The 70,684-nt window shown below is 55.2% G+C and overlaps 1 protein-coding gene across 1 annotated transcript; it reads right to left on the bottom strand.

The window, feature by feature from the left end:
* Positions 1-16,603: 16,603 nt before the first annotated feature.
* Positions 16,604-66,538, bottom strand: LOC123774201 (trypsin-1-like). Its single transcript, XM_069312751.1, has 7 exons — positions 66,427-66,538; positions 63,355-63,547; positions 62,962-63,073; positions 59,658-59,783; positions 57,723-57,867; positions 42,042-42,181; positions 16,604-16,774 (listed from the first exon to the last, which is right to left on the bottom strand). Exons 1-7 carry the CDS (start codon positions 66,536-66,538, stop codon positions 16,604-16,606), a joined length of 999 nt encoding a protein of 332 aa, XP_069168852.1.
* Between the last annotated feature and the right edge of the window lie 4,146 nt (positions 66,539-70,684).

The raw sequence follows: 70,684 nt of genomic DNA, 5'->3' as shown, positions 1-70,684 counted from the left end.
AGGCAAGATTTACCCTCCCTGAATCCATGTTGGCGATTTGTCACGAAGTCCCTTCTCTCCAGATGTGTTACCAGGTTTTTTCTCACGATCTTCTCCATCACCTTGCATGGTATACAAGTCAAGGACACTGGCCTGTAGTTCAGTGCCTCTTGTCTGTCGCCCTTTTTGTATATTGGGACCACATTCGCCGTCTTCCATATTTCTGGTAGGTCTCCCGTCTCTAGTGACTTACTATACACTATGGAGAGTGGCAAGCAAAGTGCCTCTGCACACTCTTTCAGTACCCATGGTGAGATCCCATCTGGACCAACAGCCTTTCTAACATCCAGATCCAGCAGGTGTCTCTTGACCTCCTCTCTCGTAATTTCGAACTCCTCCAAGGCCGCCTGGTTTACCTCCCTTTCTCCTAGCACAGTGACCTCACCCTGTTCTATTGTGAAGACCTCCTGGAACCTTTTGTTGAGTTCCTCACACACCTCTCTGTCATTCTCTGTATACCTGTCCTCGCCTGTTCTAAGTTTCAATACCTGTTCTTTCACTGTTGTTTTCCTTCTGATGTGACTGTGGAGTAGCTTTGGTTCGGTCTTGGCTTTGTTTGCTATATCATTTTCAAAATTTTTCTCTGCTTCTCTTCTCACCCTGACGTACTCATTCCTGGTTCTCTGGTATCTCTCTCTGCTTTCTGGTGTTCTGTTATTCCGGAAGTTCCTCCACGCCTTTTTGTTCAGTTTCTTCGCTTCCATACATGCCCTATTATACCATGGATTCTTCTGTTGCTTCTCGGATTTTTCCCTTTGGGCCGGGATGAACCTGTTTACTGCCTCCTGACACTTTTGGGTAACATAGTCCATCATACCCTGTACAGACTTGTCTCTGAGGTCTGTGTCCCAAGGTATTTCACTTAGGAAACTTCTCATCTGTTCATAATTCCCCTTTCGGTATGCCAGCCTTTTGATTCCTAGTTCTTTTTGGGGGGAGATAAGTCCTAGCTCTACCAGGTACTCAAAGTTCAATACACTGTGGTCACTCATTCCCAAGGGCGCTTCCATCTTAACTTCCCTTATATCCCATTCATTTAGGGTAAATATCAAATCAAGCATTGCTGGTTCATCTTCTCCTCTCATTCTTGTTGGTTCTTTGGTGTGCTGGCTTAGAAAGTTTCTTGTTGCCACGTCCAGCAGCTTAGCTCTCCATGTTTCTGGTCCTCCATGCAGGTCTCTGTTCTTCCAATCTATCTTCCCATGGTTGAAGTCTCCCATAATTAGTAGTCCAGATCCATTCCTGCTAGCAACAGAAGCTGCTCTTTCTATTATGTTAATGGTGGCCATGTTGTTTCTATCATATTCCTGTCTAGGTCTTCTGTCATTTGGTGGTGGATTATATATGACTGCGACTATAATTTTTTTCCCTCCATTTGTTACAGTACCTGCTATGTAGTCACTGAAACCTTCACAGCCCTGAATATCCATCTTCTCAAAATCCCAGCCTTGTCTTACCAGCAGAGCTACACCACCCCCACCTCTTCCTTCCCTCTCTTTCCTCATAACATAATAGTCCTGTGGGAACACTGCATTTGTTATCGTTTTCGTGATCTTTGTTTCTGTGAGGGCTATTATGTCTGGGTTTTCCTCTACTACCAGTTCTCCAAGCTCATTTGCTTTATTTGTAATTCCATCTATGTTTGTGTACATCGCTTTGAGGCTCACTTTCTTCTGTCCCTTCTCAAATCGCCTCCTTGGTGAGTGTTTTGCTGGTGGGGGAGGCTGTTCCATGGGTGTGAGGACCTGTGAGGTGGATAACAGGGTCTCAGAGGATACTGGGATGAGGGGCGGGGGATCCAGTGAAGGGGGAGGGACAGGGAGGGTATGGGGTGGAAGGGGAGGGAGGACGGGAAGGAAAGGGGGGGAGGGAGGACTCGGGAGGAGGGGAGGGGTAGAAGGGTGGGGAGAGGGAGATTTTGCTGAACATTTGAGTGGGGGCAGGGAGGGTTTGGGGTAGGGGGGTTTTCTATGCAGAGGAGGGAGGCGGGGTTGTCCTCCCTTCTGGTGTTACTGGGTAGCTGGTTGTGGGTTCCCCCCTCGCCTCTGGGGGTGTTGGGTTGGGAGCTGTGACTTCCTGGTTTTCCCCTCTCGCCCTGCGCCTCTTCCTTGCTTCTGCCGCCATGGCTCTCTCCTCCCTTGTCATGTCTCTCTGGAGGAATACATTTTTTAATTTTCCCACGTTTTTCAAGGAGCTCTTCCTTGATAGGATCTTCTCCTTTGTGTTCTCGTTTGCAAACACTATCTTTATCATTCGGTCTCGGTCTTTGTTGTACCGGCCTAGCCTGAAAACCTTCTCAATGCTATGCTCAGCCCCTTCCATGTCTAGTGCTTTTAGTACTTCATTCACTGCTGCTTTGTCCTTGTCACTCCACTCTGTCCTATTAGATCCTTCCTGCTCCTTAATACCCACAGCAACCACTGATCTGTTCCTTTCCAGCAGTTGGCTAGTGGAGCGTGCCGCCTCCTGCGAGGTGGCTGCTTTCATGGCCACCTCCATCACTGCAGTCATTACTTCAGAGTTATTTTTTTTTAGTATTTCCGCAAATGTTGCTTTTATTGTGGCATTCTCATCCAGAAAACTATTACCACCTTCTCCCTGGGTGGTTTTCTGATTCTCAGCCTCGATACCATTTTCTTTGAGGGCTCTAATCTCCTCCTTTGCTGCTGTCAGCTCTCTTTTCATGTTGCTTATTTCGTTCTTCATTTCCTGCATCATTTCTTGCATCTCACTCTTGATGTCCTCCAGAAACTGGGCGAACATTTCCTTCATCTCGTCACCTTGGCTCTTTCCTGTTCCCCTGGGACCTCTGGCTGCCATGCTTGACCCTGTTGGGATGGGGGAGGGAGAGAGAGAGAGTGAGGAAGAGAGAAAGAGAGAGAGAGAAAGGGAGTGATAAAGGGAGAGATAAATGGGTGGGTGGGGGGGGATACGACCCTTCCACTGAAGTGAGAAGAAAGTAGAAGGGGAGGGGGGGGGGGAGGAGATGGAGAGAGAGGCGGGAGGGAGAGAGAGGAGAGGGAAAGAGTGGGTGAGGGAGAGAGCGGGTGAGGGAGAGAGCAGGTGAGGGAGAGAGCGGGTGAGGGAGAGAGGGGGGGGGAGGAGTGTGTGTGTGTGTGGGCAGAGAGGGAGGGGGAAGGAAAGAGAGGGAGGGAGAGGGGGAGGGAGGGGGAAGGAAAGAGAGGGAGGGAGAGGGGGAGGGAGGGGGAAGGAAAGAGAGGGAGGGAGAGGGAGAGGGGGAGGGAGGGGGAAGGAAAGAGAGGGAGGGAGAGGGGGAGGGAGGGGGAAGGAAAGAGAGGGAGGGAGAGGGGGAGGGAGGGGGAAGGAAAGAGAGGGAGGGGGAAGGAAAGAGAGGGAGGGAGAGGGGGAGGGAGGGAGGGAGAGAGAGAGAGAGAGAGAGAGAGAGAGAGAGAGAGAGAGAGAGAGAGAGAGAGAGAGAGAGAGAGAGAGAGAGAGAGAGAGAGAGAGAGAGAGAGAGAGAGAGAGAGAGAGAGAGAGAGAGAGAGAGCAGGAGAGAGAGAGCAGGAGAGAGATAGTGGGAGAGGGAGAGAGGGAGTGGGAGAGAGGGAGAGTGGGGAGGGGAAGAGTGTGTGTATGGGCGATGCGGGGGACTGGGGGTGGGGGGGGGGGAGATGGCGACTAAGTCAGGTAAGGTCCGATGGTGGGGTCAATATGGGGGGGGGGGATAGTAAGGTCCTATCCCAGGTGTTAATGCCTTTTCCCCTGACTGGACAAGTGTGTGTGTGTGTTTGTGTGTGCACGTGTGTGTGTGTCTGTTTTAGGGTGTGCACACTTGTGTGCGTGTATGTGTCAAGATATCCCTTATGCGTTACCTCTGTCTAAATGAGCCACTCTGAGATTTTTAAATATATATGATATCCTGAACAAGAATTTGATAATATTTTACCTCAATCTGTACACCTGATTAATTGACCAGAGAGGGGTACATACCAGTCTGCCTCCCGCTCACACAACCAGATGAGTGATGTATGATGACGATGGTTATCCGTCGTTGTCTCCCACTAGGTGATTCACTAAGTGCTGGTAGATTGATGAGGTCGTTCTTCTCTTTCAACACAAAGCTCTGGAGTCAGTCACTGTATCGTTGTGTGACAGTTCACTAATTCACTGTACCACTGATCACAGTCACCACTCAACAGCACAATCAGGTAGCTCCACGGCGGGTCGTCCCACCCGGTCAGGTCACACACTTACATGCACCGGTGATGCCCTAGCTCCACTTTTGGTTTCTTCGTCAAATCTTCGCACTATCACTAGCGATATGACTATGCTATGTAGCACCCTGCTAGCTACACACTGCGAGAGGCCAAATACTATGATCTAGCCTCTATACTCCTTCAATGTCCCGAGAAATTGACGAATTTCCGCGGACCTCACTAATCGCGTGTGTCTCCTACCTTCTCGCGCGCGCTGTGTGTCCTGGTCTGTGGTGGTCTGTGGTGGTGGTGGTAGTGGGTGTGGTCAGCTGGTGGTGGTAGTGAGTGTGGTCTGGTGGTGGTGGTAGTGGGTGTGGTCTGGTGGTGGTGGTGGTAGTGGTGGTAGTGGGTGTGGTCTGGTGGTGGTGGTAGTGGGTGTGGTCTGGTGGTGGTGGTGGTAGTGGGTGTGGTCTGGTGGTGGTAGTGGTAGTGGGTGTGGTCTGATGGTGGTGGTGGTGGTAGTGGGTGTGGTCTGGTGGTGGTGGTGGTGGTAGTGGGTGTGGTCTGGTGGTGGTGGTGGTAGTGGTTGTGGTCAGCTGATGGTGGTAGTGGGTGTGGTCTGGTGGTGGTGGTGGTAGAGGGTGTGGTCTGGTGGTGGTGGTGGTAGTGGGTGTGGTCAGCTGGTGGTGGTGGTAGTGGGTGTGGTCTGGTGGTGGTGGTGGTAGTGGGTGTGGTCAGCTGGTGGTGGTGGTAGTGGGTGTGGTCAGCTGGTGGTGGTGGTAGTGGGAGTGGTCAGCTGGTGGTGGTGGTAGTGGGTGTGGTCAGCTGGTGGTGGTGGTAGTGGGTGTAGTCAGCTGGTGGTGGTAGTGTGTGTGGTCAGCTGGTGGTGGTGGTGGTAGTGGGTGTGGTCAGCTGGTGGTGGTAGTGGGTGTGGTCAGCTGGTGGTGGTGGTAGTGGGTGTGGTCAGCTGGTGGTGGTGGTGGTAGTGGGTGTGGTCAGCTGGTGGTGGTGGTGGTAGTGGGTGTGGTCAGCTGGTGGTGGTAGTGGGTGTGGTCAGCTGGTGGTGGTGGTAGTGGGTGTGGTCAGCTGGTGGTGGTGGTAGTGGGTATGGTCATATGGTCAGCTAGTTGTGGTGGTAGTGGGTGTGGTCAGCTGGTGGTGGTGGTAGTGGGTGTGGTCAGCTGGTGGTGGTGGTAGTGGGTGTGGTCTGGTGGTGGTGGTAGTGGGTGTGGTCAGCTGGTGGTGGTGGTGGTGGTAGTGGGTGTGGTCTGGTGGTGGTGGTGGTAGAGGGTGTGGTCTGGTGGTGGTGGTGGTCGTGGGTGTGGTCAGCTGCTGGTGGTGGTAGTGGGAGTGGTCAGCTCGTGGTGGTGGTAGTGGGTATGGTCAGCTGGTGGTGGTGGTAGTGGGTGTGGTCAGCTGGTGGTGGTGGTAGTGGGTGTGGTCAGCTGGTGATGGTAGTGGGTGTGGTCAGCTGGTGGTGGTGGTAGTGGGTGTGGTCTGGTGGTGGTGGTGGTAGTGGGTGTGGTCAGCTGGTGGTGGTGGTAGTGGGTGTGGTCTGGTGGTGGTGGTGGTAGTGGGTGTGGTCAGATGGTGGTGGTAGTGGGTATGGTCAGCTGGTGGTGGTGGTAGTGGGTGTGGTCAGCTGGTGGTGGTGGTAGTGGGTATGGTCAACTGGTGGTGGTGGTAGTGGGTGTGGTCAGCTGGTGGTGGTGGTAGTGGGTGTGGTCAGCTGGTGGTGGTAGTGGGTGTGGTCTGGTGGTGGTGGTGGTAGTGGGTATGGTCAGCTGGTGGTGGTGGTAGTGGGTGTGGTCTGGTGGTGGTGGTGGTAGTGGGTATGGTCAGCTGGTGGTGGTAGTGGGTGTGGTCTGGTGGTGGTGGTGGTAGTGGGTGTGGTCAGCTGGTGGTGGTGGTAGTGGGTGTGGTCAGCTGGTGGTGGTAGTGGGTATGGTCAGCTGGTGGTGGTGGTAGTGGGTGTGGTCAGCTGGTGGTGGTGGTAGTGGGTGTGGTCTGGTGGTGGTGGTAGTGGGTGTGGTCAGCTGGTGGTGGTGGTAGTGGGTGTGGTCTGGTGGTGGTGGTAGTGGGTGTGGTCAGCTGGTGGTGGTGGTAGTGGGTGTGGTCAGCTGGTGGTGGTAGTGGGTGCAGTCTGGTGGTGGTGGTGGTAGTGGGTGTGGTCAGCTGGTGGTGGTAGTGGGTGTGGTCTGGTGGTGGTGGTAGTGGGTGAGGTCAGCTGGTGGTGGTAGTGGGTGTGGTCTGGTGGTGGTGGTAGTGGGTGTGGTCTGGTGGTGGTGGTGGTAGTGGGTGTGGTCAGCTGGTGGTGGTGCTAGTGGGTGTGGTCAGCTGGTGGTGGTAGTGGGTGTGGTCAGCTGGTGGTGGTGGTAGTGGGTGTGGTCAGCTGGTGGTGGTGGTGGTAGTGGGTGTGGTCAGCTGGTGGTGGTGGTAGTGGGTGTGGTCTGGTGGTGGTGGTGGTAGTGGGTGTGGTCAGCTGGTGGTGGTGGTAGTGGGTGTGGTCTGGTGGTGGTGGTGGTGGTAGTGGGTGTGGTCAGCTGATGGTGGTAGAGGGTGTGGTCAGCTGGTGGTGGTAGTGGGTGTGGTCAGCTGGTGGTGGTAGTGGGTGTGGTCTGGTGGTGGTGGTGGTTGTGGGTGTGGTCAGCTGGTGGTGGTGGTAGTGGGTGTGGTCTGGTGGTGGTGGTGGTAGTGGGTGTGGTCTGGTGGTGGTGGTGGTAGTGGGTGTGGTCTGGTGGTGGTGGTGGTAGTGGGTGTGGTCTGGTGGTGGTGGTGGTTGTGGGTGTGGTCAGCTGGTGGTGGTGGTAGTGGGTGTGGTCTGGTGGTGGTGGTGGTAGTGGGTGTGGTCTGGTGGTGGTGGTGGTAGTGGGTGTGGTCTGGTGGTGGTGGTGGTAGTGGGTGTGGTCTGGTGGTGGTGGTGGTAGTGGGTGTGGTCTGGTGGTGGTGGTGGTAGTGGGTGTGGTGTGGTGGTGGTGGTGGTAGCGGGTGTGGTCTGGTGGTGGTGGTGGTAGTGGGTGTGGTCTAGTGGTGGTGGTGGTAGTGGGTGTGGTCAGCTGGTGGTGGTGGTAGTGGGTGTGGTCAGCTGGTGGTGGTGGTGGTAGTGGGTGTGGTCTGGTGGTGGTGGTGGTAGTGGGTGTGGTCTGGTGGTGGTGGTGGTAGTGGGTGTGGTCTGGTGGTGGTGGTGGTAGTGGGTGTGGTCTGGTGGTGGTGGTGGTAGTGGGTGAGGTCTGGTGGTGGTGGTGGTAGTGGGTGTGGTCTGGTGGTGGTGGTGGTAGTGGGTGTGGTCTGGTGGTGGTGGTGGTAGTGGGTGTGGTCAGCTGGTGGTGGTGGTAGTGGGTGTGGTCTGGTGGTGGTGGTGGTAGTGGGTGTGGTCTGGTGGTGGTGGTGGTGGTAGTGGGTGTTGTCAGCTGATGGTGGTAGAGGGTGTGGTCAGCTGGTGGTGGTAGTGGGTGTGGTCAGCTGGTGGTGGTAGTGGGTGTGGTCTGGTGGTGGTGGTGGTAGTGGGTGTGGTCAGCTGGTGGTGGTGGTAGTGGGTGTGGTCTGGTGGTGGTGGTGGTAGTGGGTGTGGCCAACTGGTGGTGGTAGTGGGTATGGTCAGCTGGTGGTGGTGGTAGTGGGTGTGGTCTGGTGGCGGTGGTGGTAGTGGGTGTGGTCAGCTGGTGGTGGTAGTGGGTATGGTCAGCTGGTGGTGGTGGTAGTGAGTGTGGTCAGCTGGTGGTGGTGGTGGTAGTGGGTGTGGTCAGCTGGTGGTGGTGGTAGTAGTGGGTATGGTCAGCTGGTGGTGGTGGTAGTGGGTGTGGTCAGCTGGTGGTGGTGGTAGTGGGTATGGTCAGCTGGTGGTGGTGGTAGTGGGTGTGGTCAGCTGGTGGTGGTGGTAGTGGGTATGGTCAGCTGGTGGTGGTGGTAGTGGGTGTGGTCAGCTGGTGGTGGTGGTAGTGGGTGTGGTCAGCTGGTGGTGGTGGTAGTGGGTGTGGTCAGCCGGTGGTGGTGGCAGTGGGTGTGGTCAGCTGGTGGTGGTGGTGGTAGTGGGTATGGTCAGCTGGTGGTGGTGGTAGTGGGTGTGATCAGCTGGTGGTGGTGGTAGTGGGTATGGTCAGCTGGTGGTGGTAGTAGTGGGTATGGTCAGCTGGTGGTGGTTATAGTGGGTATGGTCAGCTGGTGGTGGTGGTAGTGGGTGTGGTCAGCTGGTGGTGGTGGTAGTGGGTGTGGTCTGGTGGTGGTGGTGGTAGTGGGTGTGGTCAGCTGGTGGTGGTAGTGGGTGTGGTCTGGTGGTGGTGGTGGTAGTGGGTGTGGTCAGCTGGTGGTGGTGGTAGTGGGTGTGGTCAGCTGGTGGTGGTGGTAGTGGGTGTGGTCTGGTGGTGGTGGTGGTAGTGGGTGTGGTCAGCTGGTGGTGGTAGTGGGTGTGGTCTGGTGGTGGTGGTGGTAGTGGGTGTGGTCAGCTGGTGGTGGTGGTAGTGGGTGTGGTCTGGTGGTGGTGGTGGTAGTGGGTGTGGTCAGCTGGTGGTGGTAGTGGGTGTGGTCAGCTGGTGGTGGTGGTAGTGGGTGTGGTCAGCTGGTGGTGGTGGTGGTAGTGGGTGTGGTCAGCTGGTGGTGGTGGTGGTAGTGGGTGTGGTCAGCTGCTGGTGGTAGTGGGTGTGGTCAGCTGGTGGTGGTGGTAGTGGGTGTGGTCAGCTGGTGGTGGTGGTAGTGGGTATGGTCATATGGTCAGCTAGTTGTGGTGGTAGTGGGTGTGGTCAGCTGGTGGTGGTGGTAGTGGGTGTGGTCAGCTGGTGGTGGTGGTAGTGGGTGTGGTCTGGTGGTGGTGGTAGTGGGTGTGGTCAGCTGGTGGTGGTGGTGGTGGTAGTGGGTGTGGTCTGGTGGTGGTGGTGGTGGTAGAGGGTGTGGTCTGGTGGTGGTGGTGGTAGTGGGTGTGGTCAGCTGGTGGTGGTGGTAGTGGGAGTGGTCAGCTGGTGGTTGTGGTAGTGGGTATGGTCAGCTGGTGGTGGTGGTAGTGGGTGTGGTCAGCTGGTGGTGGTGGTAGTGGGTGTGGTCAGCTGGTGATGGTAGTGGGTGTGGTCAGCTGGTGGTGGTGGCAGTGGGTGTAGTCAGCTGGTGGTGGTGGTGGTAGTGGGTATGGTCAGCTGGTGGTGGTGGTAGTGGGTGTGGTCTGGTGGTGGTGGTGGTAGTGGGTGTGGTCAGATGGTGGTGGTAGTGGGTGTGGTCAGCTGGTGGTGGTGGTAGTGGGTGTGGTCAGCTGGTGGTGGTGGTAGTGGGTATGGTCAGCTGGTGGTGGTGGTAGTGGGTGTGGTCAGCTGGGGGTGGTGGTAGTGGGTGTGGTCTGGTGGTGGTGGCAGTGGGTGTGGTCAGCTGGTGGTGGTGGTAGTGGGTGTGGTCTGGTGGTGGTGGTAGTGGGTGTGGTCAGCTGGTGGTGGTGGTAGTGGGTGTGGTCAGCTGGTGGTGGTAGTGGGTGCAGTCTGGTGGTGGTGGTGGTAGTGGGTGTGGTCAGCTGGTGGTGGTAGTGGGTGTGGTCTGGTGGTGGTGGTAGTGGGTGTGGTCAGCTGGTGGTGGTAGTGGGTGTGGTCTGGTGGTGGTGGTAGTGGGTGTGGTCTGGTGGTGGTGGTGGTAGTGGGTGTGGTCAGCTGGTGGTGGTGCTAGTGGGTGTGGTCAGCTGGTGGTGGTAGTGGGTGTGGTCAGCTGGTGGTGGTGGTAGTGGGTGTGGTCAGCTGGTGGTGGTGGTGGTAGTGGGTGTGGTCAGCTGGTGCTGGTGGTAGTGGGTGTGGTCTGGTGGTGGTGGTGGTAGTGGGTGTGGTCAGCTGGTGGTGGTGGTAGTGGGTGTGGTCTGGTGGTGGTGGTGGTGGTAGTGGGTGTGGTCAGCTGATGGTGGTAGAGGGTGTGGTCAGCTGGTGGTGGTAGTGGGTGTGGTCAGCTGGTGGTGGTAGTGGGTGTGGTCTGGTGGTGGTGGTGGTTGTGGGTGTGGTCAGCTGGTGGTGGTGGTAGTGGGTGTGGTCTGGTGGTGGTGGTGGTAGTGGGTGTGGTCTGGTGGTGGTGGTGGTAGTGGGTGTGGTCTGGTGGTGGTGGTGGTAGTGGGTGTGGTCTGGTGGTGGTGGTGGTAGTGGGTGTGGTCTGGTGGTGGTGGTGGTAGTGGGTGTGGTCTGGTGGTGGTGGTGGTAGCGGGTGTGGTCTGGTGGTGGTGGTGGTAGTGGGTGTGGTCTAGTGGTGGTGGTGGTAGTGGGTGTGGTCAGCTGGTGGTGGTGGTAGTGGGTGTGGTCAGCTGGTGGTGGTGGTGGTAGTGGGTGTGGTCTGGTGGTGGTGGTGGTATTGGGTGTGGTCTGGTGGTGGTGGTGGTAGTGGGTGTGGTCTGGTGGTGGTGGTGGTAGTGGGTGTGGTCTGGTGGTGGTGGTCGTAGTGGGTGTGGTCTGGTGGTGGTGGTGGTAGTGGGTGTGGTCTGGTGGTGGTGGTGGTAGTGGGTATGGTCAGCTGGTGGTGGTGGTAGTGGGTGTGATCAGCTGGTGGTGGTGGTAGTGGGTATGGTCAGCTGGTGGTGGTAGTAGTGGGTATGGTCAGCTGGTGGTGGTTATAGTGGGTATGGTCAGCTGGTGGTGGTGGTAGTGGGTGTGGTCAGCTGGTGGTGGTGGTAGTGGGTGTGGTCTGGTGGTGGTGGTGGTAGTGGGTGTGGTCAGCTGGTGGTGGTAGTGGGTGTGGTCTGGTGGTGGTGGTGGTAGTGGGTGTGGTCAGCTGGTGGTGGTGGTAGTGGGTGTGGTCAGCTGGTGGTGGTGGTAGTGGGTGTGGTCTGGTGGTGGTGGTGGTAGTGGGTGTCGTCAGCTGGTGGTGGTAGTGGGTGTGGTCTGGTGGTGGTGGTGGTAGTGGGTGTGGTCAGCTGGTGGTGGTGGTAGTGGGTGTGGTCTGGTGGTGGTGGTGGTAGTGGGTGTGGTCAGCTGGTGGTGGTAGTGGGTGTGGTCAGCTGGTGGTGGTGGTAGTGGGTGTGGTCAGCTGGTGGTGGTGGTGGTAGTGGGTGTGGTCAGCTGGTGGTGGTGGTGGTAGTGGGTGTGGTCAGCTGCTGGTGGTAGTGGGTGTGGTCAGCTGGTGGTGGTGGTAGTGGGTGTGGTCAGCTGGTGGTGGTGGTAGTGGGTATGGTCATATGGTCAGCTAGTTGTGGTGGTAGTGGGTGTGGTCAGCTGGTGGTGGTGGTAGTGGGTGTGGTCAGCTGGTAGTGGTGGTAGTGGGTGTGGTCTGGTGGTGGTGGTAGTGGGTGTGGTCAGTTGGTGGTGGTGGTGGTGGTAGTGGGTGTGGTCTGGTGGTGGTGGTGGTGGTAGAGGGTGTGGTCTGGTGGTGGTGGTGGTAGTGGGTGTGGTCAGCTGGTGGTGGTGGTAGTGGGAGTGGTCAGCTGGTGGTTGTGGTAGTGGGTATGGTCAGCTGGTGGTGGTGGTAGTGGGTGTGGTCAGCTGGTGGTGGTGGTAGTGGGTGTGGTCAGCTGGTGATGGTAGTGGGTGTGGTCAGCTGGTGGTGGTGGCAGTGGGTGTAGTCAGCTGGTGGTGGTGGTGGTAGTGGGTATGGTCAGCTGGTGGTGGTGGTAGTGGGTGTGGTCTGGTGGTGGTGGTGGTAGTGGGTGTGGTCAGATGGTGGTGGTAGTGGGTATGGTCAGCTGGTGGTGGTGGTAGTGGGTGTGGTCAGCTGGTGGTGGTGGTAGTGGGTATGGTCAGCTGGTGGTGGTGGTAGTGGGTGTGGTCAGCTGGGGGTGGTGGTAGTGGGTGTGGTCTGGTGGTGGTGGCAGTGGGTGTGGTCAGCTGGTGGTGGTGGTAGTGGGTGTGGTCTGGTGGTGGTGGTAGTGGGTGTGGTCAGCTGGTGGTGGTGGTAGTGGGTGTGGTCAGCTGGTGGTGGTAGTGGGTGCAGTCTGGTGGTGGTGGTGGTAGTGGGTGTGGTCAGCTGGTGGTGGTAGTGGGTGTGGTCTGGTGGTGGTGGTAGTGGGTGTGGTCAGCTGGTGGTGGTAGTGGGTGTGGTCTGGTGGTGGTGGTAGTGGGTGTGGTCTGGTGGTGGTGGTGGTAGTGGGTGTGGTCAGCTGGTGGTGGTGCTAGTGGGTGTGGTCAGCTGGTGGTGGTAGTGGGTGTGGTCAGCTGGTGGTGGTGGTAGTGGGTGTGGTCAGCTGGTGGTGGTGGTGGTAGTGGGTGTGGTCAGCTGGTGCTGGTGGTAGTGGGTGTGGTCTGGTGGTGGTGGTGGTAGTGGGTGTGGTCAGCTGGTGGTGGTGGTAGTGGGTGTGGTCTGGTGGTGGTGGTGGTGGTAGTGGGTGTGGTCAGCTGATGGTGGTAGAGGGTGTGGTCAGCTGGTGGTGGTAGTGGGTGTGGTCAGCTGGTGGTGGTAGTGGGTGTGGTCTGGTGGTGGTGGTGGTTGTGGGTGTGGTCAGCTGGTGGTGGTGGTAGTGGGTGTGGTCTGGTGGTGGTGGTGGTAGTGGGTGTGGTCTGGTGGTGGTGGTGGTAGTGGGTGTGGTCTGGTGGTGGTGGTGGTAGTGGGTGTGGTCTGGTGGTGGTGGTGGTAGTGGGTGTGGTCTGGTGGTGGTGGTGGTAGTGGGTGTGGTCTGGTGGTGGTGGTGGTAGCGGGTGTGGTCTGGTGGTGGTGGTGGTAGTGGGTGTGGTCTAGTGGTGGTGGTGGTAGTGGGTGTGGTCAGCTGGTGGTGGTGGTAGTGGGTGTGGTCAGCTGGTGGTGGTGGTGGTAGTGGGTGTGGTCTGGTGGTGGTGGTGGTATTGGGTGTGGTCTGGTGGTGGTGGTGGTAGTGGGTGTGGTCTGGTGGTGGTGGTGGTAGTGGGTGTGGTCTGGTGGTGGTGGTGGTAGTGGGTGTGGTCTGGTGGTGGTGGTGGTAGTGGGTGTGGTCTGGTGGTGGTGGTGGTAGTGGGTGTGGTCTGGTGGTGGTGGTGGTAGTGGGTGTGGTCAGCTGGTGGTGGTGGTAGTGGGTGTGGTCTGGTGGTGGTGGTGGTAGTGGGTGTGGTCTGGTGGTGGTGGTGGTGGTAGTGGGTGTTGTCAGCTGATGGTGGTAGAGGGTGTGGTCAGCTGGTGGTGGTAGTGGGTGTGGTCAGCTGGTGGTGGTAGTGGGTGTGGTCTGGTGGTGGTGGTGGTAGTGGGTGTGGTCAGCTGGTGGTGGTGGTAGTGGGTGTGGTCTGGTGGTGGTGGTGGTAGTGGGTGTGGTCAACTGGTGGTGGTAGTGGGTATGGTCAGCTGGTGGTGGTGGTAGTGGGTGTGGTCTGGTGGCGGTGGTGGTAGTGGGTGTGGTCAGCTGGTGGTGGTAGTGGGTATGGTCAGCTGGTGGTGGTGGTAGTGGGTGTGGTCAGCTGGTGGTGGTTGTGGTAGTGGGTGTGGTCAGCTGGTGGTGGTGGTAGTAGTGGGTATGGTCAGCTGGTGGTGGTGGTAGTGGGTGTGGTCAGCTGGTGGTGGTGGTAGTGGGTATGGTCAGCTGGTGGTGGTGGTAGTGGGTGTGGTCAGCTGGTGCCACAGCTGACGCCACAGCTTCGTGTCGTCCTTTGCAGATGACACAAAAATCAGCATGAAAATTACCTCTGCTGAAGACATTGAAAAACTACAAGCAGATGTCAACAAAGTTTTTGATTGGGCAGCAGAAAATAACATGATGTTTAACAGTGATAAATTTCAGGTACTCAGGTACGGCAAAAATGAGGATCTGAAACATAATACAGGGTACAAAACACAATCGAATCTTCCCATAGTAGGAAAACAGCATGTCAAGGATTTGGGAATAATGATGTCCGACGATCTAACGTTTAGGAAGCATAACCAAGCAAATATCGCGTCAGCCAGAAAAATGATCGGATGGATTACGAGAACTTTCAAATCCAGGGATCCCATCACAATGGTTGTACTCTTCAAGTCACTTGTGCTGTCCCGTCTCGAGTACTGCTCAGTACTCACTTCCCCCTTCAGAGCAGGAGAGATTGCTGAAATAGAGGGAATACAGAGAACATATACGGCACGCATAGACGAGATAAAACACCTAAATTATTGGGATCGTCTCAAAGCTCTCCAAATGTACTCTCTAGAAAGGAGACGAGAGAGATACCAAATAATATACACCTGGAAAATACTGGAGGGTCAGGTCCCAAATCTACACAGTAAAATAACAACGTACTGGAGTGAACGATATGGAAGAAAATGCAAGATTGAACCTGTGAAGAGCAGAGGTGCCATAGGCACAATCAGAGAGCACTGTATAAACATCAGGGGTCCGCGGTTGTTCAACGTCCTCCCAGCGAGCATAAGAAATATTGCCGGAACAACCGTGGACATCTTCAAGAGAAAACTGGACGGTTTTCTAAGAGAAGTTCCGGATCAGCCGGGCTGTGGTGGGTACGTGGCCCTGCGGGCCGCTCCAAGCAACAGCCTGGTGGACCAAACTCTCACAAGTCGAGCCTGGCCTCGGGCCGGGCTTGGGGAGTAGAAGAACTCCCAGAACCCCATCAACCAGGTATCAACCAGGTATCAACCAGGTGGTGGTGGTAGTGGGTATGGTCAGCTGGTGGTGGTGGTAGTGGGTGTGGTCAGCTGGTGGTGGTGGTAGTGGGTGTGGTCAGCTGGTGGTGGTGGTAGTGGGTGTGGTCAGCTTGTGGTGGTGGCAGTGGGTGTGGTCAGCTGGTGGTGGTGGTGGTAGTGGGTATGGTCAGCTGGTGGTGGTGGTAGTGGGTGTGATCAGCTGGTGGTGGTGGTAGTGGGTATGGTCAGCTGGTGGTGGTAGTAGTGGGTATGGTCAGCTGGTGGTGGTGGTAGTGGGTATGGTCAGCTGGTGGTGGTGGTAGTGGGTGTGGTCAGCTGGTGGTGGTGGTAGTGGGTGTGGTCTGGTTTTGGTGGTGGTAGTGGGTGTGGTCAGCTGGTGGTGGTAGTGGGTGTGGTCTGGTGGTGGTGGTGGTAGTGGGTGTGGTCAGCTGGTGGTGGTGGTAGTGGGTGTGGTCAGCTGGTGGTGGTGGTAGTGGGTGTGGTCTGGTGGTGGTGGTGGTAGTGGGTGTGGTCAGCTGGTGGTGGTAGTGGGTGTGGTCTGGTGGTGGTGGTGGTAGTGGGTGTGGTCAGCTGGTGATGGTGGTAGTGGGTGTGGTCAGCTGGTGGTGGTGGTAGTGGGTGTGGTCAGCTGGTGGTGGTGGTAGTGGGTGTGGTCAGCTGGTGGTAGTGGGTGTGGTCAGCTGGTGGTGGTGGTAGTGGGTGTGGTCAGCTGGTGGTGGTGGTAGTGGGTGTGGTCAGCTGGTGGTGGTGGTGGTGGTAGTGGGTGTGGTCAGCTGGTGGTGGTGGTAGTGGGTGTGGTCAGCTGGTGGTGGTGGTAGTGGGTGTGGTCTGGTGGTGGTGGTGGTAGTGGGTGTGGTCTGGTGGTGGTGGTGGTAGTGGGTGTGGTCAGCTGGTGGTGGTGGTAGTGGGTGTGGTCTGGTGGTTGTGGTGGTAGTGGGTGTGGTCAGCTGGTGGTGGTGGTAGTGGGTGTGGTCTGGTGGTGGTGGTGGTAGTGGGTGTGGTCAGCTGGTGGTGGTGGTAGTGGGTGTGGTCAGCTGGTGGTGGTGGTAGTGGGTGTGGTCAGCTGGTGGTGGTGGTAGTGGGTGTGGTCAGCTGGTGGTGTTGGTAGTGGGTGTGGTCTGGTGGTGTGGTGGTGGTAGTGGGTGTGGTCAGCTGGTGGTGGTGGTGGTGGTAGTGGGTGTGGTCAGCTGGTGGTGGTGGTGGTGGTAGTGGGTGTGGTCAGCTGGTGGTGTTGGTAGTGGGTGTGGTCAGCTGGTGGTGGTGGTGGTGGTAGTGGGTGTGGTCAGCTGGTGGTGGTGGTAGTGGGTGTGGTCAGCTGGTGGTGGTGGTTGTGGGTGTGGTCAGCTGGTGGTGGTGGTAGTGGGTGTGGTCAGCTGGTGGTGGTGGTTGTGGGTGTGGTCTGGTGGTGGTGGTGGTAGTGGGTGTGGTCAGCTGGTGGTGGTGGTAGTGGGTGTGGTCTGGTGGTGGTGGTGGTAGTGGGTGTGGTCAGCTGGTGGTGGTGGTTGTGGGTGTGGTCAGCTGGTGGTGGTGGTAGTGGGTGTGGTCTGGTGGTGGTGGTAGTGTGTGTGGTCAGCTGGTAGTGGTGGTGGTAGAGGGTGTGGTCTGGTGGTGGTGGTGGTGGTAGTGGGTGTGGTCTGGTGGTGTGGTGGTGGTAGTGGATGTGGTCAGCTGGTGGTGTTGGTAGTGGGTGTGGTCTGGTGGTGGTGGTGGTGGTAGTGGGTGTGGTCAGCTGGTGGTGGTGGTAGTGGGTGTGGTCTGGTGGTGGTGGTGGTGGTGGTAGTGGGTGTGGTCAGCTGGTGGTGGTGGTAGTGGGTGTGGTCTGGTGGTGGTGGTGGTGGTGGTAGTGGGTGTGGTCAGCTGGTAGTGGTGGTGGTAGAGGGTGTGCTCAGTCTACCACACACCGCAGGTGCAGGCAAGAGGATGAGCAAACACATTCAGCAGGTGGTGGAGCCGGTGTTCTGGGTGATCCAGTCAGCGTAAGCGGAAACTCTGGTGTTCACTCCGGGGTTGTTGGGTACAGCACACCCGAACCCGTAGCTGACGACGCCCACCTGCACCCAGCGACCAGGGCACACCTGAGCCACCAGGGGCCCGCCACTGTCACCCTGCGGGGGGAGAGTTATCTTGGCTCAACCATCCAACTGTGTCGCAACAACAACATTGATTATTATTATATATGTGTAGGTTGTGATGCTTGGGTTGTGGCGGTGGGGGTGTTGTGATGCTGGTGGTGTTGTGATGCTGGGGGTGTTGTGATGCCGGGGTGTGGTGATGCTGGGGGTGTTGTGATGCTGGGAGTGTTGTGATGCTGGGAGTGTTGTGATGCTGGGGGTGTGGTGATGCTGGGAGTGTTGTGATGCTGGGGTGTGGTGATTCTGGGGGTGTTGTGATGCTGGGGGTGTTGTGATGCTGGGGGTGTTGTGATGCTGGGGTGTGGTGATGCTGGGGGTGTTGTGATGCTGGGGGTGTTGTGATGCTGGGGTGTGGTGATGCTGGGGGTGTGGTGATGCTGGGAGTGTTGTGATGCTGGGGTGTGGTGATGCTGGGGGTGTTGTGATGCTGGGGGTGTTGTGATGCTGAGGGTGTGGTGATGCTGGGGGTGTGGTGATGGTGGGGGGTGGTGATGCTGGGGGTGTTGTGATGCTGGGAGTGTTGTGATGCTGGGAGTGTTGTGATGCTGAGGGTGTGGTGATGCTGGGGTGTTGTGATGCTGGGGTGTTGTGATGCTGGGGGTGTTGTGATGCTGGGGGTGTTGTGATGCTGGGGGTGTTGTGATGCTGGGGGTGTTGTGATGCTGGGGTGTGGTGATGCTGGGGGTGTTGTGATGCTGAGGGTGTGGTGATGCTGGGGTGTGGTGATGCTGGGGGTGTTGTGATGCTGAGGGTGTGATGATGCTGGGGGTGTTGTGATGCTGGGGGTGTGGTGATGCTGGGGTGTGGTGATGCTGGGGGTGTTGTGATGCTGAGGGTGTGGTGATGCTGGGGGTGTGGTGATGCTGGGGGTGTGGTGATGCTGGGGGTGTTGTGATGCTGGGAGTGTGGTGATGTTGGGAGTGTTGTGATGCTGGGGGTGTTGTGATGCTGGGAGTGTGGTAATGCTGGGGGTGTGGTGATGCTGGGGGTGTGGTGATGCTGGGGGTGTTGTGATGCTGGGGGTGTGGTGATGCTGGGAGTGTGGTGATGCTGGGGGTGTTGTGATGCTGGGGGTGTGGTGATGCTGGGGGTGTTGTGATGCTGGGGGGGTTGTGATGCTGGGGTGTGGTGATGCTGGGGGTGTTGTGATGCTGGGAGTGTTGTGATGCTGAGGGTGTGGTGATGCTGGGGGTGTTGTGATGCTGGGAGTGTGGTGATGCTGGGGGTGTGGTGATGCTGGGGGTGTTGTGATGCTGGGGGTGTGGTGATGGTGGGGGTGTTGTGATGCTGGGGGTGTGGTGATGCTGGGGGTGTGGTGATGGTGGGGGTGTTGTGATGCTGGGGTGTGGTGATGCTGGTAGTGTTGTGATGCTGGGGGTGTGGTGATGCTGGGAGTGTGGTGATGCTGGGGGTGTTGTGATGCTGGGGGTGTTGTGATGCTGGTAGTGTTGTGATGCTGGGGGTGTGGTGATGCTGGGGTGTTGTGATGCTGGGGGTGTTGTGATGCTGGGAGTGTGGTGATGCTGGGAGTGTTGTGATGCTGGGGGTGTTGTGATGCTGAGGGTGTGGTGATGCTGGGGGTGTTGTGATGCTGGGAGTGTTGTGATGCTGAGGGTGTGGTTATGCTGGGGTGTGGTGATGCTGGGGGTGTTGTGATGCTGGGGGTGTGGTGATGCTGGGGGTGTGGTGATGGTGGGGGTGTTGTGATGCTGGGGGTGTGGTGATGCTGGGGGTGTTGTGATGCTGGGAGTGTGGTGATGATGTGGGTGTGGTGATGCTGGGCTGTTGTGATGCTGAGGGTGTGGTAATGCTGGGGGTGTTGTGATGCTGGGGGTGTGGTGATGCTGGGGGTGTGGTGATGCTGGGGGTGTTGTGATGCTGGGAGTGTGGTGATGCTGGGGGTGTGGTGATACTGGGGTGTTGTGATGCTGAGGGTGTGGTGATGCTGGGGGTGTTGTGATGCTGGGAGTGTGGTGATGCTGGGGGTGTTGTGATGCTGGGAGTGTGGTGATGCTGGGAATGTGGTGATGCTGGGGGTGTGGTGATGGTGGGGGTGTGGTGATGCTGGGGGTGTAGTGATGCTGGGGTGTGGTGATGCTGGGGGTGTGGTGATGCTGGGGTGTTGTGATGCTGGGAGTGTGGTGATGCTGGGGGTGTTGTGATGCTGGGAGTGTGGTGATGCTGGGGGTGTGGTGATGCTGGGGGTGTTGTGATGCTGGGGGTGTTGTGATGCTGGGGGTGTTGTGATGCTGGGGGTGTTGTGATGCTGAGGGTGTGGTGATGCTGGGGTGTTGTGATGCTGAGGGTGTGGTGATGCTGGGGGTGTGGCGATGGTGGGGGTGTGGTGATGCTGGGGGTGTGGTGATGCTGGGGGTGTGGTGATGCTGGGGGTGTTGTGATGCTGAGGGTATGGTGATGCTGGGGGTGTGGTTATGCTGGGAGTGTGGTGATGGTGGGGGTGTGGTGATGCTGGGGGTGTGATGGTGGGGGTGTGGTGATGCTGGGAGTGTGGTGATGCTGGGGGTGTTGTGATGCTGAGGGTGTGGTGATGCTGGGGGTGTTGTGATGCTGGGATGTTGTGATGCTGGGGGTGTTGTGATGCTGGGAGTGTGGTGATGCTGGGAGTGTTGTGATGCTGGGGGTGTTTTGATGCTGAGGGTGTGGTGATGCTGGGGGTGTTGTGATGCTGGGAGTGTTGTGATGCTGAGGGTGTGGTGATGCTGGGGGTGTTGTGATGCTGGGAGTGTGGTGATGCTGGGGGTGTGGTGATGCTGGGGTGTTGTGATGCTGAGGGTGTGGTGATGCTGGGGGTGTTGTGATGCTGAGGGTGTGGTGATGCTGGGAGTGTGGTGATGCTGGGGGTGTTGTGATGCTGGGGGTGTGGTGATGCTGGGGGTGTTGTGATGCTGGGGGGGTTGTGATGCTGGGGTGTGGTGATGCTGGGGGTGTTGTGATGCTGGGAGTGTTGTGATGCTGAGGGTGTGGTGATGCTGGGGGTGTTGTGATGCTGGGAGTGTGGTGATGCTGGGGGTGTGGTGATGCTGGGGTGTTGTGATGCTGAGGGTGTGGTGATGCTGGGGGTGTTGTGATGCTGGGGGTGTGGTGATGGTGGGGGTGTTGTGATGCTGGGGGTGTGGTGATGCTGGGGGTGTGGTGATGGTGGGGGTGTTGTGATGCTGGGGTGTGGTGATGCTGGTAGTGTTGTGATGCTGGGGGTGTGGTGATGCTGGGAGTGTGGTGATGCTGGGGGTGTTGTGATGCTGGGGGTGTTGTGATGCTGGTAGTGTTGTGATGCTGGGGGTGTGGTGATGCTGGGGTGTTGTGATGCTGGGGGTGTTGTGATGCTGGGAGTGTGGTGATGCTGGGAGTGTTGTGATGCTGGGGGTGTTGTGATGCTGAGGGTGTGGTGATGCTGGGGGTGTTGTGATGCTGGGAGTGTTGTGATGCTGAGGGTGTGGTGATGCTGGGGGTGTTGTGATGCTGGGAGTGTGGTGATGCTGGGGGTGTGGTGATGCTGGGGTGTTGTGATGCTGGGGGTGTTGTGATGCTGAGGGTGTGGTGATGCTGGGGGTGTTGTGATGCTGAGGGTGTGGTGATGCTGGGGGTGTTGTAATGCTGGGAGTGTGGTGATGCTGGGGGTGTGGTGATGCTGGGGTGTGGAGATGCTGGGGGTGTTGTGATGCTGGAAGTGTGGTGATGCTGGGGGTGTGGTGATGGTGGGGGTGTTGTGATGCTGGGGGTGTGGTGATGCTGGGGGTGTTGTGATGCGGGGAGTGTGGTGATGCTGGGGGTGTGGTGATGCTGGGGTGTTGTGATGCTGAGGGTGTGGTGATGCTGGGGGGGGTTGTAATGATGGGAGTTTGGTGATGCTGGGGGTGTGGTGATGCTGGGGGAGTGGTGATGCTGGGGGTGTTGTGATGCTGGGAGTGTGGTGATGCTGGGGGTGTGGTGATGCTGGGGTGTTGTGATGCTGAGGGTGTGGTGATGCTGGGGGTGTTGTGATGCTGGGAGTGTGGTGATGCTGGGGGTGTTGTGATGCTGGGAGTGTGGTGATGCTGGGAGTGTGGTGATGCTGGGGGTGTGGTGATGGTGGGGGTGTGGTGATGCTGGGGGTGTGGTGATGCTGGGGTGTGGTGATGCTGGGGGTGTGGTGATGCTGGGGTGTTGTGATGCTGGGAGTGTGGTGATGCTGGGGGTGTTGTGATGCTGGGAGTGTGGTGATGCTGGGGGTGTGGTGATGCTGGGGGTGTTGTGATGCTGGGGGTGTTGTGATGCTGGGGGTGTTGTGATGCTGGGGGTGTTGTGATGCTGAGGGTGTGGTGATGCTGGGGTGTTGTGATGCTGAGGGTGTGGTGATGCTGGGGGTGTGGCGATGGTGGGGTGTGGTGATGCTGGGGGTGTGGTGATGCTGGGGGTGTGGTGATGCTGGGGGTGTTGTGATGCTGAGGGTATGGTGATGCTGGGGGTGTGGTGATGCTGGGGTGTTGTGATGCTGGGGGTGTTGTGATGCTGAGGGTGTGGTGATGCTGGGGGTGTTGTGATGCTGAGGGTGTGGTGATGCTGGGGGTGTTGTAATGCTGGGAGTGTGGTGATGCTGGGGGGTGTGGTGATGCTGGGGTGTGGTGATGCTAGGGGTGTTGTGATGCTGGAAGTGTGGTGATGCTGGGGGTGTGGTGATGGTGGGGGTGTTGTGATGCTGGGGGTGTGGTGATGCTGGGGGTGTTGTGATGCTGGGAGTGTGGTGATGCTGGGGGTGTGGTGATGCTGGGGTGTTGTGATGCTGAGGGTGTGGTGATGCTGGGGGTGTTGTGATGCTGGGAGTGTGGTGATGCTGGGGGTGTGGTGATGCTTTGGGTGTGGTGATGCTGGGGGTGTTGTGATGCTGGGAGTGTGGTGATGCTGGGGGTGTGGTGATGCTGGGGTGTTGTGATGCTGAGGGTGTGGTGATGCTGGGGGTGTTGTGATGCTGGGAGTGTGGTGATGCTGGGGGTGTTGTGATGCTGGGAGTGTGGTGATGCTGGGAGTGTGGTGATGCTGGGGGTGTGGTGATGGTGGGGGTGTGGTGATGCTGGGGGTGTGGTGATGCTGGGGTGTGGTGATGCTGGGGGTGTGGTGATGCTGAGGGTGTGGTGATGCTGGGAGTGTGGTGATGCTGGGGGTGTTGTGATGCTGGGGGTGTGGTGATGCTGGGGGTGTTGTGATGCTGGGGGGGTTGTGATGCTGGGGTGTGGTGATGCTGGGGGTGTTGTGATGCTGGGAGTGTTGTGATGCTGAGGGTGTGGTGATGCTGGGGGTGTTGTGATGCTGGGAGTGTGGTGATGCTGGGGGTGTGGTGATGCTGGGGTGTTGTGATGCTGAGGGTGTGGTGATGCTGGGAGGTGTTGTGATGCTGGGGGTGTGGTGATGGTGGGGGTGTTGTGATGCTGGGGGTGTGGTGATGCTGGGGGTGTGGTGATGGTGGGGGTGTTGTGATGCTGGGGTGTGGTGATGCTGGTGGTGTTGTGATGCTGGGGGTGTGGTGATGCTGGGAGTGTGGTGATGCTGGGGGTGTTGTGATGCTGGGGGTGTTGTGATGCTGGTAGTGTTGTGATGCTGGGGTGTGGTGATGCTGGGGTGTTGTGATGCTGGGGGTGTTGTGATGCTGGGAGTGTGGTGATGCTGGGAGTGTTGTGATGCTGGGGGTGTTGTGATGCTGAGGGTGTGGTGATGCTGGGGGTGTTGTGATGCTGGGAGTGTTGTGATGCTGAGGGTGTGGTGATGCTGGGGGTGTTGTGATGCTGGGAGTGTGGTGATGCTGGGGGTGTGGTGATGCTGGGGTGTTGTGATGCTGGGGGGTGTTGTGATGCTGAGGGTGTGGTGATGCTGGGGGTGTTGTGATGCTGAGGGTGTGGTGATGCTGGGGGTGTTGTAATGCTGGGAGTGTGGTGATGCTGGGGGTGTGGTGATGCTGGGGTGTGGAGATGCTGGGGGTGTTGTGATGCTGGAAGTGTGGTGATGCTGGGGGTGTGGTGATGGTGGGGGTGTTGTGATGCTGGGGGTGTGGTGATGCTGGGGTGTTGTGATGCGGGGAGTGTGGTGATGCTGGGGTGTGGTGATGCTGGGTGTTGTGATGCTGAGGGTGTGGTGATGCTGGGGGGGTGTAATGATGGGAGTTTGGTGATGCTGGGGTGTGGTGATGCTGGGGAGTGGTGGGCTGGGGTGTTGTGATGCTGGGAGTGTGGTGATGCTGGGGGTGTGGTGATGCTGGGTGGTGATGCTAGGGTGTTGTGATGCTGGAAGTGTGGTGATGCTGGGTGTGGTGATGGTGGGGTGTTGTGATGCTGGGGTGTGGTGATGCTGGGGGTGTTGTGATGCTGGGAGTGTGGTGATGCTGGGGGTGTGGTGATGCTGGGTGTTGTGATGCTGAGGGTGTGGTGATGCTGGGGGTGTTGTGATGCTGGGAGTGTGGTGATGCTGGGGGTGTGGTGATGCTTTGGGGTGTGGTGATGCTGGGGGTGTTGTGATGCTGGGAGTGTGGTGATGCTGGGGGTGTGGTGATGCTGGGGTGTTGTGATGCTGAGGGTGTGGTGATGCTGGGGGTGTTGTGATGCTGGGGGTGTGGTGATGCTGGGGTGTTGTGATGCTGGGGGTGTGGTGATGCTGGGGGTGTTGTGATGCTGGGGAGTGTGGTGATGCTGGGGGTGTGGTGATGCTGGTGTGGGGGGTGTGGTGATGCTGGGGTGTGGTGATGCTGGGGTGTGGTGATGCTGGGGTGTTGTGATGCTGGGAGTGTGGTGATGCTGGGGGTGTGGTGATGCTGGGTGTTGTGATGCTGGGAGGTGTGTGATGCTGGGGGTGTGGTGATGCTGGGGTGTTGTGATGCTGAGGGTGTGGTGATGCTGGGGGTGTTGTGATGCTGGGGAGTGTTGTGATGCTGGAGGGTGTGGTGATGCTGGGGGTGTGGTGATGCTGGGGTGTGTGTGATGCTGGGGTGTGGTGATGCTGGGGGTGTGTGATGCTGGGGTGTGGTGATGCTGGGGGTGTTGTGATGCTGGGGGTGTGGTGATGCTGGGGGTGTGTGATGCTGGGGGTGTGGTGATGCTGGGGTGTTGGTGATGCTGGGAGGTGGTGATGCTGGGGTGTTGTGATGCTGGGGTGTGGTGATGCTGGGAGTGTTGTGATGCTGGGGGTGTGGTGATGCTGGGGGTGTGGTGATGCTGGGGGTGTTGTGATGCTGGGGGTGTGGTGATGCTGGGGGTGTTGTGATGCTGGGAGTGTGGTGATGCTGGGGTGTTGTGATGCTGGGGGTGTTGTGATGCTGGGAGTGTGGTGATGCTGGGGGTGTTGTGATGCTGGGGGTGTTGTGATGCTGAGGGTGTGGTGATGCTAGGGGGGTGTTGTGATGCTGGAGTGTTGTGATGCTGAGGGTGTGGTGATGCTGGGGTGTTGTGATGCTGAGGGTGTGGTGATGCTGGGGGTGTGGTGATGCTGGGGTGTTGTGATGCTGGGGGTGTGGTGATGCTGAGGGTGTGGTGATGCTGGGGGTGTTGTGATGCTGAGGGTGTGGTGATGCTGGGGGTGTTGTAATGCTGGGAGTGTGGTGATGCTGGGGTGTTGTGATGCTGGGGTGTGGTGATGCTAGGGGTGTTGTGATGCTGGAAGTGTGGTGATGCTGGGGTGTGGTGATGGTGGGGGTGTTGTGATGCTGGGGTGTGGTGATGCTGGGGGTGTTGTGATGCTGGGAGTGTGGTGATGCTGGGGGTGTGGTGATGCTGGGGTGTTGTGATGCTGAGGGTGTGGTGATGCTGGGGGTGTTGTGATGCTGGGAGTGTGGTGATGCTGGGGGTGTGGTGATGCTTTGGGTGTGGTGATGCTGGGGGTGTTGTGATGCTGGGAGTGTGGTGATGCTGGGGGTGTGGTGATGCTGGGGTGTTGTGATGCTGAGGGTGTGGTGATGCTGGGGGTGTTGTGATGCTGGGAGTGTGGTGATGCTGGGGGTGTTGTGATGCTGGGAGTGTGGTGATGCTGGGAGTGTGGTGATGCTGGGGGTGTGGTGATGGTGGGGGTGTGGTGATGCTGGGGGTGTGGTGATGCTGGGGTGTGGTGATGCTGGGGTGTGGTGATGCTGGGGTGTTGTGATGCTGGGGTGTGGTGATGCTGGGGGTGTTGGTGATGCTGGGAGTGTGGTGATGCTGGGGGTGTGGTGATGCTGGGGTGTGGTGATGCTAGGGGTGTTGGTGATGCTGGGTGTGGTGATGCTGGGGTGTGTGATGCTGGGGTGTTGTGATGCTGGGGTGTGATGTGTGGGTGGATGCTGAGGGTGTGGTGATGCGGGGGTGTTGTGATGCTGAGGTGTGTGGTGATGCTGGGGGGTGTGGCATGGTGGGGGTGTGGTGATGCTGGGGGTGTGGTGATGCTGGGGTGTTGGTGATGCTGGGGGTGTTGTGATTGCTGAGGGTATGGTGATGCTGGGGTGGTGATGCTGGGGTGGGTGATGGGGGTGTTGTGATGCTGGGGGTGTGGTGATGCTGGGGGTGTTGTGATGCTGGGGTGTGGTGATGCTGGGGGGTGTTGTGATGCTGAGGGGTGTGGTGATGCTGGGGGTGTTGGTGAATGCTGGGAGTGTGTGATGCTGGGGGTGTGTGGTGATGCTGGGGTGTGGTGATGCTGGGAGTGTGTGATGCTGGGTGTGTTGTGATGCTGGAGGGTGTGGTGATGCTGGTAGTGTGGTGATGCTGGGGGTGTTTGTGATGCTGGGGGTGTGGTGATGCTGGGGGTGTTGTGATGCTGGGAGTGTGGTGATGCTGGGGGTGTGGTGATGCTGGGGTGTTGTGATGCTGAGGGTGTGGTGATGCTGGGGGTGTTGTGATGCTGGGAGTGTGGTGATGCTGGGGGTGTGGTGATGCTGGGGTGTGGTGATGCTGGGGGTGTTGTGATGCTGGGAGTGTGGTGATGCTGGGGGTGTGGTGATGCTGGGGTGTTGTGATGCTGAGGGTGTGGTGATGCTGGGGGTGTTGTGATGCTGGGAGTGTGGTGATGCTGGGGGTGTTGTGATGCTGGGAGTGTGGTGATGCTGGGGAGTGTGGTGATGCTGGGGGTGTGGTGATGGCTGGGGGTGTGGTGATGCTGGGGGTGTGGTGATGCTGGGGTGTGGTGATGCTGGGGGTGTGGTGATGCTGGGGTGTTGTGATGCTGGGAGTGTGGTGATGCTGGGGGTGTTGTGATGCTGGGGAGTGTGGTGATGCTGGGGGTGTGGTGATGCTGGGGGTGTTGTGATGCTGAGGGTGTTGTGGTGTGCTGCGGGGGGTGGTGATGATGGGGTGTGTGATGCTGGGGGTGTGGTGATGCTGGGGGTGTGGTGATGCTCGAGGGTGGTGGTGATGCTGGGGTGTGTGATGCTGGGAGTGTGGTGATGCTGGGGTGTTGTGATGCTGGGGTGTGTGATGCTGGGGGTGTGTGATGCTGGGAGTGTGTGATGCTGGGGTGTTGTGATGCTGGGGTGTGGTGATGCTGGGAGGTGTTGTGATGCTGGGGGTGTGGTGATGCTGGGGTGTGGTGATGCTGGCGGGTGTTGTGATGCTGGGGTTGTGGTGATGCTGGGGGTGTTGTGATGGCTGGGGTGTTGTGATGCTGGGGTGTGTGAATGCGGGGTGTTGTGATGCTGGGGAGTGTGGTGATGCTGGGGTGTGGTGTATGCTGGGGTGTTGTGATGCTGGGGGTGTTGTGATGCTGGGGGTGTGGTGATGCTGGGGTGTTGTGATGCTGGGGTGTGGTGATGCGGGGGTTTGTGATGCTGGAGTGTGGTGATGCTGGGGTGTGGTGATGCTGGGGTGTTGTGATGCTGAGGGGTGGTGATGCTGGGGGTGTGTTGATGCTGGGAGTGTGGTGATGCTGGGGGCTTTTATGGTGTGATGCTGGGGGTGTGGTGATGCTGGGGGTGTGTGATGCTGGGAGTGTGGTGATGCTGGGGGTGTGGTGATGCTGGGGTGTTGTGATGCTGAGGGTGTGGTGATGCTGGGGGTGTTGTGATGCTGGGAGTGTGGTGATGCTGGGGGTGTTGTGATGCTGGGAGTGTGGTGATGCTGGGAGTGTGGTGATGCTGGGGGTGTGGTGATGGTGGGGGTGTGGTGATGCTGGGGGTGTGGTGATGCTGGGGTGTGGTGATGCTGGGGGTGTGGTGATGCTGGGGTGTGGTGATGCTGGGAGTGTGGTGATGCTGGGGGTGTTGTGATGCTGGAGTGTGGTGATGCTGGGGGTGTGGTGATGCTGGGGGTGTTGTGATGCTGGGGTGTTGTGATGCTGGGGGTGTGTGATGCTGGGGGTGTTGTGATGCTGAGGGTGTGGTGATGCTGGGGTGTTGTGATGCTGAGGTGTGGTGATGCTGGGGGTGTGGCGATGGTGGTGGTGTGGTGATGCTGGGGTGTGGTGATGCTGGGGTGTGGTGATGCTGGGGTGTTGTGATGCTGAGGGTATGGTGATGCTGGGGTGTGGTGATGCTGGGAGTGTGGTGATGTGGGGGTGTGGTGATGCTGGGGGTGTGGTGATGCTGGGGGTGTGGTGATGCTGGGGGTGTGGTGATGCTGGGGGGTTGTGATGCTGAGGGTGGGTGGTGATGCTGGGGGTGTTGTGATGCTGGGAGTGTGTGATGCTGGGGGTGTTGTGGTTGCTGGGGTGTGGTGATGCTGGGAGTGTGTGATGCTGGGGGTGTTGTGATGCTGGGGTGTGGTGATGCTGGGAGTGTTGTGATGCTGGGAGTGTGTGATGCTGGGTGTGGTGATGCTGGGGTGTTGTGATGCTGGGAGTGTGGTGATGCTGGGGGTGTGGTGATGCTGGGGTGTTGTGATGCTGGGTGTGGTGATGCTGGGGGTGTGTGATGCTGGGGTGTGGTGATGCTGGGGGTGTTGTGATGCTGGGGGTGTGGTGATGCTGGGGTGTGATGATGCTGGGGTGTGGTGATGCTGGGGTGTTGTGATGCTGGGGGTGTTGGTGATGCTGGGGGTGTTGGTGATGGTGGGGGTGTTGTGATGCTGGGGGTGTGTGTGATGCAGGAGGGTAGTGTGGATGCTGGGAGTGTGGTGATGCTTGGGGGTGTGGTGATGCTGGGGTGTTGTGATGCTGAGGGTGTGGTGATGCTGGGGGTGTGTGATGCTGGGAGTGTGGTGATGCTGGGGGTGTGGTGATGCTGGGGGTGTGTGATGCTGGGGGTGTGTGATGCTGGGGTGTGGTGATGCTGGGGTGTGGTGATGCTGGGGTGTTGTGATGCTGAGGGTGTGGTGATGCTGGGGGTGTTGTGATGCTGGGAGTGTGGTGATGCTGGGGGTGTGTGATGCTGGGGTGTGGTGATGCTGGGGTGTGGTGATGCTGGGGGTGTGGTGATGGTGGGGGTGTGGTGATGCTGGGGGTGGTGATGCTGGGGTGTGGTGATGCTGGGGTGTGGTGATGCTGGGGTGTTGTGATGCTGGGAGTGTGGTGATGCTCGGGGGGTGTTGTGATGCTGGGAGTGTGGTGATGCATGGGGGTGTTGGTGATGCTGGGGTGTTGTGATGCTGGGGGTGTGTGATGCTTGGGGGTTGTTGTGATGCTGAGGGTGTGGGTGATACTGGGGCTGCTGTGATGCTGAGGGTGTGGTGATGCTGGGGGTGTGGCGATGGTGGGGGTGTGGTGATGCTGGGGGTGTGGGATGCTGGGGGGTGTGGTGATGCTGGGGGTGTTGTGATGCTGAGGGTGTGGTGATGCTGGGGGTGTGGTGATGCTGGGAGTGTGTGATGGTGGGGTGGGTGATGCTGGGGGTGTGGTGATGCTGGGGGTGTGGTGATGCTGGGTGTTGTGATGCTGAGGGTGTGGTGATGCTGGGGGTGTGTAATGCTGGAGTGTGGTGATGCTGGGGGTGTGGTGATGCTTGGGGTGTGGTGATGCTGGGGTGTTGTGATGCTGGGGGTGTTGGTGATGCTGGGGTGTGGTGATGGTGGGGTGTGTTGTGATGCTGGGGGTGTGGTGATGCAGGGGTGTTGTGATGCTGGGAGTGTGGTGATGCTGGGGGTGTGTGATGCTGGGGTGTTGTGATGCTGAGGGTGTGGTGATGCTGGGGGTGTTGTGATGCTGGGAGTGTGGTGATCCTGGGGGGTGTGGTGATGCTGGGGGTGTGTGATGCTGGGGGTGTTGTGATGCTGGGAGTGTGGTGATGCTGGCGTTGTGGTGATGCTGGGGTGTTGTGATGCTGAGGTGTGGTGATGCTGGGGGTGTTGTGATGCTGGGAGTGTGGTGATGCTGGGGGTGTTGCGATTGCTGGGAGTGTGGTGATGCTGGGAGTGTGGTGATGCTGGGGGTGTGGTTGATGGTGGGGGTGTGGTGATGCTGGGGGTGTGGTGATGCTGGGGTGTGGTGATGCTGGGGGTGTGGTGATTGCTGGGGTGTTGTGATGCTGGGAGTGTGGTGATGCTGGGGGTGTTGTGATGCTGGGAGTGTGGTATGCTGGGGGTGTGGTGATGCTGTGGGGTGTTGTGATGCTGGGGGTGTTGTGATGATGGGGGTGTTGTGATGCTGGGGGTGTTGTGATGCTGAGGGTGTGGTGATACTGGGGTGTTGAGATGCTGAGGGTGTGGTGATGCTGGGGGTGTGGCGATGGTGGGGGTGTGGTGATGCTGGGGGTGTGGTGATGCTGGGGGTGTGGTGATGCTGGGGGTGTTGTGATGCTGAGGGTGTGGTGATGCTGGGGGTGTGGTGATGCTGGGAGTGTGGTGATGGTGGGGGTGTGGTGATGCTGGGGGTGTGGTGATGCTGGGGGTGTGGTGATGCTGGGGGTGTTGTGATGCTGAGGGTGTGGTGATGCTGGGGGTGTTGTGATGCTGAGGGTGTGGTGATGCTGGGGGTGTTGTGATGCTGGGAGTGTGGTGATGCTGGGGGTGTTGTGATGCTGGGAGTGTGGTGATGCTGGGAGTGTGGTGATGCTGGGGGTGTGGTGTTGCTGGGAGTGTGGTGATGGTGGGGGTGTGGTGATGCTGGGGGTGTGGTGATGCTGGGGGTGTGGTGATGCTGGGGGTTTTGTGATGCTGAGGGTGTGGTGATGCTGGGGGTGTTGTGATGCTGAGGGTGTGGTGATGCTGGGGGTGTGGTGATGCTGGGGGTGTGGTGATGGTGGGGTGTGGTGATGCTGGGGGTGTTGTGATGCTGAGGGTGTGGTGATGCTGGGGGTGTGGTGATGCTGGGGGTGTGGTGATGCTGGGGGTGTGGTGATGCTGGGAGTGTGGTGATGCTGAGGGTGTGGTGATGCTGGGGGTGTTGTGATGCTGGGAGTGTGGTGATGCTGGGGGTGTGGTGATGCTGGGGTGTTGTGATGCTGAGGGTGTGGTGATGCTGGGGGTGTTGTGATGCTGGGGTGTGGTGATGCTGGGGGTGTGGTGATGGTGGGGGTGTTGTGATGCTGGGGGTGTGGTGATGCAGGGGGTGTTGTGATGCTGGGAGTGTGGTAATGCTGGGGGTGTGATGATGCTGGGGTGTTGTGATGCTGAGGGTGTGGTGATGCTGGGGTGTGGTGATGGTGGGGGTGTGGTGATGCTGGGGGTGTGGTGATGCTGGGGGTGTGGTGATGCTGGGGGTGTTGTGATGCCGAGGGTGTGGTGATGCTGGGGGTGTGGTGATGCTGGGAGTGTGGTGATGGTGGGGGTGTGGTGATGCTGGGGGTGTGGTGATGCTGGGGGTGTGGTGATGCTGGGTGTGGTGATGCTGGGGGTGTGGTGATGCTGGGGTGTTGTGATGCTGGGAGTGTGGTGATGCTGGGGGTGTTGTGATGCTGGGAGTGTGGTGATGCTGGGGGTGTGGTGATGCTGGGGGTGTTGTGATGCTGGGGGTGTTGTGATGCTGGGGGTGTTGTGATGCTGGGGGTGTTGTGATGCTGAGGGTGTGGTGATACTGGGGTGTTGTGATGCTGAGGGTGTGGTGATGCTGGGGGTGTGGCGATGGTGGGGGTGTGGTTATGCTGGGGGTGTGGTGATGCTGGGGGTGTGGTGATGCTGGGGGTGTTGTGATGCTGAGGGTGTGGTGATGCTGGGGGTGTGGTGATGCTGGGAGTGTGGTGATGGTGGGGGTGTGGTGATGCTGGGGGTGTGGTGATGCTGGGGGTGTGGTGATGCTGGGAGTGTGGTGATGCTGGGAGTGTGGTGATGCTGGGGGTGTGGTGTTGCTGGGAGTGTGGTGATGGTGGGGGTGTGGTGATGCTGGGGGTGTGGTGATGCTGGGGGTGTGGTGATGCTGGGGGTTTTGTGATGCTGAGGGTGTGGTGATGCTGCGGGTGTTGTGATGCTGAGGGTGTGGTGATGCTGGGGGTGTTGTGATGCTGAGGGTGTGGTGATGCTGGGGGTGTTGTGATGCTGGGAGTGTGGTGATGCTGGGGGTGTTGTGATGCTGGGAGTGTGGTGATGCTGGGAGTGTGGTGATGCTGGGGGTGTGGTGTTGCTGGGAGTGTGGTGATGGTGGGGGTGTGGTGATGCTGGGGGTGTGGTGATGCTGGGGGAGTGGTGATGCTGGGGGTTTTGTGATGCTGAGGGTGTGGTGATGCTGGGGGTGTTGTGATGCTGAGGGTGTGGTGATGCTGGGGGTGTGGTGATGCTGGGGGTGTGGTGATGCTGGGGGTGTGGTGATGCTGGGGGTGTTGTGATGCTGAGGGTGTGGTGTGGCTGGGGGTGTGGTGATGCTGGGGGTGTGGTGATGGTGGGGGTGTGGTGATACTGGGAGTGTGGTGATGCTGAGGGTGTGGTGATGCTGGGGGTGTTGTGATGCTGGGAGTGTGGTGATGCTGGGGTGTTGTGATGCTGAGGGTGTGGTGATGCTGGGGGTGTTGTGATGCTGGGGGTGTGGTGATGCTGGGGGTGTGGTGATGGTGGGGGTGTTGTGATGCTGGGGGTGTGGTGATGCTGGGGGTGTTGTGATGTTGGGAGTGTGGTAATGCTGGGGGTGTGGTGATGCTGGGGTGTTGTGATGCTGAGGGTGTGGTGATGCTGGGGGTGTGGTGATGGTGGGGGTGTGGTGATGCTGGGGGTGTGGTGATGCTGGGGGTGTGGTGATGCTGGGGGTGTTGTGATGCCGAGGGTGTGGTGATGCTGGGGGTGTGGTGATGCTGGGCGTGTGGTGATGGTGGGGATGTGGTGATGCTGGGGGTGTGGTGATGCTGGGGGTGTGGTGATGCTGGGGGTGTTGTGATGCTGAGGGTGTGGTGATGCTGGGGGTGTTGTGATGCTGAGGGTGTGGTGATGCTGGGGGTGTTGTGATGCTGGGAGTGTGGTGATGCTGGGGGTGTTGTGATGCTGGGAGTGTGGTGATGCTGGGAGTGTGGTGATGCTGGGGGTGTGGTGATGGTGAGGGTGTGGTGATGCTGGGGGTGTGGTGATGCTGAGGTGTGGTGATGCTGGGGGTGTGATGATGCTGGGGTGTTGTGATGCTGGGAGTTTGGTGATGCTGGGGGTGTTGCGATGCTGGGAGTGTGGTGATGCTGGGGGTGTGGTGATGCTGGGTGTGTTGTGATGCTGGGGGTGTTGTGATGCTGGGGGTGTTGTGATGCTGGGGGTGTTGTGATGCTGAGGGTGTGGTGATGCTGGGGTGTTGTGATGCTGAGGGTGTGGTGATGCTGGGGGTGTGGTGATGGTGGGGTGTGGTGATGCTGGGGGTGTGGTGATGCTGGGAGTGTGGTGATGGTGGGGGTGTGGTGATGCTGGGGGTGTGGTGATGCTGGGGGTGTGGTGATGCTGGGGCTGTTGTGATGCTGAGGGTGTGGTGATGCTGGGGGTGTTGTGATGCTGGGAGTGTGGTGATAGTGGGGGTGTGGTGATGCTGGGGGTGTGGTGATGCTGGGGGTGTGGTGATGCTGGGGCTGTTGTGATGCTGAGGGTGTGGTGATGCTGGGGGTGTTGTGATGCTGAGGGTGTGGTGATGCTGGGGGTGTTGTGATGCTGGGAGTGTGGTGATGCTGGGGGTGTTGTGATGCTGGGAGTGTGGTGATGCTGGGAGTGTGGTGATGCTGGGGGTGTGATGATGCTGGGAGTGTGGTGATGGTGGGGGTGTGGTGATGCTGGGGGTGTGGTGATGCTGGGGGTGTGGTGATGCTGGGGGTGTTGTGATGCTGAGGGTGTGGTGATGGTGGGGGTGTGGTGATGCGGGGGGTGTGGTGATGGTGGGGGTGTGGTGATGCTGGGAGTGTGGTGATGCTGAGGGTGTGGTGATGCTGGGGGTGTTGTGATGCTGGGAGTGTGGTGATGCTGAGGGTGTTGTGATGCTGGGGTGTGGTGATGCTGGAGTGTGGTGATGCTGGGGGTGTTGTGATGCTGGGAGTGTGGTGATGCTGGGGGTGTTGTGATGCTGGGAGTGTGGTGATGCTGAGCGTGTTGTGATGCTGGGGTGTGGTGATGCTGGAGTGTGGTGATGCTGGGGGTGTTGTGATGCTGGGAGTGTGGTGATGCTGGGAGTGTGGTGATGCTGGGGTGTTGTGATGCTGGGAGTGTGGTGAAGCTGGGGGTGTGGTGATGCTGGGAGTGTGGTGATGGTAGGGGTGTGGTGATGCTGGGGGTGTGGTGATGCTGGGGGTGTGGTGATGCTGGGGGTGTTGTGATGCTGAGGGTGTGGTGATGCTGGGGGTGTTGTGATGCTGAGGGTGTGCTGATGCTGGGGGTGTGGTGATGCTGGGGGTGTGGTGATGGTGGGGGTGTGATGATGCTGGGGGTGTGGTGATGCTGGGGGTGTGGTGATGCTGGGAGTGTTGTGATGCTGGGAGTGTGGTGATGCTGGGGTCTGGTGATGCTGGGGGTGTTGTGATGCTGGGGGTGTTGTGATGCTGGGAGTGTGGTGATGCTGGGGGTGTGGTGATGCTGGGGGTGTGGCGATGCTGGGGGTGTGGTGATGCTGGGGGTGTTGTGATGCTGGGGGTGTGGTGATGCTGGGGGTGTTGTGATGCTGGGAGTGTTGTGATGCTGGGAGTGTGGTGAAGGTGGGGGTGTTGTGATGCTGGGGGTGTTGTGATGCTGGGGGTGTGGTGATGCTAGGGGTGTTGTGATGCTGGGGGTGTTGTGATGCTGGGGTGTAGTGATGCTGGGGGTGTTGTGATGCTGGGGGTGTGGTGATGCTGGGGGTGTTGTGATGCTGGGGGTGTTGTGATGCTGGGGTGTGGTGATGCTGGGGGTGTTGTGATGCTGGGGGTGTGGTCAGTGTGTGGATGCTGGGGATGTCTCACACCCCCTGATGTCTCTCACAGTAGCTTCTCCCTCGTGGTATGCCAACAACACTGACGGTGCTCCTGAGAGAACCATACCTCTTGGTCGTTGGAAGGTGGTGGCGCTGCGTCCTTGTATATTGTCTCAGTGTAAACAGGTCACCTTGGGTATAGTGTGACCGTATTGGTCAGTGTCCAGCATGTTGTTACTGTTGGTCAGTGTCCAGCATGTTGTTACTGCTGGTCATGTTGGTCAGTGTCCAGCATGTTGTTACTGCTGGTCATGTTGGTCAGTGTCCAGCATGTTGTTACTGCTGGTCATGTTGGTCAGTGTCCAGCATGTTGTTACTGTTGGTCATGTTGATCAGTGTCCAGCATGTTGTTACTGTTGGTCAGTGTCCAGCATGTTGTTACTGTTGGTCATGTTGGTCAGTGTCCAGCATGTTGTTACTGTTGGTCAGTGTCCAGCATGTTGTTACTGTTGGTCATGTTGGTCAGTGTCCAGCATGTTGTTACTGATGGTCATGTTGGTCAGTGTCCAGCATGTTGTTACTGATGGTCATGTTGGTCAGTGTCCAGCATGTTGTTACTGTTGGTCATGTTGGTCAGTGTCCAGCATGTTGTTACTGCTGGTCATGTTGGTCAGTGTCCAGCATGTTGTTACTGCTGGTCATGTTGGTCAGTGTCCAGCATGTTGTTACTGCTGGTCATGTTGATCAGTGTCCAGCATGTTGTTACTGATGGTCATGTTGGTCAGTGTCCAGCATGTTGTTACTGCTGGTCATGTTGGTCAGTGTCCAGCATGTTGTTACTGATGGTCATGTTGGTCAGTGTCCAGCATGTTGTAACTGATGGTCATGTTGGTCAGTGTCCAGCATGTTGTTACTGTTGGTCATGGTGGTCAGTGTCCAGCATGTTGTTACTGTTGGTCAGTGTCCAGCATGTTGTTACTGTTGGTCATGTTGGTCAGTGTCCAGCATGTTGTTACTGATGGTCATGTTGGTCAGTGTACAGCATGTTGTTACTGATGGTCATGTTGGTCAGTGTCCAGCATGTTGTTACTGATGGTCATGTTGGTCAGTGTCCAGCATGTTGTTACTGTTGGTCAGTGTCCAGCATGTTGTTACTGTTGGTCATGTTGGTCAGTGTCCAGCATGTTGTTACTGCTGGTCATGTTGGTCAGTGTCCAGCATGTTGTTACTGCTGGTCATGTTGGTCAGTGTCCAGCATGTTGTTACTGCTGGTCATGTTGGTCAGTGTCCAGCATGTTGTTACTGATGGTCATGTTGGTCAGTGTCCAGCATGTCGTTACTGCTGGTCATGTTGGTCAGTGTCCAGCATGTTGTTACTGATGGTCACGTTGGTCAGTGTCCAGCATGTTGTTACTGCTGGTCATGTTGGTCAGTGTCCAGCATGTTGTTACTGTTGGTCAGTGTCCAGCATGTTGTTACTGCTGGTCATGTTGGTCAGTGTCCAGCATGTTGTTACTGTTGGTCAGTGTCCAGCATGTTGTTACTGTTGGTCATGTTGGTCAGTGACCAGCATGTTGTTACTGTTGGTCATGTTGGTCAGTGTCCAGCATGTTGTTACTGTTGGTCAGTGTCCAGCATGTTGTTACTGCTTGTCATGTTGGTCAGTGTCCAGCATGTTGTTACTGTTGGTCAGTGTCCAGCATGTTGTTACTGTTGGTCATGTTGGTCAGTGTCCAGCATGTTGTTACTGTTGGTCATGTTGGTCAGTGTCCAGCATGTTGTTACTGTTGGTCAGTGTCCAGCATGTTGTTACTGATGGTCATGTTGGTCAGTGTCCAGCATGTTGTTACTGCTGGTCATGTTGGTCAGTGTCCAGCATATTGTTACTGATGGTCATGTTGGTCAGTGTCCAGCATGTTGTTACTGTTGGTCATGTTGGTCAGTGTCCAGCATGTTGTTACTGTTGGTCAGTGTCCAGCATGTTGTTACTGTTGGTCAGTGTCCAGCATGTTGTTACTGCTGGTCATGTTGGTCAGTGTCCAGCATGTTGTTACTGCTGGTCATGTTGGTCAGTGTCCAGCATGTTGTTACTGCTGGTCATGTTGGTCAGTGTCCAGCATGTTGTTACTGCTGGTCATGTTGGTCAGTGTCCAGCATGTTGTTACTGCTGGTCATGTTGGTCAGTGTCCAGCATGTTGTTACTGATGGTCAGTGTCCAGCATGTTGTTACTGCTGGTCATGTTGGTCAGTGTCCAGCATGTTGTTACTGTTGGTCAGTGTCCAGCATGTTGTTACTGCTGGTCATGTTGGTCAGTGTCCAGCATGTTGTTACTGTTGGTCATGTTGGTCAGTGTCCAGCATGTTGTTACTGATGGTCAGTGTCCAGCATGTTGTTACTGATGGTCATGTTGGTCAGTGTCCAGCATGTTGTTACTGCTGGTCATGTTGGTCAGTGTCCAGCATGTTGTTACTGTTGGTCATGTTGGTCAGTGTCCAGCATGTTGTTACTGTTGGTCATGTTGGTCAGTGTCCAGCATGTTATTGCTGCTGGTCGTGTTGGTCAGTGTCCAGCATGTTGTTACTGCTGGTCATGTTGGTCAGTGTCCAGCATGTTGTTACTGCTGGTCATGTTGGTCAGTGTCCAGCATGTTGTTACTGCTGGTCATGTTGGTCAGTGTCCAGTGTGTTGTTACTGCTGGTCATGTTGGTCAGTGTCCAGCATGTTGTTACTGCTGGTCATGTTGGTCAGTGTCCAGCATGTTGTTACTGTTGGTCATGTTGGTCAGTGTCCAGCATGTTGTTACTGCTGGTCATGTTGGTCAGTGTCCAGCATGTTGTTACTGTTGGTCATGTTGGTCAGTGTCCAGCATGTTGTTACTGATGGTCATGTTGGTCAGTGTCCAGCATGTTGTTACTGCTGGTCATGTTGGTCAGTGTCCAGTGTGTTGTTACTGCTGGTCATGTTGGTCAGTGTCCAGCATGTTGTTACTGCTGGTCATGTTGGTCAGTGTCCAGTGTGTTGTTACTGATGGTCATGTTGGTCAGTGTCCAGCATGTTGTTACTGCTGGTCATGTTGGTCAGTGTCCAGCATGTTGTTACTGATGGTCATGTTGGTCAGTGTCCAGCATGTTGTTACTGATGGTCATGTTGGTCAGTGTCCAGCATGTTGTTACTGTTGGTCATGTTGGTCAGTGTCCAGCATGTTGTTACTGCTGGTCATGTTGGTCAGTGTCCAGCATGTTGTTACTGCTGGTCATGTTGGTCAGTGTCCAGCATGTTGTTACTGCTGGTCATGTTGGTCAGTGTCCAGCATGTTGTTACTGTTGGTCATGTTGGTCAGTGTCCAGCATGTTGTTACTGCTGGTCATGTTGGTCAGTGTCCAGCATGTTGTTACTGTTGGTCAGTGTCCAGCATGTTGTTACTGATGGTCATGTTGGTCAGTGTCCAGCATGTTGTTACTGATGGTCATGTTGATCAGTGTCCAGCATGTTGTTACTGATGGTCATGTTGGTCAGTGTCCAGCATGTTGTTACTGTTGGTCAGTGTTCAGCATGTTGTTACTGATGGTCATGTTGGTCAGTGTCCAGCATGTTGTTACTGCTGGTCATATTAGTCAGTGTCCAGCATGTTGTTACTGCTGGTCAGTGTCCAGCATGTTGTTACTGCTGGTCATGTTGGTCAGTGTCCAGCATGTTGTTACTGCTGGTCATGTTGGTCAGTGTCCAGCATGTTGTTACTGCTGGTCATGTTGGTCAGTGTCCAGCATGTTGTTACTGATGGTCATGTTGGTCAGTGTCCAGCATGTTGTTACTGCTGGCCATGTTGGTCAGTGTCCAGCATGTTGTTACTGATGGTCAGTGTCCAGCATGTTGTTACTGCTGGTCATGTTGGTCAGTGTCCAGCATGTTGTTACTGTTGGTCATGCTGGTCAGTGTCCAGCATGTTGTTACTGCTGGTCATGTTGGTCAGTGTCCAGCATGTTGTTACTGCTGGTCATGTTGGTCAGTGTCCAGCATGTTGTTACTGATGGTCATGTTGGTCAGTGTCCAGCATGTTGTTACTGCTGGTCATGTTGGTCAGTGTCCAGTGTGTTGTTACTGCTGGTCATGTTGGTCAGTGTCCAGCATGTTGTTACTGCTGGTCATGTTGGTCAGTGTCCAGTGTGTTGTTACTGATGGTCATGTTGGTCAGTGTCCAGCATGTTGTTACTGCTGGTCATGTTGGTCAGTGTCCAGCATGTTGTTACTGATGGTCATGTTGGTCAGTGTCCAGCATGTTGTTACTGATGGTCATGTTGGTCAGTGTCCAGCATGTTGTTACTGTTGGTCATGTTGGTCAGTGTCCAACATGTTGTTACTGCTGGTCATGTTGGTCAGTGTCCAGCATGTTGTTACTGTTGGTCATGTTGGTCAGTGTCCAGCATGTTGTTACTGCTGGTCATGTTGGTCAGTGTCCAGCATGTTGTTACTGTTGGTCAGTGTCCAGCATGTTGTTACTGATGGTCATGTTGGTCAGTGTCCAGCATGTTGTTACTGATGGTCATGTTGGTCAGTGTCCAGCATGTTGTTACTGATGGTCATGTTGGTCAGTGTCCAGCATGTTGTTACTGCTGGTCAGTGTCCAGCATGTTGTTACTGCTGGTCATGTTGGTCAGTGTCCAGCATGTTGTTACTGCTGGTCATGTTGGTCAGTGTCCAGCATGTTGTTACTGCTGGTCATGTTGGTCAGTGTCCAGCATGTTGTTACTGATGGTCATGTTGGTCAGTGTCCAGCATGTTGTTACTGTTGGTCATGTTGGTCAGTGTCCAGCATGTTGTTACTGTTGGTCAGTGTCCAGCATGTTGTTACTGTTGGTCAGTGTCCAGCATGTTGTTACTGCTGGTCATGTTGGTCAGTGTCCAGCATGTTGTTACTGCTGGTCATGTTGGTCAGTGTCCAGCATGTTGTTACTGCTGGCCATGTTGGTCAGTGTCCAGCATGTTGTTACTGATGGTCAGTGTCCAGTGTGTTGTTACTGATGGTCATGTTGGTCAGTGTCCAGCATGTTGTTACTGATGGTCATGTTGGTCAGTGTCCAGCATGTTGTTACTGTTGGTCAGTGTCCAGCATGTTGTTACTGCTGGTCATGTTGGTCAGTGTCCAGCATGTTGTTACTGTTGGTCATGTTGGTCAGTGTCCAGCATGTTGTTACTGATGGTCAGTGTCCAGCATGTTGTTACTGATGGTCATGTTGGTCAGTGTCCAGCATGTTGTTACTGCTGGTCATGTTGGTCAGTGTCCAGCATGTTGTTACTGTTGGTCATGTTGGTCAGTGTCCAACATGTTGTTACTGATGGTCATGTTGGTCAGTGTCCAGCATGTTGTTACTGCTGGTCATGTTGGTCAGTGTCCAGCATGTTGTTACTGTTGGTCATGTTGGTCAGTGTCCAGCATGTTGTTACTGCTGGTCATGTTGGTCAGTGTCCAGCATGTTGTTACTGTTGGTCAGTGTCCAGCATGTTGTTACTGATGGTCATGTTGGTCAGTGTCCAGCATGTTGTTACTGTTGGTCATGTTGGTCAGTGTCCAGCATGTTGTTACTGTTGGTCAGTGTCCAGCATGTTGTTACTGTTGGTCAGTGTCCAGCATGTTGTTACTGTTGGTCAGTGTCCAGCATGTTGTTACTGATGGTCATGTTGGTCAGTGTCCAGCATGTTGTTACTGATGGTCATGTTGGTCAGTGTCCAGCATGTTGTTACTGTTGGTCAGTGTTCAGCATGTTGTTACTGCTGGTCATGTTGGTCAGTGTCCAGCATGTTGTTACTGCTGGTCATATTGGTCAGTGTCCAGCATGTTGCTACTGCTGGTCAGTGTCCAGCATGTTGTTACTGCTGGTCATGTTGGTCAGTGTCCAGCATGTTGTTACTGCTGGTCATGTTGGTCAGTGTCCAGCATGTTGTTACTGCTGGTCATGTTGGTCAGTGTCCAGCATGTTGTTACTGATGGTCATGTTGGTCAGTGTCCAGCATGTTGTTACTGTTGGTCATGTTGGTCAGTGTCCAGCATGTTGTTACTGTTGGTCAGTGTCCAGCATGTTGTTACTGTTGGTCAGTGTCCAGCATGTTGTTACTGTTGGTCAGTGTCCAGCATGTTGTTACTGCTGGTCATGTTGGTCAGTGTCCAGCATGTTGTTACTGCTGGTCATGTTGGTCAGTGTCCAGCATGTTGTTACTGCTGGCCATGTTGGTCAGTGTCCAGCATGTTGTTACTGATGGTCAGTGTCCAGCATGTTGTTACTGCTGGTCATGTTGGTCAGTGTCCAGCATGTTGTTACTGTTGGTCATGTTGGTCAGTGTCCAGCATGTTGTTACTGCTGGTCATGTTGGTCAGTGTCCAGCATGTTGTTACTGATGGTCATGTTGGTCAGTGTCCAGCATGTTGTTACTGCTGGTCATGTTGGTCAGTGTCCAGCATGTTGTTACTGATGGTCATGTTGGTCAGTGTCCAGCATGTTGTTACTGTTGGTCAGTGTCCAGCATGTTATTACTGCTGGTCATGTTGGTCAGTGTCCAGCATGTTGTTACTGTTGGTCATGTTGGTCAGTGTCCAGCATGTTGTTACTGATGGTCAGTGTCCAGCATGTTGTTACTGATGGTCATGTTGGTCAGTGTCCAGCATGTTGTTACTGCTGGTCATGTTGGTCAGTGTCCAGCATGTTGTTACTGTTGGTCATGTTGGTCAGTGTCCAGCATGTTGTTACTGATGGTCATGTTGGTCAGTGTCCAGCATGTTGTTACTGCTGGTCATGTTGGTCAGTGTCCAGCATGTTGTTACTGTTGGTCATGTTGGTCAGTGTCCAGCATGTTGTTACTGCTGGTCAGTGTCCAGCATGTTGTTACTGCTGGTCATGTTGGTCAGTGTCCAGCATGTTGTTACTGCTGGTCAATGTTGGTCAGTGTCCAGTGTGTTGTTACTGCTGGTCATGTTGGTCAGTGTCCAGCATGTTGTTACTGTTGGTCAGTGTCCAGCATGTTGTTGCTGTTGGTCATGTTGGTCAGTGTCCAGCATGTTGTTACTGCTGGTCATGTTGGTCAGTGTCCAGCATGTTGTTACTGTTGGTCATGTTGGTCAGTGTCCAGCATGTTGTTACTGCTGGTCATGTTGGTCAGTGTCCAGCATGTTGTTACTGCTGGTCATGTTGGTCAGTGTCCAGCATGTTGTTACTGCTGGTCATGTTGGTCAGTGTCCAGCATGTTGTTACTGCTGGTCATGTTGGTCAGTGTCCAGCATGTTGTTACTGCTGGTCATGTTGGTCAGTGTCCAGCATGTTGTTACTGTTGGTCAGTGCCCAGCATGTTGTATATACTTTCAATTCCTCTGAGGTTTCTGCTTCATTGTTCCCTTAAGGGGCCGAGTAATAAGGACTTATATCAACATTATATCTTGCCTCCCTGCGACAGACCTGTGAATCATTTATATTTGTGACTTTCACTTCCCAGTGTTCCGGCCTAAGAACTGGTAGATGGTGGAGCTCTGTCAGCTTCCATAATGTCCCCGCGTGTACCCTCGCTGCTCATGGCTGTGACCTCACACACTCCCTCAACGTGTCCCCGCACCTTCCTCCACTGTGTGCGACTGAATGCATGCTTCAGTGATCCAAATGATGAATATAAAACGTGTCCATATTTGACTGTTGTGTATAACTGGATTGACAAAATGTTCAGTGTTGAAATGAAGATTTAGTTCAACTAATGAAATGCTTTTTCCTGCGGCTCGCGCTCATTTAATTGATACGTTTTAAAACTTCACTTAAATATAAATCAAAATTTGGATACGAAATGTTCGAACTTAAAAGAAACAAGAACCCACTTTTAAGATAGGTGAGGAGTGTTATTAACTCTCCTCTCTGTGTATATAAAGTGTAATATTATTATGCACATATTTGAAAACATATATACTCCTAACATATTATTAATTTTTTCTTTTGAATTCAGAAATTATATAAAATTAAAATAAAATATGTAAATTTAATTTTATCTGTAAAGTTGCTTTAATTGAAGTCTTGGTTTACTTGTGACTATAAAAAGTGGTTTGAAAACTGTGTTGCAGCTGACCTGACACGTATCCTTATAGAGGGTGAGAGTACAGAGCACCTGGGCGGGGTTCGGAGGGAGGGAGGCGAGTCCGGAGCACACGCCGCTGGTGATAACGTCTAGCTGTACCTCCTGCAGGGTGGTGGGCAACGTCGCTTGTCCTGTGTAAAGGCAGTGATGGTGTCAGCCTTACGCTCCAGCTCTTGGGTCATTACAATCATACAACATGTGTCGGGACCCATCATTGGTGGAAGGCCACTCTCTCACCATCGTTGGTATCAACTTATGGAGGAAATATACAGGTAAAAGCTATAAGAATAAAGGGTTAATGAATGGACGGGTGGCTGAAGTTGTGTGTGTATTAGAGCCTTCAGTATTATACTCTCCTTACAGTCACTTTCCCCACTGTTCATGTATCATATGCTGGTACTTCTCTTTAAATAAAATTATTATAATTATTATTATTATAATTATTATTATTACTACTTGTATTATTATTATTGAGAAAATCTACCAGGACTAAGGTGGGCACGAACCTATGGCCCCGGCATTACGAGTCCCGTACACTACCACTAGACCACCTTTAACTTGATATGTCATAAAATCGGTTTTCTACTGAAATCAAAGGAAGTCTGGAGGCTCATACTGAAGCCAGTCCAAGTTTAAGGTATGACCCTCAAGTACTCGGGTGGAAGGGCAGTGTGGTCCTACACCTCACCTCCCAACTTCAGAAACACACACAGATCACATTAACATGAGATATGTATCAATAAGAAACTCCACTGGGACTCTGACTGGTCCGCTGGCCACTAGAGGGAGCGGACGCGTTAATTGTTGGGCCTTCAGTTGGTGTACAAGCCGAGGTGGTGGAGGGTGTGTGGCTGGGTCGGGCCTGGGTTGATGGCCTGTGCTGAGTGACAGTCTTCTAGCATCGTATCTACCTTGTCTCCCCTTGAAGAGGGCACACAAGGTAGAAAGAAAGATTGAAAGATTTACAAAGCTTAAATTTCCTTCACTGGAAAGGCGAAGAGTTAGGGGTAACGTGATAGAGGTTAACAAGTGGATAAATGGACATAAAAAAGAGGATATTAATTGGGTATTAAAAGTATCAATACAAGACAGAACACAAACCAATGGGTATTAATTGGATAAGTTTAGATTTAGGGAAGACCTGGGTAAATACTGGTTTGGTAACAGGGTTGTTGATTTGTGGAACCAATTACCACGTAACGTGGTGGAGGGGGGTCCCTCGATTGTTCTAAACGTGGGTTAGACATGTATATGAGTGGGATTGGGTGGTGATAAATACAAGCTGCCTCGTATGGGCTTATAAGCCCTATATAGTTACCTTTATTCTTATGTTCTTCTTATGGGGGATTGACTTCTTCATTCTACACTGGATGCGTTCAAGTTAATTTATATCCATTCTATAGTACGGCGACCAAAACTGAACTGCATAATCTAAATGGGGCCTAACCAGAGCAAGATATAGTTGAAGAACCACACCAGGTGTCTTGTTACTAACACTTCGATTAATAAATCCCAGTGTCCTATTTGCCTTATTACGAACATTTATGCACTGATCATTTTGTTTTAAATTCTTACTAATCATAACTCCCAGATCCCTTTCACAATCTCATCACCATCTAGCTCGTATCTTGTAACTCTATCATCATTACCTAACCTCAGAACTTTACATTTCTCAGCATTAAACTGCATCTACCAATCTTTTGACCATTTCAAAACCCTATTTAGATCGTCTTGAAGAAATGGCGAGTTTTTCCTGGTGCCTGAAGCACCAGGCACCACACCAGTCTGGGAGCACCAGGCACAACACCAGTCTGGGAGCACCAGGCACCACACCAGCCTGGGAGCACCAGGCACCACACCAGCCCGGGAGCACCAGGCACAACACCAGTCCGGGAGCACCAGGCACAACACCAGTCTGGGAGCACCAGGCACAACACCAGTCTGGGAGCACCAGGCACCACACCAGCCTGGGAGCACCAGGCACCACACCAGTCTGGGAGCACCAGGCACAACACCAGTCCGGGAGCACCAGGCACAACACCAGCCCGGGAGCACCAGGCACAACACCAGCCCGGGAGCACCAGGCACAACACCAGCCTGGGAGCACCAGGCACAACACCAGCCTGGGAGCACCAGGCACAACACCAGTCTGGGAGCACCAGGCACCACACCAGTCTGGGAGCACCAGGCACCACACCAGCCTGGGAGCACCAGGCACCACACCAGTCTGGGAGCACCAGGCACAACACCAGTCCGGGAGCACCAGGCACAACACCAGCCCGGGAGCACCAGGCACAACACCAGCCTGGGAGCACCAGGCACAACACCAGCCTGGGAGCACCAGGCACAACACCAGCCCAGGAGCACCAGGCACAACACCAGTCCGGGAGCACCAGGCACAACACCAGCCCGGGAGCACCAGGCACAACACCAGCCCGGGAGCACCAGGCACAACACCAGCCTGGGAGCACCAGGCACAACACCAGCCTGGGAGCACCAGGCACAACACCAGCCTGGGAGCACCAGGCACAACACCAGCCTGGGAGCACCAGGCACAACACCAGCCCGGGAGCACCAGGCACAACACCAGCCTGGGAGCACCAGGCACAACACCAGCCCGGGAGCACCAGGCACAACACCAGCCTGGGAGCACCAGGCACAACACCAGCCTGGGAGCACCAGGCACAACACCAGCCCAGGAGCACCAGGCACAACACCAGTCCGGGAGCACCAGGCACCACACCAGTCTGGGAGCACCAGGCACGACACCAGCCCGGGAGCACCAGGCACCACACCAGTCTGGGAGCACCAGGCACCACACCAGCCCGGAAACACCAGGCACCACACCAGCCCGGGAGCACCAGGCACAACACCAGCCTGGGAGCACCAGGCACCACACCAGCCCGGGAGCACCAGGCACCACACCAGCCCGGGAGCACCAGGCACAACACCAGCCCGGGAGCACCAGGCACCACACCAGCCTGGGAGCACCAGGCACAACTCCAGCCCGGGAGCACCAGGCACAACACCAGCCCGGGAGCACCAGGCACTACACCAGCCCGGGAGCACCAGGCACTACACCAGACTGGGAGCACCAGGCACCACACCAGCCCGGGAGCACCAGGCACAACACCAGCCCGGGAGCACCAGGCACAACACCAGCCTGGGAGCACCAGGCACAACACCAGCCCGGGAGCACCAAGCACTACACCAGTCTGGGAGCACCAGGCACCACACCAGCCTGGGAGCACCAGGCACCACACCAGCCCGGGAGCACCAGGCACCACACTAGCCCGGGAGCACCAGGCACAACACCAGCCTGTGAGCACCAGGCACAACACCAGCCTGGGAGCACCAGGCAACACACTAGCCCGGGAGCACCAGGCACAACACCAGCCTGGGAGCACCAGGCACAACACCAGCCTGGGAGCACCAGGCACAACTCCAGCCCGGGAGCACCAGGCACAACTCCAGCCCGGGAGCACCAGGCACAACACCAGCCCGGGAGCACCAGGCACAACTCCAGCCCGGGAGCACCAGGCACAACTCCAGCCCGGGAGCACCAGGCACAACACCAGCCCGGGAGCACCAGGCACTACACCAGCCCGGGAGCACCAGGCACTACACCAGTCTGGGAGCACCAGGCACCACACCAGCCCGGGAGCACCAGGCACAACACCAGCCCGGGAGCACCAGGCAATACACCAGCCTGGGAGCACCAGGCACAACACCAGCCCTGGAGCACCAGGCACAACACCAGCCCGGGAGCACCAGGCACCACACCAGCCCGGGAGCACCAGGCACAACACCAGCCTGGGAGCACCAGGCACTACACCAGCCTGGGAGCACCAGGCACCACACCAGCCCGGGAGCACCAGGCAACACACTAGCCCGGGAGCACCAGGCACAACACCAGCCTGGGAGCACCAGGCACCACACCAGTCTGGGAGCACCAGGCACCACACCAGCCTGGGAGCACCAGGCACGACACCAGTCTGGGAGCACCAGGCACCACACCAGCCTGGGAGCACCAGGCACCACACCAATCTGGGAGCACCAGGCACCACACCAGTCTTGAGCACCAGGCACAACACCAGCCTGGGAGCACCAGGCACCACACTAATCTGGGAGCACCAGGCACCACACCAGTCTGGGAGCACCAGGCACAACACCAGCCCGGGAGCACCAGGCACAACACCAGCCCGGGAGCACCAGACACAACACCAGCCCGGGAGCACCAGGCACCACACCAGCCTGGGAGCACCAGACACAACACCAGCCCGGGAGCACCAGGCACTACACCAGCCTGGGAGCACCAGGCACTACACCAGCCTGGGAGCACCAGGCACCACACCAGCCCGGAAACACCAGGCACCACACCAGCCCGGGAGCACCAGGCACAACACCAGCCTGGGAGCACCAGGCACCACACCAGCCCGGGAGCACCAGGCACCACACCAGCCCGGGAGCACCAGGCACAACACCAGCCCGGGAGCACCAGGCACCACACCAGCCTGGGAGCACCAGGCACAACTCCAGCCCGGGAGCACCAGGCACAACACCAGCCCGGGAGCACCAGGCACTACACCAGCCCGGGAGCACCAGGCACTACACCAGACTGGGAGCACCAGGCACCACACCAGCCCGGGAGCACCAGGCACAACACCAGCCCGGGAGCACCAGGCACAACACCAGCCTGGGAGCACCAGGCACAACACCAGCCCGGGAGCACCAAGCACTACACCAGTCTGGGAGCACCAGGCACCACACCAGCCTGGGAGCACCAGGCACCACACCAGCCCGGGAGCACCAGGCACCACACTAGCCCGGGAGCACCAGGCACAACACCAGCCTGGGAGCACCAGGCACAACACCAGCCTGGGAGCACCAGGCAACACACTAGCCCGGGAGCACCAGGCACAACACCAGCCTGGGAGCACCAGGCACAACACCAGCCTGGGAGCACCAGGCACAACTCCAGCCCGGGAGCACCAGGCACAACTCCAGCCCGGGAGCTCCAGGCACAACACCAGCCCGGGAGCACCAGGCACAACTCCAGCCCGGGAGCACCAGGCACAACTCCAGCCCGGGAGCACCAGGCACAACACCAGCCCGGGAGCACCAGGCACTACACCAGCCCGGGAGCACCAGGCACTACACCAGTCTGGGAGCACCAGGCACCACACCAGCCCGGGAGCACCAGACACAACACCAGCCCGGGAGCACCAGGCAATACACCAGCCTGGGAGCACCAGGCACAACACCAGCCCTGGAGCACCAGGCACAACACCAGCCCGGGAGCACCAGGCACCACACCAGCCCGGGAGCACCAGGCACAACACCAGCCTGGGAGCACCAGGCACTACACCAGCCTGGGAGCACCAGGCACCACACCAGCCCGGGAGCACCAGGCAACACACTAGCCCGGGAGCACCAGGCACAACACCAGCCTGGGAGCACCAGGCACCACACCAGTCTGGGAGCACCAGGCACCACACCAGCCTGGGAGCACCAGGCACGACACCAGTCTGGGAGCACCAGGCACCACACCAGCCTGGGAGCACCAGGCACCACACCAATCTGGGAGCACCAGGCACCACACCAGTCTTGAGCACCAGGCACAACACCAGCCTGGGAGCACCAGGCACCACACTAATCTGGGAGCACCAGGCACCACACCAGTCTGGGAGCACCAGGCACAACACCAGCCCGGGAGCACCAGGCACAACACCAGCCCGGGAGCACCAGACACAACACCAGCCCGGGAGCACCAGGCACCACACCAGCCTGGGAGCACCAGACACAACACCAGCCCGGGAGCACCAGGCACTACACCAGCCTGGGAGCACCAGGCACTACACCAGCCTGGGAGCACCAGGCACCACACCAGCCCGGGAGCACCAGGCAACACACTAGCCCGGGAGCACCAGGCACAACACCAGCCTGGGAGCACCAGGCACAACACCAGCCCGGGAGCACCAAGCACTACACCAGTCTGGGAGCACCAGGCACCAAACCAGCCTGGGAGCACCAGGCACCACACCAGCCCGGGAGCACCAGGCACCACACTAGCCCGGGAGCACCAGGCACAACACCAGCCTGGGAGCACCAGGCACAACACCAGCCCGGGAGCACCAAGCACTACACCAGTCTGGGAGCACCAGGCACCACACCAGCCTGGGAGCACCAGGCACCACACCAGTCTGGGAGCACCAGGCACGACACCAGCCCGGGAGCACCAGGCACCACACCAGTCTGGGAGCACCAGGCACCACACCAGCCCGGAAACACCAGGCACCACACCAGCCCGGGAGCACCAGGCACAACACCAGCCTGGGAGCACCAGGCACCACACCAGCCCGGGAGCACCAGGCACCACACCAGCCCGGGAGCACCAGGCACAACACCAGCCCGGGAGCAACAGGCACCACACCAGCCTGGGAGCACCAGGCACAACTCCAGCCCGGGAGCACCAGGCACAACACCAGCCCGGGAGCACCAGGCACTACACCAGCCCGGGAGCACCAGGCACTACACCAGACTGGGAGCACCAGGCACCACACCAGCCCGGGAGCACCAGGCACAACACCAGCCCGGGAGCACCAGGCACAACACCAGCCTGGGAGCACCAGGCACAACACCAGCCCGGGAGCACCAAGCACTACACCAGTCTGGGAGCACCAGGCACCACACCAGCCTGGGAGCACCAGGCACCACACCAGCCCGGGAGCACCAGGCACCACACTAGCCCGGGAGCACCAGGCACAACACCAGCCTGGGAGCACCAGGCACAACACCAGCCTGGGAGCACCAGGCAACACACTAGCCCGGGAGCACCAGGCACAACACCAGCCTGGGAGCACCAGGCACAACACCAGCCTGGGAGCACCAGGCACAACTCCAGCCCGGGAGCACCAGGCACAACTCCAGCCCGGGAGCACCAGGCACAACACCAGCCCGGGAGCACCAGGCACAACTCCAGCCCGGGAGCACCAGGCACAACTCCAGCCCGGGAGCACCAGGCACAACACCAGCCCGGGAGCACCAGGCACTACACCAGCCCGGGAGCACCAGGCACTACACCAGCCTGGGAGCACCAGGCACCACACCAGCCCGGGAGCACCAGGCACAACACCAGCCCGGGAGCACCAGGCAATACACCAGCCTGGGAGCACCAGGCACAACACCAGCCCTGGAGCACCAGGCACAACACCAGCCCGGGAGCACCAGGCACCACACCAGCCCGGGAGCACCAGGCACAACACCAGCCTGGGAGCACCAGGCACTACACCAGCCTGGGAGCACCAGGCACCACACCAGCCCGGGAGCACTAGGCAACACACTAGCCCGGGAGCACCAGGCACAACACCAGCCTGGGAGCACCAGGCACCACACCAGTCTGGGAGCACCAGGCACCACACCAGCCTGGGAGCACCAGGCACGACACCAGTCTGGGAGCACCAGGCACCACACCAGCCTGGGAGCACCAGGCACCACACCAATCTGGGAGCACCAGGCACCACACCAGTCTTGAGCACCAGGCACAACACCAGCCTGGGAGCACCAGGCACCACACTAATCTGGGAGCACCAGGCACCACACCAGTCTGGGAGCACCAGGCACAACACCAGCCCGGGAGCACCAGGCACAACACCAGCCCGGGAGCACCAGACACAACACCAGCCCGGGAGCACCAGGCACCACACCAGCCTGGGAGCACCAGACACAACACCAGCCCGGGAGCACCAGGCACTACACCAGCCTGGGAGCACCAGGCACTACACCAGCCTGGGAGCACCAGGCACCACACCAGCCCGGGAGCACCAGGCAACACACTAGCCCGGGAGCACCAGGCACAACACCAGCCTGGGAGCACCAGGCACTACACCAGCCTGGGAGCACCAGGCACAACACCAGTCTGGGAGCACCAGGCACTACACCAGCCTGGGAGCACCAGGCACAACACCAGTCCGGGAGCACCAGGCACCACACCAGTCTGGGAGCACCAGGCACCACACCAGCCTGGGAGCACCAGGCACAACACCAGCCTGGGAGCACCAGGCACGACACCAGTCTGGGAGCACCAGGCACCACACCAGCCTGGGAGCACCAGGCACCACACCAGCCTGGGAACACCAGGCACCACACCAATCTGGGAGCACCAGGCACCACACCAGTCTGGGAGCACCAGGCACCACACCAATCTGGGAGCACCAGGCACCACACCAATCTGGGAGCACCAGGCACCACACCAATCTGGGAGCACCAGGCACCACACCAGTCTGGGAGCACCAGGCACCACACCAATCTGGGAGCACCAGGCACCACACCAATCTGGGAGCACCAGGCACGACACCAGTCTGGGAGCACCAGGCACCACACCAGCCTGGGAGCACCAGGCACCACACCAATCTGGGAGCACCAGGCACCACACCAGTCTGGGAGCACCAGGCACAACACCAGCCTGGGAGCACCAGGCACCACACCAATCTGGGAGCACCAGGCACCACACCAGTCTGGGAGCACCAGGCACCACACCAGCCTGGGAGCACCAGGCACGACACCAGCCCGGGAGCACCAGGCACCACACTAGCCCGGGAGCACCAGGCACAACACCAGCCTGGGAGCACCAGGCACAACACCAGCCCGGGAGCACCAGGCACAACACCAGCCTGGGAGCACCAGGCACAACACCAGTCTGGGAGCACCAGGCACCACACCAGCCCGGGAGCACCAGGCACCACACCAGCCCGGGAGCACCAGGCACCACACCAGCCTGGGAGCACCAGGCACCACACTAGCCCGGGAGCACCAGGCACAACACCAGCCTGGGAGCACCAGGCACAACACCAGCCTGGGAGCACCAGGCACAACACCAGCCTGGGAGCACCAGGCACAACACCAGCCTGGGAGCACCAGGCACAACACCAGCCTGGGAGCACCAGGCACAACACCAGCCTGGGAGCACCAGGCACAACACCAGCCCGGGAGCACCAGGCACAACACCAGCCTGGGAGCACCAGGCACAACACCAGCCCGGGAGCACCAGGCACAACACCAGCCTGGGAGCACCAGGCACAACACCAGCCTGGGAGCACCAGGCACAACACCAGCCCGGGAGCACCAGGCACCACACCAGTCTGGAAGCACCAGGCACGACACCAGCCTGGGAGCACCAGGCACCACACCAGCCCGGGAGCACCAGGCACCACACCAGCCCGGGAGCACCAGGCACAACACCAGCCCGGGAGCACCAGGCACCACACCAGCCTGGGAGCACCAGGCACAACTCCAGCCCGGGAGCACCAGGCACAACACCAGCCCGGGAGCACCAGGCACTACACCAGCCCGGGAGCACCAGGCACTACACCAGACTGGGAGCACCAGGCACCACACCAGCCCGGGAGCACCAGGCACAACACCAGCCCGGGAGCACCAGGCACAACACCAGCCCGGGAGCACCAGGCACAACACCAGCCCGGGAGCACCAAGCACTACACCAGTCTGGGAGCACCAGGCACCACACCAGCCTGGGAGCACCAGGCACCACACCAGCCCGGGAGCACCAGGCAACACACTAGCCCGGGAGCACCAGGCACAACTCCAGCCTGGGAGCACCAGGCACAACACCAGCCCGGGAGCACCAGGCACTACACCAGCCCGGGAGCACCAGGCACTACACCAGTCTGGGAGCACCAGGCACCACACCAGCCCGGGAGCACCAGGCACAACACCAGCCCGGGAGCACCAGGCACTACACCAGCCTGGGAGCACCAGGCACAACACCAGCCCTGGAGCACCAGGCACAACACCAGCCCGGGAGCACCAGGCACCACACCAGCCCGGGAGCACCAGGCACAACACCAGCCTGGGAGCACCAGGCACTACACCAGCCTGGGAGCACCTGGCACCACACCAGCCCGGGAGCACCAGGCAACACACTAGCCCGGGAGCACCAGGCACAACACAAGCCTGGGAGCACCAGGCACTACACCAGCCTGGGAGCACCAGGCACAACACCAGTCTGGGAGCACCAGGCACTACACCAGCCTGGGAGCACCAGGCACAACACCAGTCCGGGAGCACCAGGCACAACACCAGCCTGGGAGCACCAGGCACTACACCAGCCTGGGAGCACCAGGCACCACACCAGTCTGGGAGCACCAGGCACCACACCAGCCTGGGAGCACCAGGCACGACACCAGTCTGGGAGCACCAGGCACCACACCAGCCTGGGAGCACCAGGCACCACACCAATCTGGGAGCACCAGGCACCACACCAGTCTTGAGCACCAGGCACAACACCAGCCCGGGAGCACCAGGCACCACACCAGCCCGGGAGCACCAGGCACCACACCAGCCTGGGAGCACCAGACACAACACCAGCCCGGGAGCACCAGGCACTACACCAGCCTGGGAGCACCAGGCACTACACCAGCCTGGGAGCACCAGGCACCACACCAGCCCGGGAGCACCAGGCAACACACTAGCCCGGGAGCACCAGGCACAACACCAGCCTGGGAGCACCAGGCACTACACCAGCCTGGGAGCACCAGGCACAACACCAGTCTGGGAGCACCAGGCACTACACCAGCCTGGGAGCACCAGGCACAACACCAGTCCGGGAGCACCAGGCACCACACCAGTCTGGGAGCACCAGGCACCACACCAGCCTGGGAGCACCAGGCACAACACCAGCCTGGGAGCACCAGGCACGACACCAGTCTGGGAGCACCAGGCACCACACCAGCCTGGGAGCACCAGGCACCACACCAGCCTGGGAGCACCAGGCACCACACCAATCTGGGAGCACCAGGCACCACACCAGTCTGGGAGCACCAGGCACCACACCAATCTGGGAGCACCAGGCACCACACCAATCTGGGAGCACCAGGCACCACACCAATCTGGGAGCACCAGGCACCACACCAGTCTGGGAGCACCAGGCACCACACCAATCTGGGAGCACCAGGCACCACACCAATCTGGGAGCACCAGGCACGACACCAGTCTGGGAGCACCAGGCACCACACCAGCCTGGGAGCACCAGGCACCACACCAATCTGGGAGCACCAGGCACCACACCAGTCTGGGAGCACCAGGCACAACACCAGCCTGGGAGCACCAGGCACCACACCAATCTGGGAGCACCAGGCACCACACCAGTCTGGGAGCACCAGGCACCACACCAGCCTGGGAGCACCAGGCACGACACCAGCCCGGGAGCACCAGGCACCACACTAGCCCGGGAGCACCAGGCACAACACCAGCCTGGGAGCACCAGGCACAACACCAGTCTGGGAGCACCAGGCACAACACCAGCCTGGGAGCACCAGGCACAACACCAGCCTGGGAGCACCAGGCACAACACCAGCCTGGGAGCACCAGGCACCACACCAGCCCGGGAGCACCAGGCACCACACCAGCCCGGGAGCACCAGGCACCACACCAGCCTGGGAGCAACAGGCACCACACTAGCCCGGGAGCACCAGGCACAACACCAGCCTGGGAGCACCAGGCACAACACCAGCCTGGGAGCACCAGGCACAACACCAGCCCGGGAGCACCAGGCACAACACCAGCCTGGGAGCACCAGGCACAACACCAGCCCGGGAGCACCAGGCACAACACCAGCCCGGGAGCACCAGGCACAACACCAGCCCGGGAGCACCAGGCACAACACCAGCCTGGGAGCACCAGGCACAACACCAGCCCGGGAGCACCAGGCACTACACCAGCCTGGGAGCACCAGGCACAACACCAGCCCGGGAGCACCAGGCACAACACCAGCCTGGGAGCACCAGGCACAACACCAGCCTGGGAGCACCAGGCACAACACCAGCCTGGGAGCACCAGGCACCACACCAGTCTGGGAGCACCAGGCACAACACCAGTCCGGGAGCACCAGGCACCACACCAGCTTTGGATCACCAGGCACCACACCAGCCCGGGAGCACCAGGCACTACACCAGCCTGGGAGCACCAGGTACAACACCAGCCTGGGAGCACCAGGCACAACACCAGCCCGGGAGCACCAGGCACAACACCAGCCTGGGAGCACCAGGCACAACACCAGCCCGGGAGCACCAGGCACAACACCAGCCCGGGAGCACCAGGCACAACACCAGCCCGGGAGCACCAGGCACAACACCAGCCTGGGAGCACCAGGCACTACACCAGCCTGGGAGCACCAGGCACTACACCAGCCTGGGAGCACCAGGCACAACACCAGCCTGGGAGCACCAGGCACTACACCAGCCTGGGAGCACCAGGCACTACACCAGCCTGGGAGCACCAGGCACTACACCAGCCTGGGAGCTCCAGGCACAACACCAGCCTGGGAGCACCAGGCACAACACCAGCCCGGGAGCACCAGGCACTACACCAGCCTGGGAGCACCAGGCACAACACCAGCCCGGGAGCACCAGGCACTACACCAGTCTGGGAGCACCAGGCACAACACCAGTCTGGGAGCACCAGGCACAACACCAGCCCGGGAGTACCAGGCACAACACCAGTCCGGGAGCACCAGGCACCACACCAGTCTGGGAGCACCAGGCACAACACCAGTCTGGGAGCACCAGGCACAACACCAGCCTGGGAGCACCAGGCACAACACCAGCCCGGGAGCACCAGGCACCACACCAGCCCGGGAGCACCAGGCACCACACCAGCCCGGGAGCACCAGGCACTACACCAGCCTGGGAGCACCAGGCACCACACCAGCCTGGGAGCACCAGGCACAACACCAGCCCGGGAGCACCAGGCACCACACCAGCCCGGGAGCACCAGGCACCACACCAGCCTGGGAGCACCAGGCACCACACTAGCCCGGGAGCACCAGGCACAACACCAGCCTGGGAGCACCAGGCACAACACCAGCCTGGGAGCACCAGGCACAACACCAGCCCGGGAGCACCAGGCACAACACCAGCCTGGGAGCACCAGGCACAACACCAGCCCGGGAGCACCAGGCACAACACCAGCCCGGGAGCACCAGGCACAACACCAGCCCGGGAGCACCAGGCACAACACCAGCCTGGGAGCACCAGGCACAACACCAGCCCGGGAGCACCAGGCACTACACCAGCCTGGGAGCACCAGGCACAACACCAGCCCGGGAGCACCAGGCACAACACCAGCCTGGGAGCACCAGGCACAACACCAGCCTGGGAGCACCAGGCACAACACCAGCCCGGGAGCACCAGGCACAACACCAGCCTGGGAGCACCAGGCACAACACCAGCCCGGGAGCACCAGGCACAACACCAGCCTGGGAGCACCAGGCACAACACCAGCCTGGGAGCACCAGGCACCACACCAGTCTGGGAGCACCAGGCACAACACCAGTCCGGGAGCACCAGGCACCACACCAGCTTTGGAGCACCAGGCACCACACCAGCCCGGGAGCACCAGGCACTACACCAGCCTGGGAGCACCAGGCACAACACCAGCCTGGGAGCACCAGGCACAACACCAGCCCGGGAGCACCAGGCACAACACCAGCCTGGGAGCACCAGGCACAACACCAGCCCGGGAGCACCAGGCACAACACCAGCCCGGGAGCACCAGGCACAACACCAGCCCGGGAGCACCAGGCACAACACCAGCCTGGGAGCACCAGGCACTACACCAGCCTGGGAGCACCAGGCACTACACCAGCCTGGGAGCACCATGCACAACACCAGCCTGGGAGCACCAGGCACTACACCAGCCTGGGAGCACCAGGCACTACACCAGCCTGGGAGCACCAGGCACTACACCAGCCTGGGAGCTCCAGGCACAACACCAGCCTGGGAGCACCAGGCACAACACCAGCCCGGGAGCACCAGGCACTACACCAGCCTGGGAGCACCAGGCACAACACCAGCCCGGGAGCACCAGGCACTACACCAGTCTGGGAGCACCAGGCACAACACCAGTCTGGGAGCACCAGGCACAACACCAGCCCGGGAGTACCAGGCACAACACCAGTCCGGGAGCACCAGGCACCACACCAGTCTGGGAGCACCAGGCACAACACCAGTCTGGGAGCACCAGGCACAACACCAGCCTGGGAGCACCAGGCACAACACCAGCCCGGGAGCACCAGGCACCACACCAGCCCGGGAGCACCAGGCACCACACCAGCCCGGGAGCACCAGGCACTACACCAGCCTGGGAGCACCAGGCACCACACCAGCCTGGGAGCACCAGGCACAACACCAGCCCGGGAGCACCAGGCACCACACCAGCCCGGGAGCACCAGGCACCACACCAGCCTGGGAGCACCAGACACAACACCAGTCTGGGAGCACCAGGCACAACACCAGCCCGGGAGCACCAGGCACAACACCAGCCCGGGAGCACCAGGCACTACACCAGTCTGGGAGCACCAGGCACAACACCAGTCTGGGAGCACCAGGCACAACACCAGCCCGGGAGCACCAGGCACAACACCAGCCTGGGAGCACCAGGCACTACACCAGCCAGGGAGCACCAGGCACCACACCAGCCAGGGAGCACCAGGCACCACACCAGCCAGGGAGCACCAGGCACTACACCAGCCCGGGAGCACCAGGCACAACACTAGCCTGGGAGCACCAGGCACAACACATTATCATTAGAAGCGAACTGTCACAATGTCACCATTCAGAGGTATGCCACCAGACTCGTCCCCCGGAACTGAGAGGTATGAGCTACGAGGAAAGGATAAAGGAGCTAAACCTCACATCCCAAGTGTATAGCTTGATACTTAGTTGTGTGCCTATCTGATTACCTGAGTCAGATACCTGAGTACCTGAGGACCTATACTCAGGTACCTGAGTACCTGAGTACCTATACTCAGATACCTGAGTACCTGAGGACCTATACTCAGGTACCTGAGGACCCATACTCAGGTACCTGAGGACCCATACTCAGGTACCTGAGGACCTGAGGACCTATACTCAGGTACTTAGGTACCTGAGCACCTGAGTACCAATTAGCACGAGGAAAGGCTAAAGGAGCTAAACCTCACGTCCCTGGAAGACAGAAGAGTAAGGGAAGAGATGATAACCACCTACAAAATTCTCTCTGGAATTGACAGGGTGGACAAAAACAAACTCTTTAGCACGGGTGAACACGAAGAAGGGGACACAGGGGCTGGTGGCTGAGTGGACAGCACGCTTTATATGTAGTCATATGGACCAGGGTTCGATTCCCTGGGCCGGCAGAAACAAATGGGCAGTTTCTTTCATCCTGATGCGCCTGTTACCTAGCAGTAAATAGGTATCTGGGAGTTAGACAGCTCTTACGGGCTGCTTCTTGTGGGCGTGTGTGGGTTTGGAAAAAAAATGGTAGTTAGTATCAGTAGATTGATTGACAGTTAAGAGGCGGGCTGAAAGAGCAGACCCCAACCCCCATAAGCACATCTAGGTGAATACAGGTGGAAACTTAGTACCCAGATGAGCCTCAGAGATATTAGAAAGAATTTTGTCAGTGTCAGATTAGTTAACTGATGGAATGCATTAGGCAGTGATGTGGTGGAGGCTGACTCCATACACAGTTTCAAGTGTAGATATGATAGAGCCCAGTTGGCTCAGGAACCTGTACACCAGTTGATTGCCAGCTGATATGCGGGACCAAAGAGCCAAAGCTCAACCCCCGCAAGCACAACTAGGTGAGTACTGAGAATTATCACCATACACGTACCAGAAGCCAGTCTACCCCAGCCTGTAGCGACAACCCTGCCCCCGTAGGGTATGTCACTCTCCTGCCCCAGACAGATGGGCTGCACGTTGGGGTTGGTGTCGAAGGGCAGGTCCGCAGCCAGCTCCACCAGGGCGATGTCGTTTGCCTAAAGGAAAGAGTCTGTATTATATAACTTTAATATAGTAGTTGTCATCCTGTAGTTTCGGGAGACTATGGAGTTGGGCTCTGGTTGTCGAGGCTGGAGTGGCCTCTCCAGGGTGCAAAGCCTGGGAAGGTCGATATGGAGAAGAAGCTGTTACCCTTAATGGGGCCTCGTAGCTTGGTGGATAGCGCGCAGGACTCGTAATTCTGTGCCGCGGGTTCGATTCCCGCACGAGGCAGAAACAAATGGGCAAAGTTTTTTTCACCCTGAATGCCCCTGTTACCTAGCAGTAAAATAGGTACCTGGGTGTTAGTCAGCTGTCACGGGCTGCTTCCTGGGGGTGGAGGCCTGGTCGAGGACCGGGCCGCGGGGACACTAAAGCCCCGAAATCATCTCAAGATAACCCATGCAGCAGGTTATCGTTACTTACACCGAGAAATCTTACTAACGTGATATATAGCAATCAGAAGATCAGCTGGATCTCTGAGGGGGACTCGAACCCGCGACCAACATTGCAGTGGCAAAAGCAAATACCAACAGTAGCAGATGTTGTGGCTGGCAGCCCCTTGGTCACGGGTTCGAGTCCCCAGCAGAGCTCAGGCTGATTTTCTCATTATCCTGACTAATAATATTGTTTTCGTTACTTGGATGTTCATTACCAGTGATAATGTGGTTCCTGTTCCACGAAGATTGTTCCCAGGCAGTATACTCGCACTCAACCTGTTCCACGAGGATTGTTCCCAGGCAGTATACTCGCACTCAACCTGTTCCACGAGGATTGTTCCCAGGCAGTATACTCGCACTCAACCTGTTCCACGAGGATTGTTCCCAGGCAGTATACTCGCACTCAACCTGTTCCACGAGGATTGTTCCCAGGCAGTATACTCGCACTCAACCTGTTCCTCGAGGATTGTTCCCAGGCAGTATACTCGCACTCAACCTGTTCCACGAGGATTGTTCCCAGGCAGTATACTCGCACTCAACCTGTTCCACGAGGATTGTTCCCAGGCAATATACTCGCACTCAACCTGTTCCACGAGGATTGTTCCCAGGCAGTATACTCACACTCAACCTGTTCCACGAGGATTGTTCCCAGGCAGTATACTCACACTCAACCTGTTCCACGAGGATTGTTCCCAGGCAATATACTCACACTCAACCTGTTCCACGAGGATTGTTCCCAGGCAGTATACTCGCACTCAACCTGTTCCACGAGGATTGTTCCCAGGCAGTATACTCACACTCAACCTGTTCCACGAGGATTGTTCCCAGGCAATATACTCACACTCAACCTGTTCCACGAGGATTGTTCCCAGGCAGTATACTCGCACTCAACCTGTTCCACGAGGATCGTGGAACAGGATGATGGTTATGATCGTGCAGTTCAGCGCCTTAAGGATAATTATGCTACCAGAGCATAATTAGAGTAGAGCTGTCTCACTTTTAGTTACAAAATTGTTGGACTTACCGTCAACTAGTGAAACCAGTGACTCACTGCAAGCCTTCAGATTGGAGCTTGAGTCATTACTTAAAGCACTCAGCCTTAAGGGTGATTATAATAGTGCTGATTGGTTAACTAACGTTATCATACAATGCAAATCACCCATTGAAACTCTGGATAAGTTTTGTTCCCTGTATAACAAATCTTCCCTGACAGTTCAGGAGATTGCAGAAGGTTTACTCTCTGTTGTAAAATGACAGTGAGCAAATACAGATGGTAAACCAACAACCAAACCTTCGTTAACCACCCATAACAAGCAATCAAAGAGTACTTCAAGTACTGAACAATCTACCTCCTCTCCAAAGTGGAAATATGTCAGTGTGGGCACATATGCAGTGGGTCCCTCAAACCCTACAGTTACTGTGTCACCAAAGGCAGTGACTCCCAGAGGTGCCGGAGGCTGGATGACGTGTTTGTTCTGTAATGAAGAACATTCCATATACCACTGCACTAATTACCCTGATCGTACTACACGTGTACATCGACTCGATGAGTTGCATAAATGCACCAGGTGCCTCAGGTCACATAACACCAATACCTGTACAGCCCAACTGTACACCTGCAACAGGTGCAATAATGGGCAGCACCACTCAGTACTGTGTGGGGGACATAAAATGAAAGTCCCCGCATGACAAGGTAGAAGAAGAGACTTCTACCACTGTCCAGTACTGCAAAGTACGACAGGATACAAGTATCCTATTGACAAAGTCTAAGGATAATGCGACTTTGCCAAGTGCCCAACTTACCATAACAAACAGAAGGGCCAAGAACAACCACCACGAGTTATTTGACCAAGGCTCCCAAAAAACATTTGTCACCCAAGAAGTGCCAGATAACTTAAAATTAAAACCTGTTGCACAGGTAAAACTAAATATAACAGGGTTCCTGACCAACACAGTTCCTAAGTTTACAAAGTGGTCCAACCATTAATAAGTTTAGGCGGTTATGCCAGACTTGTACAGGCCATTTTAGTAGACAAAATACTATCTGTCCTATATGTTCATGGTCTTGGACAACAGCCAAATTCCTACCACCTCTCAATCATTGGATTCCTTGTAGGTGCAGATTATTACCATAAATTCATCACTGGACAAATTAAAAGGCAGAGAATGAACCTGTTATTGTCTGCAGGAGGCAATTTTCTCACTGGCCCAGTATTGAGTCTGAAGCAACCCACACCAGTAGACAACCAACATGTCATCCCAGTGATGGTTGCTTGACTGGGCGGAGAACAGTCACCACTTAAGTTCAGAGACATGTATGAAAATGAGTTTGATCCCCCTGAACATAAATTATGGGATATAGCCACCAAGAAACATCGTCCCTGAATAACCTAGTCCAGATGATGACTGGAAATACAAATAATAACTGGACTCAGTTGTCCACAGGGACAGTCAATACTGGGTAAGGTTACCATGGAAGCTGAATCATTCTCAACTGCTAGTATATCATTTTATAGTACAAAACCAATTAAAGTCTCAGGTGTTGCACTTAAGTAGACAAACTGAGATTCTAAAATTGTACCATGACATAATACAACAAATACTCGATAACAAATTCATCAAAATTGTAACCAATGATGACCCTAAGGAAGGACACTATTTGCCGCACCATGCAGTAATGAAAAAATCAGCCACTACCCCACTGAGGATAGTATTTAACTGCAGTGACAAGACCAAACAGAATAGAGTCTCCTTGAATGACGTCCTTCAAACTGGCCCTAGCCTGACACAAAGGGCGTATCTTCTTGAGGTTATCTTGAGATGATTTTGGGGCTTTTTAGTGTCCCCGCGGCCCGGTCCTCAACCAGGCCTCCACCCCCCAGGAAGCAGCACGTGACAGCTGACTAACACCCAGGTACTTATTTTACTGCTAGGTAACAGGGGCATAGGGTGAAAGAAACTCTGCCCATTGTTTCACGCCGGCGCCTGGGATCGAACCCAGGACCACAGGATCACAAGTCCAGTGTGCGGTCCGCTCGGCCAACCGGCTCCCTTTACAAAGTTAGAAATGGAAGAAGAATCAACAGAGGGTTCGAACTGGTGACTGCGAACCAGTGTCGACGATCCCCACCACCTGGCCACAGCTCTTCCTTAACATTATATTATATATAATTGCACTGTTAAAGTTCCACGTAGGGACTTATGCATACACAGCCGATATAAGTAAGGCATTCCTTAGGGTAATCCTCTAAGAAGAGGACCGAAATTACACTAAGTTCTTATGGATAAAGGATCCTAGGGATAGATAATAGAAGTAGGATAACTTTACTGTTTCAAGTGTAGGCTAGAGATTGGATGGACATAAAAAAGAACTGCCTCAAATGGGCCAATAGGCCTTCTGCAGTTACCTTGATTCTTATGTTCATTTCCCGTAACATTATGTTTGGGAGAAATTTTTGTTTGTGGATAAAGGTGTCCAGGTTCTGCATTATCACAAGGCTGTCATTTATATAAATAAAAATGTATATGTTCGTTTGTTCAAAATCGCTAATTTCCAAAAACTCTTCACCGATTGCTTTGAAATTTTGACACAACGTATCATTCGGATTTGAGTGGATTTTTATATACATATTATATAGATGTTATTCCTGTGATGGGAAAAACCTGCTATTTTGAAAAACTGTGTTTTTCATGTGTTTTTTTACGTGAAGGTAATCTTCGAAACCTCTTTACCTGTTGCTTGGAAATTTTGACACAAAATTGCATTTGAATAGGCATGTGTTTTTATATATCTACTATATACATGCCTCATCTGTGACAGGAAAAAACATGTTTTTTATTTTAAACAGCACCATCTGTTGGACTTAAGAGAAACACATGCTGTAATCTCCAAAAGTTCTTCACCAATTGATTTGAAATTTTGACACAACGTTCCATTCAAATACACGCATGTTTTTATATATCTATTATATAGATACCACACCTGTGACCGGTAAAAACCTGTTTATTTTTTTAAACAGCGCCATCTGTTGCACGTAATAGCAACACACGCTATACTAAATATGTTACAATTCAAATTTCAATGTTTCCAATTGCATTGATAAATTTAATTTTTATTGATTTCGATTTATTTTCATTTTGATTTACATATTTTGTGTGACATTGCACTGGAATTGAGCTTTGTTGTTTACCATACTGTTCATTTTCTGAGTATAGTTTATTTTTTATTTTTTTATTTATTTTAACTGTTCTACTTATTTTTCAGTGATGAGAAAATCAGATCATTTGGGAACACATTGGACGAGGGAGTCGGAAATGGCGGGAAGGACGAGGGGAGTGGGAGTGGAGAATGGTGGGGAAGTCAAGGGAACAGGGATGTGGGGGAATGGGGGAGGACGAGAGGACGGGAAAGGTAGGGGGGTAATGGTAGAGAGGACGAGGGGACGGGGAGTGTGGCATGGTGAGGAGAACGAAGGGACGGGAGACTGGAAAATGTGTGGAGGACAAGGGGACAGTGGAGTGGGGGATGGTGGGGAGGACGAGGGGGCAGGGAAGTGGGGGATGGTGGGGAGGACGAGGGGAGCGGAGACGGGTTGCTGAGCCACAGCAACGGCCCGGTACAGCTAGTAACAAATAAAAATAAACAATTCATACATTAGTTGTGCTGTTGTAGTTCTGGTGGGTTATGAAGCGTGAAGTGGAGACCTGGGTGATGTTGTTGGAGGAAATAGACCCGACACCCACACTAACGCCTGAAGCTTTGACACTGCAGGAAGACAGAACATCACAGTCAGTCGAGTACAGTGACAAATATTGTGATAATTGTGCAAGACACCTCAAAACATTAGGGTTGGGATCAATTTGATAGCTGATAAGTGATACTGTAGTGAGAATATCCAAGGGAATACTCGCTATGAACCTGTATTAAATTTAAAATATATCACTATTAAGTGCATCACTTCCTGCGGTTTGAAGGTGTATCACCAGGTAATACCTGGTGAGGCGCAAGCAAATGTTCAGAGCACAATAAAGTGATGACCATCTCACCCGTTCTTGTCAAAGAAGCAGTGAGCAGCAGTTAGAATCCACCTTTTCTTTATGATAGACCCGCCACACGTATAATCTAGTCCAGCAATGGTGGGAGTCAGGTACACCTGGTATGGAAACTCCCCGGGCGAGGCGTCCGACCCGTTCACGATCCTGGAGGTCGGGACCACGATGTTGTTCTGACCACAGCCCGCTGGCAAACATAAGAACATCAGAATCAAGGAAACTACAGAACATTTTTGGCCCCTACGAGGCAGCTTCTATTTATATCCACCCGAACTCATTCATATGAGTCTCATTCACTTGAGTCTCCGTGGTGTAGTGGTAAGACACTCGCCTGGCGTTCCGCGAGCGCTATGTCATGGGTTCGTATCCTGGCCGGGGAGGATTTACTGGGCGCAATTCCTTAACTGTAGCCTCTGTTTAACGCAACAGTAAAATGTGTACTTGGATGAAAAAACGATTCTTCGCGGCAGGGGATCGTATTCCAGGGACCATAGGATTAAGGACTTGCCCGAAACGCTACGCGTACTAGTGGCTGTACAAGAATGTAACAACTCTTGTATATATCTCAAAAAAAAAAAAAAAAAAAAAATATATATATATGTCTAACCTACGCTTGAAACAGTCAAGGGATCCTAAGTCTATTATGTTACATAGTAATTGATTCCACAAATTGACATCCCTGTTACCAAACCAGTATTTACCCAGGTCTTTCCTAAATCTAAACTTATCCAATTTAAATCCATTGTTTCGTGTTCTATTATGCATTGATATACTTAATAACGAATTATTATTCCCTTTGCTATGCCCATTCATCCACTTGTATACCTCTATTATGTCATCCCTAATTCTTCGCCTTTCTAGGAAAAGGCATTTAAGCTTTGTCAATCTTTCTTCATATGACAGGTTTCTAATTAACGGGATTAATTTTATCATCCTACGCTGGATGCGTTCTAATAAATGTATATCCATTCGACATTCGACAGTACGGCGACCAAAACTGAACTGCATAATCTAAATGGGGCCTAACCAGAGCAAGATATATCTGAAGAACAACACCAGGAGTCTTGTTACTAATGCTTCAATTAATAAATCCCAGTGTCGTATTTGCCTTATTACGAACTTTTATGCATTGATATTTTGGTTTTAAATTCTTACTAATCATAGCTCCCAGATCCCTTTTGCAATCTAAACACCATCTAGCTCGTATGAATTAATTCTGTCATCATTACCTAGTTTCAAAACCTTACATTTGATAGCATTAAACTGCATATGCCAATCTTTTGACCATTTCAAAACCCTATTTAGATCGTCTTGAAGTGATTAAGAGTCTTTTTACGTGTTTATTTCCCTCCCGACTCTTGTATCATCGGTAAATTTGCAAATATTGCTGCTCAAACCTGAATCTAAATCATATATATACATTATAAATAACAGAGGTCCCAGGAAAGAGCCTTGTGTTGACACAAGATATTTATAGATAGATTTATATGTGAAGGACCTTATGATAACTGCTACCTATTGAAAATATTCCTCCCCAGGCTACCACTCGAGCACAGGAGAATTAGGGGACCCACGCCCTGAGTCATGTAAACAGTTTACCTGGGGTGTAACATTTAATTCACCTTTGACACTAGGATAGTCGAGTAGTGTAGTTGATAGAGCGACTGTCTCCCATGCTAGAGGTCGAGTGTTTGAGGCTCCTAGTGGCCAGGATGAATGATATGTTACATTCACGGTAGTATCTTATGGCTGCTTTATCTTATGGCTACTTTATCTTATGGCTGCTGTATCTAATGACTGCTATATCTTATGGCTGCTGTATCTTATGGCTGCTTTATCTTATGACTGCGGTATCTCATGGCTGCTGTATCTTATGTCTGCATCATCTTATGGCTGCTGTATCTTATGGCTGCTGTGTCTTATGGCTGCTGTATCTTATGGCTATTGTATCTTGTGGTTGATGAATCCTATGGCTGCTGCATCTTATTGTTGCTGTATCTTATGACTGCTGTATCTTATGGCTGCTGTATCTTGTGGTTGATGAATCTTATAACTTCTGTATTTTATGGCTGCATTATTTTATGGCTGCTGTATCTTATAACTGCTGTATCTTATGGCTGCTGTATCTTATTGTTGCTGTATCTTATGACTGCTGTATCTTATGGCTGCTGAATCTTATAACTGCTGTATCTTATGGCTGCTGTATCTTATTGTTGCTGTATCTTATGACTGCTGTATCTTATGGCTGCTGTATCTTGTGGTTGATGAATCTTATAACTTCTGTATTTTATGGCTGCATTATTTTATGGCTGCTGTATCTTATGGCTGCTGTATCTTATAACTGCTGTATCTTATGGCTGCTGTATCTTATGGCTGCTGTATTTTATGGCTGCTGTATCTTATAACTTCTGTATCTTATGGCTGCTGTATCTTATGGCTGCTGTATTTTATGGCTGCTGTATCTTATAACTTCTGTATCTTATGGCTGCTGTATCTTATGGCTGCTGTATCTTATGGCTGCTGTATCTTATAACTTCTGTATCTTATGGCTGCTGTATCTTATAACTGCTGTATCTTATGGCTGCTGTATCTTATGGCTGCTGTATTTTATGGCTGCTGTATCTTATAACTTCTGTATCTTATGGCTGCTGTATCTTATGGCTGCTGTATTTTATGGCTGCTGTATCTTATAACTTCTGTATCTTATGGCTGCTGTATCTTATGGCTGCTGTATTTTATGGCTGCTGTATCTTATAACTTCTGTATCTTATGGCTGCTGTATCTTATGGCTGCTGTATTTTATGGCTGCTGTATCTTATAACTTCTGTATCTTATGGCTGCTGTATCTTATGGCTGCTGTTATCTTATGGCTGCTGTTATTTTATGGCTGCTGTGTCTGTTGCGTCCTGTTGTGTTCTTCTTTTAGTATTCCTTCTGTTGGATCTTGCTTGGGTTTGGAGAGATACACAGACTGTACATCTTGACTTCATTAGTTGTGGTAATCCAGCACACCCGGGTCCTGAGGTCCTGCTCTGAGCTAGGTCTGTCAGGTACTGACTGGCTTACTGGAAAACGGCTCCTCCGCTGCTCTGAGGAATGACGTCATGAGGCTCAGTTGCCAGCGGATTGGCTGAACACCAACCGACATAGAATTTAAAGGATAACATCGCTCGTACATGCTACCAAGTCGACGTCCCTTGTCGACAATCTCTGGCTAGCTAGTTACAATGATAATGAAGGACCCTTGGTGGCAAAAATAATGGCTTACATGCTTAGTCTCAGAATAAACTTAAACGATTGGATCAGGTGTATATAATATCGCTTAGCATGAACACAAAAATTAGATCATAAGTGATTCAGTGAAAATATCATGGTAACAATGCATCAACTGGAACAAGAGCATGAAGGACGTGAGCATGTCTAAGCTTTAGGTATGAACAATACAACTCAAGTACAGTATTGTCTAAACAAAATTATTAACATCGTGTATTAATGGCATGTACTTGGAAAATAATAGAGACAATTATCTGCATAAATGGAACAAGAATTATGACTTAATAACCACAGTGAATCTTATAATTAGATAACAAGATAAAACAAATTATGTACAATATTTGCAAGCGATATACAAAAACTGGGCCGAGAAGGCTAACATCTTAGTGATAGCAGTCCGGAATCACTGGCCTCAATGTGGTTGCTAGAACAATAATTCTTGAAGACATGCACTGTAAAAATACAAATGGCACTATAAGCTTCTCAATGCACCTGAATAAGAACACAAAACTTAGTTGACAGAAGAATACAGTATACAATACATTATTCAGTGATAATGAGGTACATGGGGTAGTTACCACAATAACTGCAGGATGCACTTAACTATAGATTTTGCGAATATCTATATAGCACTATAACACTATAGCACTATACTACTCTGGCTCTGACTGGAGATCAGGAACAGATGAAACTGCATGTGACCCGGTGTGAAATAAATTATCAATCTCTTTAGCATCTAGCCAATGGGCTTTTGGTGAGTGTATAGTTGAAACTAAAGGTCTAGATCTAAGACTATAAGTACCAGCACGAAGTAACTCAACACCAAGTGGTCTGTCAACTACAGTAGGTGGTGTCCCACTAGAAGAATCCCACTGGGTAAGTTCATTGACATCTTCTGCATCAATCTCATCAGCAGTAATTTTAGCTAGCTTCAAGTGATCAAAATGTTCGTTTATAAACTCTCCTGTTAATAAATTCTTAACTTTGTACATGTTACCTATTGCTAAGCTGTAATAATAAGGACCTGCAAATTTCTTAGTTAACTTGTGCATAGGACCAGACCTGTGTTGGTTAAGTACCATTACTACAGATCCAACAGTTATCTTACTGGGCGTAGCTTGAGCATTCCTTGCTCGGGTGAACTCTGCTGTTGTCTTGGACAAGTGTTCTCGTATTTTCCTAAAAACTAGTTGCATTTGTCTGCGCTTGAACAAAATCATCTATGTTATACACAGGATCAGAGGTTACATTGATCAGTTCATTAGGAAGGGTCTTATATGTACCATAAGGAACAGCGTGAGGAGTCTTTCCTGCTCGTAGCCTGGTGGATAGCGCGCAGGACTCGTAATTCTGTGGCGCGGGTTCGATTCCCGCACGAGGCAGAAACAAATGGGCAAAGTTTCTTTCACCCTGAATGCCCTTGTTACCTAGCAGTAAATAGGTACCTGGGAGTTAGTCAGCTGTCACGGGCTGCTTCCTGGGGGTGGAGGCCTGGTCGAGGACCGGGCCGCGGGGACACTAAAGCCCCGAAATCATCTCAAGATAACCTCAAGATAACCTGATATATCCTTCAGAAAAGGTACAGCTGATTTTCTTACTGTGACAGATTGCTTACTTCAAATATCTCTAAGAGCTGCAGGCTTGACAATGTGGATTTTAGCACCTTTATCAATACGATTTTTAGTATTCTACCATGTACAAGGGCTGAGACTAGTGTATTCCACCATGTACTAGGGCTGAGACTAGTGTATTCCACCATGTACTAGGGCTGAGACTAGTGTATTCTACCATGTACAAGGGCTGAGACTAGTGTATTCTACCATGTACAAGGGCTGAGACTAGTGTATTCCACCATGTACTAGGGCTGAGACTAGTGTATTCTACCATGTACTAGGGCTGAGACTAGTGTATTCCACCATGTACTAGGGCTGAGACTAGTGTATTCTACCATGTACTAGGGCTGAGACTAGTGTATTCTACCATGTACTAGGGCTGAGACTAGTGTATTCTACCATGTACTAGGGCTGAGACTAGTGTATTCCACCATGTACTAGGGCTGAGACTAGTGTATTCTACCATGTACTAGGGCTGAGACTAGTGTATTCTACCATGTACTAGGGCTGAGACTAGCGTATTCTACCATGTACTAGGGCTGAGACTAGTGTATTCTACCATGTACTAGGGCTGAGACTAGTGTATTCTACCATGTACTAGGGCTGAGACTAGTGTATTCCACCATGTACTAGGGCTGAGACTAGTGTATTCCACCATGTACTAGGGCTAAGACTAGTGTATTCTACCATGTACTAGGGCTGAGACTAGTGTATTCTACCATGTACTAGGGCTGAGACTAGTGTATTCTACCATGTACTAGGGCTGAGACTAGTGTATTCTACCATGTACTAGGGCTGAGACTAGTGTATTCTACCATGTACTAGGGCTGAGACTAGTGTATTCCACCATGTACTAGGGCTGAGACTAGTGTATTCTACCATGTACTAGGGCTGAGACTAGTGTATTCTACCATGTACTAGGGCTGAGACTAGTGTATTCTACCATGTACTAGGGCTGAGACTAGCGTATTCTACCATGTACTAGGGCTGAGACTACCGTATTCTACCATGTACTAGGGCTGAGACTAGTGTATTCTACCATGTACTAGGGCTGAGACTAGTGTATTCTACCATGTACTAGGGGCTGAGACTAGTGTATTCCACCATGTACTAGGGCTGAGACTAGTGTATTCTACCATGTACTAGGGCTGAGACTAGCGTATTCTACCATGTACTAGGGCTGAGACTAGTGTATTCTACCATGTACTAGGGCTGAGACTAGTGTATTTTACCATGTACTAGGGCTGAGACTAGCGTATTCTACCATGTACTAGGGCTGAGACTACCGTATTCTACCATGTACTAGGGCTGAGACTAGCGTATTCTACCATGTACTAGGGCTGAGACTAGTGTATTCTACCATGTACTAGGGCTGAGACTAGCGTATTCTACCATGTACTAGGGCTGAGACTAGCGTATTCTACCATGTACTAGGGCTGAGACTAGTGTATTCTACCATGTACTAGGGCTGAGACTAGCGTATTCTACCATGTACTAGGGCTGAGACTAGCGTATTCTACCATGTACTAGGGCTGAGACTAGTGTATTCTACCATGTACTAGGGCTGAGACTACCGTATTCTACCATGTACTAGGGCTGAGACTACCGTATTCTACCATGTACTAGGGCTGAGACTACCGTATTCTACCATGTACTAGGGCTGAGACTAGCGTATTCTACCATGTACTAGGGCTGAGACTAGCGTATTCTACCATGTACTAGGGCTGAGACTAGTGTATTCTACCATGTACTAGGGCTGAGACTAGTGTATTCTACCATGTACTAGGGCTGAGACTACCGTATTCTACCATGTACTAGGGCTGAGACTAGCGTATTCTACCATGTACTAGGGCTGAGACTAGTGTATTCTACCATGTACTAGGGCTGAGACTAGCGTATTCTACCATGTACTAGGGCTGAGACTAGCGTATTCTACCATGTACTAGGGCTGAGACTAGCGTATTCTACAATGTACTAGGGCTGAGACTAGTGTATTCTACCATGTACTAGGGCTGAGACTAGTGTATTCTACCATGTACTAGGGCTGAGACTAGCGTATTCTACCATGTACTAGGGCTGAGACTAGTGTATTCTACCATGTACTAGGGCTGAGACTACCGTATTCTACCATGTACTAGGGCTGAGACTAGTGTATTCTACCATGTACTAGGGCTGAGACTAGTGTATTCTACCATGAACTAGGGCTGAGACTACCGTATTCTACCATGTACTAGGGCTGAGACTACCGTATTCTACCATGTACTAGGGCTGAGACTACCGTATTCTACCATGTACTAGGGCTGAGACTACCGTATTCTACCATGTACTAGGGCTGAGACTAGCGTATTCTACCATGTATTAGGGCTGAGACTAGTGTATTCTAGAATGTACTAGGGCTGAGACTAGCGTATTCTACCATGTACTAGGGCTGAGACTAG

Source organism: Procambarus clarkii, chromosome 73 (assembly GCF_040958095.1).
Source record: "Procambarus clarkii isolate CNS0578487 chromosome 73, FALCON_Pclarkii_2.0, whole genome shotgun sequence".
NCBI classification, from domain to species: Eukaryota; Metazoa; Arthropoda; class Malacostraca; order Decapoda; family Cambaridae; genus Procambarus; species Procambarus clarkii.
Note: the sequence above shows the minus strand (reverse complement) of the source record. Positions and strands in the feature narration are given on the sequence as shown.

Bases quoted from the DNA above. Each gene is read 5' to 3' on its own strand.
- LOC123774201 (XM_069312751.1), bottom strand. From the start codon at position 66,538: ATGTACGAGCGATGTTATCCTTTAAATTCTATGTCGGTTGGTGTTCAG. The intron at 59,784-62,961 runs GTATGAATTGTT...TCTTCATTACAG, and splicing joins ACTACAACAGCACAACTAAT to AACAAACACGTCATCCAGCC. The intron at 42,182-57,722 runs GTACGTGTATGG...GCCTTTACACAG, and splicing joins CTGGGGTAGACTGGCTTCTG to GACAAGCGACGTTGCCCACC.